We start from the raw sequence: 72089 nt of genomic DNA, 5'->3' as shown, positions 1-72089 counted from the left end.
ATTTCTGGGGTATTACTGAACTCCGAAGCTCTGTGGTTCATAAAAAGTACTAGCAGCGCTAAGATAGTGAAAGACAGAGATACCAAAATGCAGCATATTGAGAAAAGAACAAAACTGCTCTACAACTAGTCATACCTTAGAAAGGTGCCAGCTTCTCTATTTGGTACGTCGGTAAGAAAGAGCCATCACCTTTCCTTGAACTGAATTGATCGACAGAAAATTCAAACTGTGACTTTTGTGAATGGAATCAAAGTTATTTTATTAAATGTGCTTGCCATCCCAGATAATGGTGTTACCATGAACTAGCTTAGTCACTAAGACAGTGTATAACTGAGACGTTATACATCTTCATGGTAATCCTAAAATGAGGAAATGGAGTAAAGTGAATAAAATCCTTTGTGTTAGTTCATGCACCATGACAATGTCTTCTCCTGAAAATTTGTGACAGAACTTGATGAGTATGGAGTAATTTCTAAGCTTTGATTGATATGTCATTGTGTTTAACACCTTTAGACAGGAACTTCTTATCCAGCAACATGCACATTACTGGGTTATTTTGAAAATGTATTTAACATACTGAACAATATGAAGGCAAATAATATAAGCATGGAATAACTATTCAATCATTTTACATCATTATTAAATATTTAGTAATGAAGCCATGAGTCACCAGGAAAAGCAGATGCCAGCAGCTCCTATCCTTTTTCTTTGGTTACCCACTATCCTCATACTGTTTCTGTGTATATTCTCCTGTTCTGTACTTTACCCTTCCCTGAATTAATTTCTAGCCTCACTCATAACTGCCTTTCCTAGTGCACCTGCACTATTTTACTGTCTTCAGACTCTTACATATTAATGTTTTTTTTTATTTTTTTGCCCTGCTTTTAGCTGCTAGTAATACCTCTCTCTCCCCCTCCAAAGTCCCTCTCTATTGTAGCATATTTTAGCCATACAGCACTGGGTTTGCTTCAAGTAAATCTACCTGTGCAGCTTGAGGCCAGTGTCCTTTTGTAAGCTTACTTCTGCTCATATTTTATTTCTTTTTATTTTATTTCTGGTGACTATACCTTTAGAAACTTTATATCCTTGTCTCTCAAACTAGTTTTTCACTATCTTTTCCTGATTGCTTCTATGACTTCATCTTGACCAGGGTGCTAGCCTCGCTCCATTCTCCCTCGCTACGCTTGGGCTCACTTCACTCCCCTACCCTACCCCATTCCCACCCACCCCACTACAATTACCTTTATACCTAACTATCCCTCCTCTTCCTGTCCCACTAGCCACTACAATTCCACTTCCTGCCTATTGCCACAACCACCTTACTAATCTGTCAATCTTGTCAACACCACTTCCTCTATACCACTGTCTCTACCTATTCTATCTGACCATATTTTATTCCAGCATGGATTATTTTCTAATATCTTCTACACTACTCCTTATTCTCTCTATCTCCACCTCTTACCACTCCAATCTCTCTGACCCACTCCTATGTTCACCAACTTCTCACTCATACAACATATATCCAACGACTTCACCTTTTACTATCACCCCTAATCTCTTTACTACCTCTACCTCAAGTCTATATAAACTATCCATAATACAGGTTCTTAAACCTTCCCACAAAGCTAAGTCAAAACTATACAAACTCCATCTAGCATCTACTACACACTCTCTCCTCACTAAAACCTACTTTGTTCTGGAGATATCCATCCCAACCCTGGCCCCTCTTCTCTCCCCAAAACTACCTCTACACTGCCCCCATCTTACTCCTCTAACAGTCAACAACCTCAGTCACAACAATCATCTCCATCCAAATACGTAACTATTTACTCATTGAATATTCAGAGTCTAGCAAATAAAGTCACTGAGCTGCACTCATGGATAGCTCTCAATATCCCTCACATCCTCTCCCTATCTGAAACCTGGCTCAAGCCACAAATCTCAAATAGTGAAATACTCCCACCAGGTTATAATATCTTCTGATCTGATAGATATGTAAAAAAAAGTGGTGGCGTGGCCATCCTCTACTCAAACAACCTTAACCTCTCACCATACCCTTCCCCAATTCCTGACTTCCTCCCAGCTGAAATCATCATCCTTAACTGCCACTTGAATCCCCACAAAAAACTTGCAATTGCCTCTATCTACCTTCCTCCTGGTAACAACCTGCCCATTCTTGAAAACATCCTATCCTGGTTCTCCTACAACATACCATATGAGACACTTATCCTTGGTGATGTCAGCATTGATTGGTCCAAACTCACAAGTGACTCCCCCCAACTCAGTATCCACCTACACGACTTCCACCAACTTATAACATCTCCCACTCACTTCCATAAAATTTCCACTTCCAGCTTCATCATAGACTGGATCCTTACCAATTTCCCCCACCAATACCACAATCCCACCACCTTGCCTGACTCCCTCAGTGATCATCTCCCTATCACCATCTTAAGACACTACTCCCATATTCCTAAACCCCACCTTATCAAAGACTGTTGAAAACTATCGATTTTCAGTTCATCCCAATTTAACTGTATTCTCCACAACATAGATTGGTCCATCCTAAAACATCTCCCCCTAAACAATGCTGTAAGCACTTTCAATTGCATCTTCATGAATACTCTAAACTCCTTAGCTCCATCTAGGAAGATCAGAGTAAAATCAAATCATGCTCCCTGTCTCTCCAAAGAGACTAGGTCCCTTATGAAACAAAGAGATTGTGCTTGAAAAACCTGGACTAAAACTAAACAACCACCTTTTCTTCAAAAATACAGGCAACTGAGAAACCTTGCAAAAAAACATACAACTAATGACAAAAAGTTATACTATAGCTCTGCTCAGCTTAACAACAAATCCAATCCTCGAAAATTTTGGTCAACTCTCAACAACATCCTCTATCCTGGAAAGCCCTCTAATCCCTCCCCATACCCTAACTCTTCCTCTCAAGAAACAGCTACCCTCTTAAATAAACACTTTATCTCTTCCATCCAAAATCCAGTAACCTCGAAGCCAAACTCTATTTCGACACCCACCTCTCCAAGTCCAACTAACACAACTTTGTTTTCTTTTGAGTCAATTCCCATTACTTACATCAACTCTCTCCTACTCAATCTAAAACCTTGTTCTTCTTCCACTGACAATCTATCTCCTACATTCCTCAAACTTGCTGCTGACTCAATTGCCTATCCTATATCTATACTAATTAATCGATCTATTCTGGAATCAACTGTCCCCACCCTTTGGAAATCTTTCATCACTATCTCTCTTCATAAAGGTGGAAACTCCACTGACCCCCTCAAACTACTGACCCATTGCCATTCTGTCCCCCCTCTCCAAGATATTAGAAAAATGTATTCACTCACAGCTTCTCAGTCACCTCCTCACATACCACTCACTTACCCCTACCCAACATGGATTTCGTCCTCACCACAGCATCACCACTGCCCTCCTCTCCTTCACTCATATCATTGCAGAGGCCCTAGACAACAATAAACTAATTTCCTGTCTCTTTATAGATCTCTCCAAAGCCTTCGATACTGTCTCTCATCCTCTACTACTATCCAAACTCAGAAATCTCTACCTATCCCCCCTCCGCACTTGCATGGTTTAATAGTTACCTATCTGGCAGGGAACAATCTGTCAAATGGCTCTCATCCTCCTCACCTTTCCTTCCCATCTCCACTGGTGTGCCCCAAGGCTCCATCTTGGGACCCCTTTTGTTTAACATCTTCACCAATGATCTTTACACCTCATACAAAGAATCCTCCCTTATTCAGTAAGCCGATGACTTCACACTTATATCCATCTCAAATAATATTCCTGAACTACACTCCCTGACCCAACAGGCCCTACTATCCACTGAACAATGGCTCTCTCACAATCTATCGATCCTAAATCCCCAAAAGACCAAACCCCTACTTTTCCTTTCCTGTTCTTTCTCATCACAAAACCTCCTTTTTTTATTACATCTTCTAACAATACAACTATCCAACCTGACACCCACACAAAACTCCTAGGGGTCATTATCAATGACAAACTAAAGTTCAACCTACACATACTCCAATGTATAAAAAAAACAAACAAGAAACTAGGTCTGCTATATCAAAACAAAAAATCCTAACCCCTGAATCTAGACTTACCCTGGGCCAGGCACTTCTTCTCCCTTCCCTCTTATACACCGCCCCAGTTCTTACCAATATCCAGGCCTCCACTCTAAACAAACTCCAACAGACCTACCATAAAATAGCCAGATTCATTGCTAACTCCCCATACAACTCACACCACTGTATTTATTTAAACTCTCTTCAATGACTTGAACTTCCCCAATTTCTGCTATATTATCAGATTTCATATGCTACACTCTATTCTTTATAAACCCTCCTACTGTCCTCTCTATCTTCCTTAGTCTCCATCTACATCCCATCCCAGTCCCTCCATAGTTCTAACCAACAATTATTTGATATCTACCACCCAAAAAGGTCAGCAGGCAAACTACTCTACAAACACTCCCTTGCCCATGGTTGGAACAAACTTCCCCTTGACTTACGTTCAATCTCCCACACCTCACACTTTAAAAATTAAGTTTTATTAAGTTAAATTTTATGATAGTTTATACAGTAAACGTTCAGTATTTAAACAAGGATTAGTTGGTTATCTAAGCCTATTAGGTAAGGGTTAGGAACTTAAATATCTATTAACGCTATAATATACAGGGTATAATTTTTGTTTGTATATATACTGATATATGATTTTATATTTATTATTATCATTTTGTTTATTTGATAATTTATACTTTGTTGCTATTCTAGTGTAATTGATTTATAGAATAAAGTTTTAATTGTTTATTGTAATTTATCATATAAAGTGTATAGCAGCTAGAGAAATGTTTATGAAGGTCTATTGCTGTTTTTAGGATTAGTAAGACATAAAGGTGTTTATACATTTGTTTGCTTGTTCAGGCACATGTATCTATATATAGAAAAAATATTTTACAAATTTTAACTTAACCATATTAATCTGGAGTTAAGGAGTATGTACGTTTAAAGCTAGGAGCTCGAATTGCATGTTAATAGAATAATTGGATAACCATTTAGATAATTGATTCCTTTGTAGTAGTATTTAAATGGATGATTTTATTTTAATTTTGATCTGAAGAAGCGCACGCCTATAGTACGTGAAAGCGCTTATCCTGTTCACCTTTTAATAAAATCGGAAAGTTGGATATATGCCACGTTTTTGACTGAATCTTTATTCCATCGTGGAGGGTCCTACAGTGTCTTCTACATTGCACTTTAAAAATTAACTAAAAGCTTATTTTCTCAATTCCAGAACCTGCCCTTGCCATGACTCTACCTAGTCTTCCTTCCCTTTATGTACCCTCAAAAGGACCATACTTAGTACCTCATTACATCTCTCTCTCTCCAATATGTCCACTATGCATTTGCATCATTTTATACAAACAAAAAATGTTATTGTTGACCTATTGAACTATATCAATGTAAAATTGTTACTTAGCTTCTTTTTAATGCAACTTTAACTTTATGCATGTAACCCAACATATGTGAATATTTTTGCTATAACTGCTATGACATCAATATTGCTTAAAATTGTAGTTGTTTAAAGTGTACTACTGGAGCTTTTCTCCTCGGGTCTCCACTGAAAATGGGCCACATGCTCAGTTGGACTAACCTGGTTAACAAATGCCAATAAATAAATAAATAAAATATAAGCTCTGCAGAAGTGCCTCCTATGTAAGATTCAGCTTCCAATGGTTAAAATTAAGTAATTGAAAAAAGCTGCAATATGTAAGCTGAATGGATGTTTACATCTGACCCTTTCCTATGTTTTGTTTCAGAGATGAACCATATCCTTTTTCTTGTTTTTTGCAAATGATGATTACACCCTGAATATAAATGACCTACTTACACATTATTAGATGAATGAATTATCATATTTACATCTCTAACCTTTACAAACCCAAACTGATTCAATGGATAACTTTTCTTTACTGTTTTAAATATGGAATTTTAAAGACAAGGAATTCAGAATAGAAATCCATGCCATTCAAGTGTAATGTATATATATATATATATATATATATATATATATATATATATATATATATGGTTCCCATTCAGAAGCCTGAAACATCATAAGCCTGAAAATCAAAATCCTGAAACCAAAAGCCTGAAAATTCAGAATCCTGAAAACTCAAAATCCTGAAAGCCCAAAATCCTGAAACTCAAAATCCTGAAAACACAAATAATGCTAATATGTCACTATAAAGACATTAATATCTACCAACTGACCCTGACCCTAACCCTAACCCTAAGGTCCGTCACTATCACACTCACCTGACCCGCCGCCCTAAACCTAACTCACTTAAACCGCCCTAACCCCAATATTTGTCACTATTGCATACATGCCCCTAACTCACTTAAACCGCCCCTAACCCTAAAATAAAACCAATACCTGACCCCAACGCATGACCTAACACTATAGGGCTAATAATAGCAAAGCCACAATGACATCAGTATGTCTATTTTGTGTTTTCAGGATTTTGAGTTTCAGGATTTTGGTCTTTCAGGATTTTGGGCTTTCAGGATTTTGAGTTTTCAGGATTCTGAATTTTCAGGCTTTTGGTTTCAGGATTTTGATTTTCAGGCTTATGATGTTTCAGGCTTCTGAATGGGAACCATAAATATATATATATATATATATATATATATATATATATATATATATATATATGTGTGTGTGTGTGTGTGTGTGTGTGTGTGTGTGTGTGTGTGTGTGTGTGTGTGTTCACTTTAGATGATTGAAGTTTTAAAACTTCGAATTTCATATGGCTGAGACCATATGATCGAAGTTTTAAAACTTCGAACGTTCTGAACGGTGATCTCCATACAGCACAGAACATGAAATTTTCCCTTTTCCTCACTGTAGTGCAATCTCGGAGTTGGCATATTTAAATAGCAGGGAATGGGGGAGGGGGTGCAGGGGGGACTTGCCCCCTGCAAAAACGTCCAGGAAAATGTTTTGTTTTGTCTTTGTTTTTCTTTCAGGTATTCAAAGTTTTGAAACTTCGATCATATGATGTCTGCCATATGAAATTCAAAGTTTTAAAAATTCAGTCATCTGAAGTAGACCTATATATATATATATATATATATATATATATATATATATATATATATATATATAGTCCCATTAAATAGATGCAATTGAAAAAAACATTCTTTCCACTCTTTTTAAGCACTTTTATAGTGCTCAACTCCCAAATAGAACAAGTTTGTATATTACCCTGGTATATATTTGTGTCTTGCAATCCAGTTGTCCAGACTAGCCTCAAAGGCAGCCAAATCAGTATTTTGTTTGACCTGTAGTTACATTATTTAATGTTTTTAATCTTTCAAATGGATTCTAATATTTAGCCAAAAATGTTATTTTTGTGGTGGGAACCAGAACTACAACCTGGTCCTTAACTTTTCATTCTATGGTCCTTGCATTTCTGTGATCCCCCCTCCCTTTGTGTTCTGGGCTGTTTTAATGTTATTCTATAGAATGGCATCATCGCTTTCAGCCTATCTTGTAAGTTGGTATGGTGTTCTGTGGCACCTAAACCTGGGGATTTCTCTTCTTTCTAAGCTTCTCTGGTGATATCAATTAGTCCATGAGGATGACTGCCACATCATACATCAAAAGGGTTGAACACAGATAAGGCTTATAGCACTTTTTTAAGGGCAAGCAGGAGGTACGGTATAAACTAGTCTTATTTTTTCCATTTTCCTCAATAACGTTTTTCAGCATGAATTTTAATATTTAATTAAAATGCTCTAGTAACCCATCTGATGGGAACAGTACACATTATTTTTTAATTTGCTTGATTTTAAAGCATTGGCACAGTTGATGCATTATTCTGCACAAAAACTGAGTCCTTTGGTTGATAAGTATTTTCGTTAGTATCCCTACTCTGGAGGTCTCCCCTGATTGGTGAGTATTTTCTCCAGTAATCCTTCTCTGGAGAAGTTCCCAGATTGGTAAGTGTTTTCTTCAGCATCCGTACTCTGGAGGTCTCCCCTGATTGGTGAGTATTTTCTCCAGTATCCCTTCTCTGGATGAGTCTGCTGACTGGTAAGTATTTTCTTCAGTATCCCTACTCTAGACAGGAATAAGACTAGCTCCCATGCAATAGATTTAGCATTAGATTTATGTATAGGAATTGCCTCATGATACTTAGCTGCATATCCCAAAATAACCAAAATGTATTGGAATCTATGTCTGAATTTTACCAAAGTCCAAACAATGTCCATAACATCAACAAAATTTAAATTGCACCTCTGTAATGCACAGTTGAATTAAAAGATTTTTATAGCTTTGGTGAGAAGCTGTCTTCTGGCATTCTGGCCACTTAGCAGAGAAGTTCTCAACTTATTTTATTATTCTTGACTGATAAAATCTTTCTAGAATCTGCTTTAATCTTAGTATTCTTTGGCATCCACCTCGTACATGACTATGTGTTAATCTCATCAAAAGTTTTCAGAAAGGCCTTGGCATAAATAGATGATGTACTATTTCTTCTCTGTCTTCATAGGTTCATAGGAAGTACTAGGCAGTCAGTCTGCAGACCATTAGAAGCTTAGCTATTAACTCATATTCAAAAGTTTCCTCCTACCACAAGGTGGGCAACACAAGACAAATCATTGGAGAATTTGAGACTGTCCACTCAGTTAATTAGGTTTACCTAGAAGATGAAAAGGATGCTACCCTGCTTGATTTGTAGCAGAAGTTTATTTCAGAGGTGGGGGAAATGTTGGTAAAGAAATTCATCACACTAGTATATGTGTTTAGTTCCTTTAACTGGATATTTAAAGAACTAGTTGTTATGCAAAGGCATGGAAGATCATAGAGGGTCATAGATTTAATGGGTCACAAAACTAGACACATATCCCAATGGAGAACTATGTAAGCGACTGAGTAGAGAAAGATGGTTGTTAATCTCTCTGATGTCACTAATCATTGTAGTTAGGAAGCTGTAAGGTCTCTCAAGTTGAGTGATAGGTTTAGGCAAATGTTTGCCAAAGGAGACATTATATTCAATAATGGGTCTGATTAGATACGAGTTAAGGGGAATTAAAGCATTTGTAGATCTAGAGAAGATGCCTTTGGAAATTAGATGAGTAAGGCAGAAGTTGTTTTCAAACTATTGAGTAGATATGATGGTCAAATGATTAGGAATGATCAACAGGTGTGCCTAGGTAATGTATGCCTTAATGACAGTGTCTGATTGGAGGGATGTGCCACCTATGTGGTATAACAACATGTTCTGTTTAACAGAGTGAACTATGCTACATTATCTCACATGCAATTTGATACCAATGCCCTTGTAACAATTGTTAACATGACATGGTTTAACCCATACCAGTTCTATATATATTATATAACTTCTAGTCACTGCTTTGGTGATTTTTTTTTTTTTTTAGAGAAATTGTAGTTAAAGAGGCAGGACCTTCATTTGACAAACCTGAATTAATGAGATCCAGGGTTAAAAGATTTGCAATGTCCAGTCATGACTTACTCTGCACAATATGTCATTCTGTGATTTGAAGTACAAGTAAGAAGTAGGAATATTTGGTTCAGTTTCTTCACCCTACAACTCTAACTATATTTGATCTTGCTCTACTGAAAGTCTAGTCTTCACATAATGCCTTTTCAAGTTTATCTGACTTATTTGGAGGTCATCTAGCTATGACATTTCATTAGAGTGATCCTGTCCAGAAGTAGAAGGCACTGCCACCTCCTTTATCAATGCAGGCAATGAGGTCTCCGTGTCTAACTCTTCTCCAAAAGAAGGCAGCTCATATCAGTATTCGTTAGTGTCAGGTGCTATTTCTACATTTCTTTTCTGATTTCCTTTATAAACTTAACATATATTCCCCTTTTTCTTCTGTTTAGGGATCCTGAGTTTTGACTTAACAGTAAGCTTATTAGGGCTCTTTTTAATATTATCTTGTCTCTTCATGTACAGTTAGGGTTGCCACCTTTTCAAATCCCCAAAGTGGGACATTATTTGTAGATAAGATAACTTTTGAAGGATAAAAGATACCCACAGCCAGTGCAAAGGACACAACTTCACTTCTTTGCCAAAATAAAAGCTTATTCTTGTAGCAGTTGAGTTGCTAATGCTAGTTCATAAAATATGTAGGTGTTTCAGATACAAAATAACTGTCTTATGCAACTATTAGAGAAAACGTATGAATTATTTTTGTCCTCAAATCATTTATCATTTTTTAGTTTTTTTTGCAGGCCACAACTGCCCAAAGAGGGGCTGTCCCTTGCATTTTTAAGGCTGTAAAAATAGGTTTCAGTATGATGTGAGAGTGTTATAAAAACTGAAAGTTTTAGTTACTGAGAACCTTATAATAAGTTAATAGTTTTTTGGGTTTCATTGATTGATTGAATGTGTTAATTGGTTAATTTATGATGTAACAGGATGTATATATACCTTTTGAGATCAGTTGGTTTTAAAATCTGATGAAGTGTGCCTGGTAGCACGAGAAAGCACTCATTTTTATGTTTAGAATAAACTTTGTGTATGTTCCACATTGATTTTGTGGTGGTCTTCTCCTGCTGTGTTTGGATATTTGAAGTTTTATTTCTAGAAGCAGACCTTTGGAGGGCAGCAGTACTTTTATTCTTTTTATATCTATGTCTTTACCTGGTAACTGCAGCCTTCACACAATGGATACACCTGCTATAGAGCTTGATTATAATCCTGAAGGGGTCAATCTTAATCAAAAGTGGAATGACATTTTTGAACGACGAAGTAATCCACTCCTGAATTTGGAACTGCACCGTTCTTATTTACTTTCATATACAGGTACTGCAGAAAATTTTAATGAGTTTAATAACAGCCTCAGAGAACTTGAAAATGATTTATATAAGTTACAAAGACTAATTTGGCAGAGGAGACACATGGAGGCAAGTCTGCATTTCCATATAATCCCCCGAGGCATGCGGGTGCTCTGCATGCCGACGTATGGGGATACTCATCCGGAACTGCTAAAGAAATGGCAGCAGTTAAATCTAGACTTAGGTAACAGCTACATGAAGCTCCTTATTGACTATTTCTCACCTATTGAAAATTAATTGACTGTAAGAGTAGAGGCTTTGAATGAAGATCTGCGCACACGATATAAAGGTGAAGTTTTTGAGAGAAAAATTGATAGCATGTATGCTCAGGTCGCAATGTATAGCGACAAGTTACAACAGGTGAAATATAGAAAATTACAACGTGACTATAGGGACTTTACATCTGGTCATGTATTTGTTTGGCCAAGAAACCATCAATTTAACAATGTGGAAAGTCATTTTACACAATCTGCATGTATTCCACAGGATACTTGTGGAAATGAACATTTGACTGAGACTGTTGCCTCTTTAAATGATACTCAGATCCATTGTAATGATAATGTGAATGAAGTAGGTGTGGCGATGATGTCATCAAGTGGAGGTTTTGAATGTAGTACCTCCCAAGCGATAGCTACACCACCGCCGAACCAGCAGGCCCTAACTGCTCTCAGAGATCCCAATATGATGGGGGCAATATCCAAGATTCCAGGCAGGAACCTGGAACATTTTTTACCTTTCCCCATGCAGCATCGAGGAATATTGAAGACCAGATCGAACAGCAGAGGGCGGAGAAAGCGGAAGTTCTCAGGAGAGAATGCAGAGGTAAGACGACGGACAAAGAACTAAAACAACTTATATTTAATCTTTCAAGCTATGAACTTAATCGAACTGACTACTCATTGCTGAATAAGGGAATTTATTTTATCCCTTCACAAGGTAGCAGTCTTAGTGAACTATTGACAGACTTAAGATTCTTTGGACGTAATATCTCGCTGAAATTGTTGTTTGGTGATGATAACTGCTCAGAGACACCATTTGTTAATAGATTTAAATGCAAGAGTACCTTTTCACCTACCCTACCTACCAATGTAGAATGCTTCATACGAATGTGTGAGAGAGATTTTTATGTGTATTTTTTGCAGTCAAAATGTAAATGCTTATATTTTAATTTAAACAGGAGAGAACGACAGTCCCTATTATGCATGTCCCGTAATTCTGAACTAACTATAAAACCCACAGACAAGGGAGGGGGTGTAGTGTTGCTAGATACCTGTGCATATAATGCAGCCATGCTAGAGATGTTAAAAGACACAAATACATATGATGAGATAAGCCAAGATACACTTGTAAGAATTATAAGGAAAGTTTATGATGATCTATATGACTTGTTAATGTGTAGACAGATAACCCAAGAACTTTATAAATATTTCATGGTTGATTTTCCGTTAATTCCTTACATAAAAGGCCTACCTAAGGTACATAAGAATGTTACACCCCCTCCAATGTGACCTATAGTAGCTGGAGAGGGATGGGTGACAGACAACATCTCTAACTATCTAGAAACAGTATTAGGACCACTGGCTAGGAGTATCCCTACCATATTGAAGGATACTTATCAATTGATAGAAGAGTTAGCTAGTCTATCAGCAGAATGAGCATTCTCCCCTTCCTGTATACTGGCTACCTTGGATGTTAGAAACTTATTTACCTCAATCCCTAATGATTATGGGATTGAAGCCATTAAGGATATATTGAATACAACAGAGGGTTTTAATAATAAACAACAGTTACTTATTTGTACCCTATTAGATACAGTGCTCTCAAACAATGTATTCATGTTTCAGGAAGCATTGTATGCACAGAAATGGGGTGTCGCTATGGGCACCCCATGTGCAAATTCTTATGCAAATTTGGTGATGCATTGTTGGGAGAAGACTTTTCTATACAACAGTGCATTTTTTCCACACGTGCTTCTCTATAGACGATTTGTGGATGATATACTTATTGTTTGGAATGATAGCATGGATGGATTGGAAAGTTTTGTAAACTATTTAGAGACAACTACTGACTTTTTAAGTTTTACCATGGAGTCATCCTATCAAAAGATTGATTTTCTAGACATAACTATCTCCAAAGACCAAATGGGTCAGGTTTCTACTTCTCTATATAGGAAGCCGTGTTGGAGGAATGCACTGCTACATTACAGCAGCATGCATCCCCGGTTTGTTTTCTCTAATATAGTAAGGATCCAGTATACAAGGATCATCAATATTTGTAAGAATAATACGGATATGTATGAACAACTTGATACTATGGAAAGGTTATTTCAGGAGAGAGGCTATACTAACACCTTGACAAGAGCAATGAAGAGGTTGGTCCTAAATTTACCAAATTATGATGGGACTAGATATCATAATGTCTCCAGTAGATTTAGGGAAGTTCCTAGTGATAATAGGGATCATAAAGGCAATCTTGGGGCCAAGGGAAACAACAGGGAAGACAGCGGAATGGCTATAATCAACAAAACAGCTTTAAACATTGGTGTGAAGACGTGGTACTAGATTGGAGGAAACTCAGAAGGAACTACAGACAAGACCAGAGAGAACCATTTTTTTTAAATTGAACCTGGCGAACTGGATTAATCACAGCAAGTGAATCGGCCAGGCATTGTGGACTACCGAACTGAAGGTTGGATGGTATAAATTGATGTAAGGTCTACTGTGATTTGTTCATCTCTGATGAAGACTTGGATTCTATGTCGAAAACGTATTCTTTTGTGTTGCAGCGTTAAGGAAATAAAGTGCTTGTGTTCATCAAAGAAGTTTGGTTTTTGACCTTCATTTGGGCACTCTTGCAAGTCCTGTTTTTTGGTTTTGGTCTTCTTTCGACTTGCATAACAAAAGAATAGTTAACATCATAAAACAGAATTGGGATGTTTTGACTGTGGATTCTTCTATTTCTAGATTGGTAGGAGAAAAACCAAGGGTTAGGTATAGGAATAGTAAAAATCTTAAAAGATTGCTCTGTATAGAGAAAACTTACACAGAACAACAAAAAATATATAGGGAATTATCACGATTAGGTACTTTCCATGTAACAAATGTAATATGTGTAAATACATTGTTGACTTACAACAGTTCGTTCACCCTTTTTTGAATTATGCATTTATACCCAAGTTTTATGCAACTTGCAATAGTATGGACCTTGTTTATCTGGCTACATGCACAAAATGTATGGCATTTTATGTAGGTATGACATCCAGGAAGTTAAAGGACAGGATGTATAATCATGCATACGATATTAGGAAAATGAACCAACTTAATGCATTAGCCAAGCATATAGCAACATATACAGACCATGATTTTAAGTTCAGAGTATTGCAAATGGTCAACAAGAATAAGTGGGGTGGTGATAAGATGAATTATTTGGAGTCGGTGGAGTTAAGTTGGATTTTTAGATTAAGAGCACATATAGAAGCAGGCCTAAATCAATTTGTTAGCATCAAATCTGCATTAGCTGCACGCAGATAGCTAGATTTGAACAGTGATATTTTAATTAAGTATTAAATCATGTTATTTTATATATAATATTGTATTATTGATATATGTATATGTGAAGATCTCATTTTATGTTATTTCATATTATAATTAATTTTCTCATTATAGATGTTTTATTTATTAATATGGCATATGCATACATAAGTAATTTTTTATTAGTAATTTATGTTATAAGAATTTATTACTTTCTCCATTTTTAAGGCTGTAAAAATAGGTCTCAGTATAATGTGAGAGTGTTATAAAAACAGAAAGTTTTAGTTACTGGCAACCTTATAATTGGTTAATATTTTTTTGGGTTTCATTGATTGATTGAATGTGTTAATTGGTTAATTTATGATGTAACATATATATATATATATATATATATATATATATATATATATATATATATATATATATATATATATATATATATATATATATATATATGGGTACATGTCAGTCGACCGACAAGTCGGAAGACCGACATTCACTCCACCGACACATGAAAACATCGAAAGCGGAAACACGGACATTTAACAGGTAAGACTTTTAAATTCGCTAATCATGCCTACCACACATGCATAACACTGCCACACTTACTAAACCATGGTAGGCATGATTAGCGAATTTAAAAGTCTTACCTGTTAAATGTCCGTGTTTGCGTTTTCATGTGTCGGTGGAGTGAATGTCGGTCGACTGACATGTACCCATATATATATATATATATATACCTTTTGAGATCAGTTGGTTTTAAAATCTGATGAAGCGTGCCTGATAACACGTGAAAGCGCTCATTTTTACGTTTAGAATAAACTTTGTGTATGTTCCACATTGATTTTGTGGTGGTCTTCTCCTGCTGTGTTTGGATATATGACTATTAGAGAAAACGTATGAATTATTTTTGTCCTAAAATCATTTACCATTTTTTAGTTTTTTTTTGCAGGCCACAACTGCCCAAAGAGGGGCTGTCCCTTGCAAAGAGGGACAGGTGGTAACCCTATGTACAGTACCCATAACTTTGTCTGTCCTTCCTTTAGATGCTCTCTGTCTTTCCTCAGTATGCTTGAGCACGAGCCTCTCATTTTCTTTTTCTTCTCTAGGCTATTCTCTCAAACCATGTCTCAGAACAAAATGTATTTGCAGCTTTATATTTTTCCTTTACTTACAGATACCTGTTGCCTACAGTCTTCCCTTACCTGAGTTTTCTGTCATATACTGGCAGCAATCAGTCTAGAAGTCTGGCCAGGACTTCATACCTCTCAACACCTTAGCACAAGAAATCTGAGCAAAGCCAAAACAAAGGTGGGACAAGGGCCCACAAATAGGGACAGATTTTAAATATTTTATTTATTATTTATTTATTTACTTGCTTGTTTACTTATTTATTTATTTATTTATTTATTTAACATTTGTTGACCGGGAGTGTCCAGCTGAGCTATTGCCCTTTTTCAGCGGAGGCCCATGGAGAAAAGCTCCAAAGATATACAATGCAATAAAAATAGCAATAGAGAATTTTGGCAGTTCAAATACGTAAGCTAAGTACATAAATATATTGTTGACACATAAAACAGAACTATAAACAAAAAGAATGTTAAAAAAGTAGAATAAGTTGCATGTTTTGGTTTAAAAAAAGAGTTGAGTAAATATAAGGTTTTGTATGCAGAGTAGCAGAAATGTAAAAGGTTACGCAAGAATTTCAGGGAGCAGAGTATAGAAAATGTTTTAGAGATCGCATAGGAAGCATTGGATGAAGTAGTTGATAAGTTTTAGTAAGTTAGTTTGACTGTACTGTAAACTGTAATATAAATATTGTTCTTATAAATTTAGAAAGTTGCTAGAATAACAGGTGTTGTGCTGGAATGCATTTTCTGAAGAATATTAAGCCTGAAATTCAAATGTTTGTCATTATTTAGTGACTTCAATGTCCAGTAGATTGCCAGGAAACCACCAATTTTATGCAAAACAGACCAAAAATATGAGGCAAAAATCTGGTCATTTTGCAAAATTTAGACATTAGAGAGATAGGGATCAGGTGATATTTAATTCCTGTTTTACTATGCTAGCAAAATATTTCTTGTTGTAAAGTTTCTTCTTTTTTCAGTACACTAGTGCTGCTTGTAATTCTCTATTCCCAGGGCTCTCTGTTTTAGCTTGACAGAACATTTAGGATTTCGCTAAGTTTGTACATTTCTAGTACTTCCTACCTTCATTCTATTGCTCTAATCACTTTCAGTGAGCCCAATCACATCTGTTTAGTTCTACTAGTGTGTTCCTACTCCCAGCTTTGGAATGCTTTCAGGTTGAAATACTTTACTATGCAGCTCCCTTCCCTCTGTTGGCTTTGCTCCTGAAGGCTGTTCTGCTATAGTTATGTACCAATATATCTCTTTAAATTGTACAAGTTCTGCTTCTCACTGTAACCTTGGAAACATTTTTATACATCCGGTGCTTTCTAACACTGTTCTTTGTTCTTTGCTAGCCTCTTTATACTCTTATGTCTGTGTCTGCTGGCTGTTCCCACCTTTTCCATGTTAGATACAGGTATAGCAGTAGGTGTATTTGCTTGCCAGATCCCATTCCCCACTCTGATAAGGTGGTCTGTTAAATGGAGTACCTTATTTCCTGTGTCTCTGAATATTTTATAAAGTGCAGAAATATTTCCATGTAGCCATATCATGTGTTACATTGGGAATTACAGAAACAAAAATGAAAGTATTTTCCCAAACATGATTTATATTTTTAATTGAGTAATAGGATGCTGTTTTTATCCCCATGAATATAAACTACTTCAATAACTTTTGTATGAATTGTGTTCAATTTACAGAGATACAATGCCTTTATTAGGGTTACTACATATTGCCTGCATCTAATGGTCCATGCTACTCCCTTCCATCATTTAAGAGATTGCATATAATTAATTTTGTTTTATCATAGTAGTAATAGTCTGACTCTAATATTGCTTTCAGTTCATCTCATTCCATAAGAATAATATCATTAGTATCATACATTTAACTGGCGGCAGTTTTTATAGGTATACGTGTTACCTTTACTAATATAAATTTTAGTGTTGCCTGTTTTCTCTTATTTAAAATAGAGTATGCATACAGCTGATGAATTATATTTTTTAACAAAATGTGACCCTTGCTTTACCAAAGGTTTGGGTATTCACTACTTAATTGCATAACAATTTTACCAGTAAAACAAATTCTTCAGTGTCCTTTGGATCACTTTGAAACACTGTTTTCATAAAGAAGCAGGAACACCTCTTTTAAATTTACCAGTTGCTAAAATTTCTCTGTCATTTGACTTTTAGTATACTGATCAGAAAGCTTGAGTGCTACCGGGTGTACCTCTGGGTTTTCCTCCCTGGCCAAAGTTTTAATGGTGGAACTGGCTTTGGAAATGCCATGCATTTGGCAACTGATACCATAATATCAGCTGTAGCAACAATATTTTCTAGTGATTCTTCTGCTTTTTGTACCCGAGACATTCTACTGAGTAGTTCTATCAATGGCAGAAGATCACATTTGGAATATGATGCCTCACTTTAGTTCCCTTCTTCAACAAAATTAAGTAGTAAATTGAAGATACAAGGAAATTGTACAGAAAAACTACACGGTTGCATCACCTGGCAGTTAGTGCAGAGGGCTAAATGTTTGACTTGTTAAAGAACTGCGTCCTTTTCAGAGTATTTGAATCTTTCCATTTTTCTTTGCCAACTGGGTGATCTTATGTAGGCCATTTAACCTGACAGCTCTTTGTGGCACTGAGCTATGGAGAACTTCAGCATGATTTAATATAGCAATTATCCACGCCTGGGTGTGGGTAATGCGGGATTTACCCACGGTTGGCGTGGTTTGGTCGCCCTCGGAACCAAACAAAGGCAACCGTGGGTAAATCCAGCATTACCCACACCCAGAAGTGGGTTATTGCTATTATACTATGACATTATTTAAGAAAAGAAATAATTACTTTTCTTAAATAATGGCATTGTATAATGCCTCTTTGCTGCCCTTCCACAGCTGTCTGGTATCTGCGGCAGTTCTGATGTACTGCGCATGCCTACGCAGTACATCAGAGCTGTGGCCAGAAGCAACGGAGAAAGCAAGATCTCCGTTGCTTTTTACTGTTTCACTATGTTAAATGGGTTTAACATAGTGAGACAGGTTTAAAATAAGCAACGGAGATTGCTTATTTTAAAGCTGTCTCGCTATGTTAAACCCATTTAACATAGCAAAACAGTAAAAAGCAACGGAGATGTTGCTTTCTTCGTTGCTTTTTTTTAAAAACCTGTCTCACTATGTTAAATGGGTTTAACATAGCGAGACAGCTTTAAAATAAGCAACGGAGATCTCCATTGCTTATTTTAAAGCTGTCTCGCTATGTTAAACCCATTTAACATAGCGAGACAGGTTTAAAAAAAAAGCAACGGAGAAAGCAACATCTCCGTTGCTTTTTACACACTGTGTCGCTATGTTAAAGGAGTTTAACACAGTGAGACAGCTTTAAAAAAAGCAACGGAGATCTCCGTTGCTTTTTTTAAACCTGTGTCGCTATGTTAAACTCTTTTAACATAGCGAGACAGTGTTTTAAAAGAGACTTATACTAATGGAAAAAGTCCGGGCGACCGGACCTTTTTCCATTAGTATAAGTCGATTTACAATGTGCACGCTGGCCAATCAGCATGCATGTTTTGGAATATTAATGGGGGGTCATGGTATAATAGTGGTTTTCCGTTCTAAACATTGCCTTTTTAGAGAGTATCTGAGTTTACAAATTTGATAAGGTCCATGCACCCTGAAGTGAAAGAATAGATTACAGGTCAATCATAGAAGTTGTTATTAAACTTCTTATTTATTTTCTAACAGGATCATTCATTTAGAATCATCTTCCTTATTCAATATAACATTTTACTGCCACATAAGTGCTCAAGATGCATTTAGAACCATGTACAGGAATATACATTCTTTAGTTGCCTTCATGACTGGTAAAAGCTGTTCACATCTTGAAGTACTGCATGTATGTATCTACATATATACAGATGCTATTAAAATAAATGTCTAGCAGTTACCATTATTAGCAAATGTGGTACACTATGATGATAACTAATGCATAAAGTAATATTTTGTTGAAAGTTAATAGTGCTGGGGTGTTAATAAGCATAACAATGCCAAACTCAGAAAGTGACTTTTGAATAATATTAGTGTTCAAGGACAGCAGTACAGTAAATAATTAATCCATTCCCAACACATAAATATTGCCATGTGAAATTAATACAAATAATAGTATAATGACTTCCCGTTTGTAGTCATGTTGTTCTGTTTTCTAGGTTCAGATGCAAAAGAGAAGTGTTAGCTATCAATTTGGTGCATACACATGACTTATATGTGCTCATGCATACTATACTGGCTTGATGCATCAATGTGCACAGACATATACAAAGTAATGACATGTCACAGTACATGATTTCATATATGTGTCAATATTATGAATTCTTGTATTTTTGGGACAGATAAACAACAGTCTCCAGCCTCCTTCGTGTTACACATCTCAAGCACGTTATGCAAAGATGTTGAGAGATCATTCAGTAGCACTGTATATCATATAAGGTAGTGTAACAGCATAGGTTGGACTAAAAGGCCCTCAAGTTATATACAGCTACTTGATTAAGCCCATTCTGTGGCAGCATATAACTTCCTAGTACTAGCTGCATACTTCATACCTCAGCTGTCATTGTGAACCATATACAGGTACAAAAGTCAGGTGCATAAATAATATATGTACAGCACATAGCAAATGTTCCTGTAAATAACTACCGGAAGAGGTAGACTGTTTTAATCTATATCCACAGGGTGACTATTTATGGTGAAGGTTAACTAAAATGTATGTTTGTGCACTGTTATTCCTAAAGTATTTATTTATTTATTTGCATTTGTTTACCGAGAAATTCCAACTGGACACAGGTCCTTTTTCAGTGGAGGCCCGGGGAGAAAAGCTCCACAGCACAGTAAATGAGCAACAGAGTACATGAAGAACAATTGAATATACATACAATAGCAAATTATACATACTGCAGCAAACTTTAGCTATACATACAATATGAAACATAGTAATGAACAGATATACCAATATCTAGCTAATGGCTAGGGATAAAGGTAGGATGTATATACAGATAGTACTAAGCTCAAACAGATACTGTTCTAAACTCTTATACCTAAATCTTATATACAAAAATTGCACTAAACTCAAGCAGATATAAAGCAGATGATCCACATGAAGGTGGAACAAGCTAGAAAGGCTAATGGGATGGAAGGGGAAGACAGAGGAGTAAGAGAGGAGACTGAGTGAGTAGTATACATGGTAGTGAGAGGAAGCTAGGTGTAAGTCAGTTGGATATGTATTTGGAGTTGAGATGAAGTGAGGTAGTTAAGCATGTTCTAACAGGTCTGAGAGACTGAGTGAGGAGGGAAGGGAAGGGTAAAGGGTGAGCCAGAGCCTGTAGAGGAAGGAATGCAATGATCAGATGGTGTGAGGCAGGGGAGGGTGGAGGAAGGGGAGGTGAATGTAAAATGGGAGGTAAATGTAATATTAAGCTCACACATTGTAAATTAGACACCTGCTGTTAAGAAGTACTTGCATATGTCTGAGAAACAAAATTGTAACATGTAAAATGTAAATTTCTGTATGCAAAAAGTCACTCTTTATGAGGCCTTTCACTGTTTTCCTTTCTGCTTGGGTTCTGACTTTTAATCAGCCTGCAGCCAAAAGGAACAGCTCGTTCTTTTTCATTTATTTGTATTTGATAAATGGGTGGGTGGACAGGCCATTCACCCATTTGAAGTCATGAGCTAGATTCCGCTGGAGCAGCATTACATATGGCAATTACAATGAGACATGTATACAGTAGAACTAATGCAGTAATTTAAACACATATTTGCCACACAATACACCACAGTCTGGTTGAATTGTTCGTACAAATGTTGCATTTAATAACACTTTTAATCCATTATTGCAGATGACAGCACATGCTTCGTGGCCAGTACTACCAGAAGCAGATCTTATTTATAGAAGCAGCAGCAGTGAGAAAGATGTAGTATTAATGCAACCGCATACAATTGTGGTACCTTCCATACAATCCATTTTTTGTGTTTTAACTCTTTCTTACATCAATTGTTTGTTAAGAACTGACTAAGTCATCATTTGATAACATTGTAGTAAGGAAATAACAAACTAAATGTTCATTAAAGTCTCCTTTAGATAAGTGGGAGAGGGAGGGTTTTTTTAATATTTTATGTTCACATTGCGAATCTATAACATCTAATACCTGGTCTAAAACTTGGAGGGGAACTCATAGTGCTGTTTTGTACATATTGGAACACTGAATGTGTAAATGTAACTGCTATACCAATATACAGATGCAGGAAATGCAAAATAGTACTTCTAGGTTTGAAACTTTGAAAGCCTAAAAAGAAATGCCCACCTAATGTCGGTAGAGCTGAAAGTAAGTAAAGTAAGCTAAGAAGAATATGATAATGTGCAAAACTTTCATACATGTCTTTAAGTGCTGTACGTGTTTGTAAGCTCCTAAATTACTTTGTATATTTTTGGCAGTTATCAATGAGTGCCAAGTTGTACTTGTATTATGGGAATTTCTAGTGAGACTCTGCATACACTATGGCACAACAGTTGCTGGCTGCAAACACCAGCTCTGCATCATCTCACATCCCTCGCCACTGCAGCTTTTACCATGTCCTGAAGATCAGGATGCTGACTTTCCAGGCTGGTCCACCATGGGATTCCCACAGGGGAAGCAGGCCTAGGTCAGGCAGGGGGTGTCAACATTTCTCACAACTGAGTCGACTGCAGTTCAGATGTCCCAGACTCAAGTGGATCTGCAGAAGGAGACAAGAAAAAGACCCATATGTATTGTAATGCAAATGTTTTTATTTCACAATATAAAAGGACAGCAGTAATGTTTTCTGTATTATTTTTAAATGCAAATAATGCAATATATGATAAGCAATATTTATCAAAGCAATATGACGTTATATGTCAGAGTACATTTTCCCGATATCCTGGCACTGCTACATTTGGTATATTGTTAACTACTGCAGTGCCCTACTCCTCAGTGTAAAACTAATACGCATGTTTTGAATACTTATTATTGTTTTAATGTTATTAATTTTATTAATTATTTTTATCACAATGTCTTCTTTGGGTAAGCAGTATTTATGAGGTCGGGACCAGCTGTGCTTGCCTCCTTTGAAAGGAGCAGCAGTTATTTTCTATTTCATCACATGCTGGCAAAGAAGAAGAAAAAAGTCTATGTTTCCTGAATCTTGGTAACTGCAGTTGTTATATTTTATGCCCATTTCCCCCACATATCTGTTAGCGCAGTGATCATTTTACTGGAAATTTGATTAATGTTAATCCCAACCCATTCTGCCTCCCATTTCCTGACTGAGGAATTCCAACATCTAATCATATAACTGCAGTGAAATTGTCAAACCATAGAAATAAGATAGTTTTAGAATTTCTCTTTTCTGACTGCCAGCTAAGTAGTAAAGGAATGAAACTATATTTCTGATGTTATGCATAACTTTAAAACAAGTATGGACTGCACTGCAGATAAAATGAAATTATAACAGCCACTTCTCAACTTCTTGAAAATATATATTCAGGAGTACCACATACCTTGATGGATGGGGAGGGAGCAAATTATCTACTTACAAGTCAAGAATTTTGCTGCTATGGCAACTTTGCAGTTTGTCCATTTCAGCAAGGGCAGATTCATGCAGGTATAGCTCTGGCTAAAAAAATGTGTAGCTTTATCAAAAAGGAATTAGTAGTATACTAATTGCATGTTGCCTTATTAATATTTACTTGTGGTATTTGCATGTTCTTTCATTGATAATGATACAATTTCTTCACCAGTAGTGATGCCTGCATGGATCTGGCCTTAATGAAGTGGACTAACTGCAAAGTTGGCATAGCAACAATATTCTTGATCAGTAAGTAAATCAGTAGTTCTCTCACCCTCCCTTCCTGAGGTACACGGTGCTGTTGAAAGTATCCTTTGCAGAAGCTATGATGAGTTTTGGAAATTCCCAATACATTATCAATAACATGCAATGAAGGCAGTGGTATGGCCATCATTAATGCTGTGTAAACATGTAATGCTCCATTTACTTTTTTATTTCATTTATAACCAAGTTATATAATTTGCTGACTGGAAATTTGATCAGATGTGCCCAGTTCTAAAGATGGTAAATAGCAGCATGTAACAACTACGAAAATGTTTCACATTAATTTGGACTAGCTTACAACAATTATAGAATACAATATTGGTAAGTACATTTGCAGAAAAAAAATGAAATGACTTACACTGTTTAACTACACCTAGGAAATGGTAACACATATGAAGCAGTGCATTAATTATGAAGCAGTTGCACTTTCTATATAACTCTGGCCAGCTCTGTCATATTTTTGTGAACAACCAGACAAGTTGGTCAGGATGTCTTTGAATCAGGTCATCACACTGGTGCCTGGAGTGATCTCCATAACTGGGATCCCAGTCATGGATGAAAGTTCATCATCTAACTCCTTCCATATATTAGTCTTTTTAAATGACCCCCAACAATCTGCTCCTGCTTGGTCCAGTATGATGCCCATTAAAGGTAGGAAAAGATTTTTGTTTTTCTCTCACATACACTCCAGCTTACGGTCCTACCTTGAGCTCTGACAGAAGTTGTAATTTTTGAAGTCAGGTTCATAACAGAATGAGAAGCTAACTATGAAACTGAGATTCTTGTGCGTGAAAAATACCCACTATCATGTGGCATCAGCAATTCAAGCAGCTAACAGTTTACTTAGAAGCAGGTGCATACATAGTCCAACAGTACATGCCCCTACTTATGAAATGAAACAGGGGCATCTTGAGGCAATGTAGCAATTGCCTCGTACACAGACAACCTTCTCCTCCTACCACCCAACACCACAACCTGTGAGAGATGCACTTATCAAGCCAAACTGGAGGTAAAGCTCTCTCCAACCAAGACTGAACTTGACAGTCAAGAGGAGAAGGTAAACACTTGCACTACACCACACTCATCACATAGTCCCACTAAATATACACCACTAAAATCCGCACATAGAAACAGAAAAACATTCACAGAGGCTCTCAATAATAATCTGCTCAAGCAACAGGGACCTCCAAAACACAAACAAAAGCAACCTTCACCCCCAGCACAACCCAAATGACACATAGCCCACAGACTCAGTGTGCTAATAAACCATAGCCCATAAGGCAAACAAATGTACCCAACACACTAGTCATAGGTGACTCTATAGTCAGGCACACTGATGTCCCACTCACCAGGCTAAACAAGAAGAAGGTTACTGTCAGCTGCCTGTCGAGTGCTGGGATCCACCACATAACCCACGCACTCAGGTCACTCCACAACAAGTACAAATATGACTCTGTCATTGTCCATGTTGGTATGAATGACCTGAGATGTACCTCCCTGGACTACATGAAAAGAGACATGGAAGAGCTCTTCGATCTTGTAGCTCAGGCAGATATGACCCTAACACTGAGTAGCATCTTGCCATCACCCAGGATGATACCGCAGTACAAGGACAAAATGGTTGACTACAACAATTGGCTAAGCTTCTGGTGTCATTCTAAGGGGATCCAGTATCTGTCTGCCTGGGACAACATGGTCGACAGACCACGATGCTTTGCCAGAGATGGCCTGCACCTGTCGCCCCTGGGATTTAGCATACTGGCTAAGGCTCTTGCCACCCCTATAGTGCCTTTTTTAGGCAAGGTTCAGATGACAAATTTACCACCGTAACAGGAACAGGCAAGCAAAAACTGAGGGTAATGCTACTCAATGCTAGAAGTCTAAAAATCAAAATGCACTCCCTCTAGGCACTCCTTAAAATGGAGAACATTGATATCTGTGCAGTGACTGAGACCTGGTTCAAGGCTCTAGAGACCACCCCTGCATTACCAGTCTATTACTCATACCACACTTTTCGGCCATCTAACCTGGACCAGAACACCAGAGGTGGAGGTGTGCCCATATTCATTAAGGATATCCACACCTCCATGCTACTTACGCAGCATAATACATCCAAGATTATCCATGTGCAACTAACTCTGAGCAAAACTGCAATCCAAATTGTATCTTGCTACAGATCCCCCACCATGCCCCTGGATTCCCACTCCTCTTTTCTTGATATACTGGAAAATATTAGGGTTCAACCAAACCCCCTAATAATGGTCAATTTCAACTATCCCACCATTAACTGGTAAAACTACTCATGTACCAACTACTTCGCTCAATGGTTTCTGAAATTCATAAATTCCAATGCCCTGGATCAACTTATCCACACCCCCACCAGGGGCAACAGTATCCTAGGCCTAGTCATTGCCAACATGAGTGACCGGTGTTCCAAACCTGAAATCAACTCCTCGTTGGTCAGATCCGACCATAAGCTAATCACCCTAGATAGCCACATCCCGCCCCCACCCACCATTAAGGAAACCACATAAAAAATTTCTCCAAAGCCAACTTCATGCTTCTTAAGACAGAAGTGGTGAACTTCATGACACCCATGCAGATGGACAATACAGTTACAACTGCTGAATTCTACACAAATGCACTCCATAAGCACTTATACGAGTGCATGGATCGTGCTATCCCAAACAGAACCAAGATGCTATCCTCCAAAAGAAAAGCAAGCCAATCTGGTGGTCCATTGCCATAAAGAAACTTTACAACAGAAGGAAGAAACTGTTGCAAAAGAGAGTACAATCCCATGAGTGGAGGAGCTCCCTGGTCAGCCTCAGTAAGAAGCTGAGATCCCTTATTAGATCCTCCAAAGCTAGCTACGAAAACAAAATCATCACTGATTCTAAGGGAAACCACAAAGCATTCTATAGCTATGTCAGGAATCTCAATGGCAACACCCAAATCTTCTCTGAGTTACAGCACAACAGCACAAAAATTACAGAATCAACTGATATTGCCATCATCCTGGCAGATAGGTTCAGTGCTACCTTTACCCCCGTCTCACCCCCTAAAGGGCCCATATCTATACAAGAAGAATGCAGAGTCCCTGTAATTACATCTATGCAGGTAAAAGCTGTACTCACTAAAACCAAAAACACAGCATCCATGGGACCGGACAACAACCCAGGCTGCATTTTACACAAACTTCAAAATGAACTAAACACCATGTTCAGTCATAGTTTCACATCAGGCTTTGTTCCCACTGAATGGTGCACAGCAAAAGTTGTCCCACTCCACAAACAGGGCGCCACCACTGATCCTGGGAACTATCACCCTATTAGCCTGATGAGCCTGGTCTGCAAGGCCATGGAATGTATCATCATGGAACTCATAAACAAAGACATTGGTAACCTCCAAACTCTAGACCCAACCCAGTTCTGGTTTGTGAAAGGCAGATCATGCCTTCTGAACCTGATCGACTTCTTTGAGGCAGTCACCAAAGCCATACATGAGGGTAAGGTGGTTCACACAGCCTATCTTGACCTCACCAATGCTTTCAACACCATTCCCCATTCTGGAATTATAGCTAAATTCACCAAACTAGGTATAAATCCCTATGTCACAAGATGGGTTGCCAACTGGCTCCCTGACAGAACCCACACTGTAAAAGTTGCAGACTCCAAATCTGACTTCAAACCAGTGACAAGTGGAGTACCACAGGGTTCAGTCCTGGGACTTCTCCTGTTTGGTATCTTCTTCTCTGAAGTACAGGCTAACACAGAAGGCCTCTGGCTAATGAAGTTCACAGATGACTGCAAACTAGGAGCCATAGTCGAGTCCTCAAATGTTGTGGACATCCTACAGAAGGGCCTCACTGAGACAGATGCCTGGTGTCAGAGGCATGGCCTCAAGCTCAATGCCAAAAAGTGTATTGTCATCCCCTTTGGTAAAAACTCTGTATCCATGAACTACCACATAAACAGCAGTCTACTTAACACCGAATGTGTGATAAGAGACCTTGGGACTCAAGTGGACAGTAGTCTCTCCTTTGATAATCACATCGACACAGTAGTCAGGAAATCCTTCTATGTGGGCACACCTCATCCAAAAAGGGCTCTCATCCAGGAAAAAAGAGGTCATAGTTCCCCTCTACTCAGCACTCATTAGACCAGTTATATAGTACAATGCCCCTTTTGGAATGTACCTCACAAGACATCTGCAGCAGCTGGAAAGGCCACAGAAGTACTTCACAAAGAGGATTACTGGCCTCAAACAGATGCCCTACACTGACCACCTCAAAAAACTCCAGCTTTGCTCTGTAGCATATCACTTACTCCAAGGAGATCTCTGCCTAACATATAAAGCTATGTCAAACCCAGGGCTGTTAGACATGCTGCACCTTAAAAAATCCCAATCCCTTCGCGCTACACTCTCTAGGGACCTAAACCTTGTCACCACAATAAACAGGACATGCGGGAGGGATAGATTCCTGTCCCAGAGACTTCCCATACTCTGGAACAAGCTACCCATCTATGTCAAGTAAAATTCTTCATTAGCACTCTTCAAGAAAAATCTTCATGAGTGGATGGGAAATAGGAAATACACCCCGGGGATCACTTCTGTGGCTCTGCTCAACAGGAGCACAGGAAATGAACTTTCTTGGGTGGCGTAACTCAGGGAACCTCGTTGGCTAGGCTTACTTAGGCCCTTGGGATGATAGCCTAGTACTTACCTACGAACCTATGAACCTATGCTATGAACTGTTGCTTCACTAATTTTCTTGTTGGTTGCTATCACAGTAGTATGAAGTTAATTGCATTATTACACTTGCACAAATGTGTAGTAATGTGATTCATAGAGCTATGCGCCAACAAGAACTTTGAAACTTGAAGGGGGTACCTGGTTATTGCATTTATGTGGATGTTGACAGAAAATCCACAATTAAAAAGAAAAGTTGACAATGTTTACAGTTAATATCAAAAGAGAAGGAAGAGCAGGCTCTTAATTTTGCTGTTTATTATGAAATCTTCAGGGATAGCTTCAAAATTACTGGTGAGGTGAACATATTGTTACAGTTTATTTAATTATGAAGTGTCCTGGTATTATTGGGTAAATAACTTCCTTTTTAATATACTGCAGTTTCAGAATAATGCACTTATTTAACAAAAAATCAGGCACCTCACAATGAAAATGTTTAGGACTAACATGCATGTATACTTATTGCATGTTGCCAAGTACACCCTCATTAATGTACTGTGAACAACATTCCTACTCCCCTCTCACATCTCTTAATAGGCCTGTAGTGCAATATGCATATTCTTACATGTCTCCTAGCCCTAGTCAAAAAAATCATAAAAATAAGAATTAGAAATTAAAAATTAAAATGTCATTGAAATAGGGAAGCATAGGGTCTGTCAACTACATTACTATTTTCCTTGGTTGAATGTTTAAAAGACATTCACCAGTATGCTTCAACTCATGAAGGGGACAGTTACACTAGTAGCTGTAACTCTTAATACTTCTAGGGAAATTACGTTACAGCCTCAGGAAAAGTGGCACAGAAATTATACTTTAACTCTTGTGGAGAGCCATATATTCATGGATGCACTTAACACATGTTCACATCATCTTTATTGGAAAAGGGGGCCCATAACAAATAGAGCAAGTTAAGATGTGGGATCAAGTTTTTGCCTTACATAAATGTTATATGGAAAAGAGCCCTACCTTCGCACAGTACAGTGCTAATGATATGGTGTGCCATGCAAATAGTAAAGTTAGATATAATGCAATTGGACATAGTATCATGGATGGTGGAACTTCCACTCTCAAAAATCCAATACCTTATGAGGAGTACCTGCTCTCCATTTAATTTTTCCAAGTCTTTTGGGTTTCTAATACCATAACAGGAACAGTCCCCATTCCTAAGTCAAAGTATAGGTAAGCATGAGGAATCTTACCTTACAAGAAGTGGAGGTATAGGGAACGTGTGCACCATATGAGTCATATGTGGAAATCATGGTAATGCCAGGAAGCTAGGGCAATATTTTGATGATACAGCCACATGCGTCACATTCTGCTTAGAAGCTGATAGAATGGTTACCCTTCTAATTACAATATCTCTCACCCCTCATAGTACTGATGAGGCCATCATAGCCACATGGGTGCAATCTATCACACCAAGCAAATCAGGAAGGAATGCCTTTACACATCAGGCATACGCTCTATTAGCTCAGTTCTGTGGTGACACTTGGAAATAGTTATGCTCATCCATATGGACCAGAATGTAAAATAATTGACCCAGTATCCCTGAGGTGCAAATCTGTAAGATATACACTGTGTCCTCAGTCCATCTGAAAGATCTCTGTGACAAGTGCAGTGAATGCTTTACATATCTTGTTATCTACAGGAATAAGAATGCCATGTATTCCCCAAATCCAATCTGGTATCCATACATGTTTATTAGTGGCCTTATGAACTCCCCATCCCTCCTAAATCTGTCAAGAAATTCTTTCACTACAAAGATGACATGAGTTATTCTGTGGCTCTATTTCCTCCTCTGAGGCCACCAAAAGCCACTCAGAGAACCAATTTGCAGTGAAGCAGAGAAAAATAATTCAAAGCAGTATGCGGTAAAGTTTGTTACAAATGCAAGCATCTTCACTAATTACTAAGTGACTGGAACAGGTGCAGATTTTCCTCAGATAAGGCAAGTACACATCAGGCACTTGCTTAACAAAAATGACTCCGAATCACTAATGGCGGGAAAAAAAATTCTCATTTACTTAGTTAAGTCACATCTTTTGCATTCATTCCTCATTTCAAAACAGCATCTAATTATCTGTTTATTTGGCAATGAATTTCTTTACAAGTTTCATACTGCTGAGGATGAATCACATCTCATCTGTACTTCTGTGCAACCAGTGAACCTGTCTACTGTACACTTGCGTAAAAACTATGAATGCCACCCATGAAATCAGTATATATATTTTCTGTACTACTATCCTATATATTTTACTGAGTACCCTGAAACAGCAGTTGAAATTACTTTAAAACAATTTTGGTAAGACATCTTAAAGCTAACATAAGAATAGGAGATCATTTAGTTTTCATTGCATTCTTGCATACATAGCATGTCAAAACACCCTCTCTACCATACTGTACTTAAAATTGTCCATTTCAAATCTTGAAATAAACTCCAGTTTTATCCCAGAAGAAGTTGCATTATTAAACAACTTATTTGCTTCTGTTTTTTAAGAATATAAAAAACAGGGTATTAAACTGGAAAGTCAAGTAGAAAAAGGACCAAAATGAAGAGGGACAAAAGCAAGAGTCCATATGTGTTGCATCAAACTTCTAAACCTGTAGCCTCTAATGGACGTATTCAATAATCCACTGGTTTATGGAAATAGATGTAAGAACTGCAAGAATGCAATGGTGGCAACTAACCCAAAAAGAATCAGCAGAACAAACCCTGGAATCCACAGAACATTCAGCCTGACTTCACTGTCAGGCATGCAATGGGACTGAGTGCCAGAAGAAAGTCTGGCTGTATTTCTGGGGTGTAGCCAACACAAAGACATGAGCTGAGGCATGTCTGTGGTCAAATTGTGCTGCAAACCTAATTTAGTTTTATGGTTATTACATTGCAGTTGCATGCATGGTATGTCTTGATTTCTGTAAGATGGGTATTTTGGTTCCTCTGATTTTCTCATTCATAAGTTCATAAGTCTGAGTTTCAAGCTTTCAGGCCTTAAACCTTGCAAGGAATGTTGATTACTCAAAGCTTAAGCCATATACCTATGAACTCATTCAGTCATCTAATTTCTGTCTAAAAATTGTTATGGCATCAGACCTTCTACTATTAAGTGGTAATGTGTCCAATAATCTAAGAATTCTTAGTGTTATGTAAAAATGTGCTTTGTGGCATTAAATGGTTTTATCTAGTGCATGCTTTTGTTGTAAGTTGCTTTTGTTGTTGTAAGTTTTAGTTTTTATATTATCATTTATTTCTAAATTCAATAATGCTTGCAACATATCAACCTGAAATGCATCATATGCAAGCCTTAGTTTTCTTCTAAAATGTCTATAACAAATCATAAAAAAGCTTCTGACACCTTTTTTCAATAATTAAATGCTCTCCTGGTAGAAATCCTTTCAGTAAATTTCCTCTGTACTTTTTCAACTCTTATTACACCACTTTTATTATGCAAGTAAATATTATTGTTCTATTCCAGGATAGGTCATGTGTATGTTTTATACAATTCAACCAGATGTGTTTCCTCACACAAGGAGATGGTCTTCAGTAACAGACCTAGTTGTCTCTTTTTTATCACTATTGAATTTACATGATTAGAGTAAAACCACTTTGATGTTGTTAGTATTATTATTATTATTACTAAATCTTTGTATTCATCCACTTCTGATAATACATCATCTAATTTTACTGTCTGTTTTGTAAGCTTCTTTCCAAAATATATGATTTTATATGCATTTAAGCTAAATCTGATATCTATTTTTTTCAGCCCAAGTTGATATTTCATGCAGATACTTATTAATGTTTTTGTAGTCATTCTCATATAAAATAATAAATCTTAACTTGCAGTCATCTGCACACTTGTTCATCCAACATGTACTAATTACTGAATTTTTACAAAGGCAATCGGGGACATTCAATAAAGCCTGCATGGTCCATTTCCACCAAGGACTGGTTTATATTTAGTAAGCAGCTCTACACAATGTTTAACGTAGCATAAACAAGGTAAACATTGTAGCATGCTAATAAAGCAGCTGAACTGCATGCTTATCAACCAATCCAACATGGTGGAGCTGTTCAACAAGTTATAAAGCAGCCATGTAGACTCTGTGTTGACTTTCACTGTGAATTCCAAAACAGCTATTAGAATACAACCACAGAAAGGAGTCTACACGGAAAGAATGTTAGGGGTTGCTGCTTCTTTAATTCATTATGTTCAGCAAGCTGAAGCCTATGCTGCTGTTGCTGATAAAATGCAAGCATGCCCACTCAAGTTCAGTAATCCTCTGCAGATATAGTCCAAAGTTAGAGTCACTTTTCTGTTTTCTCCACATAAACAAGTCTCCTCACCTTCAGTTTCCCTAGCTACATGGTTGTATGGTGTAGATTCAAGGCTGTCGGCACAGTGATGATGCAAATGTGATATGAACACATTAAAATTGCTGAATCCCAAAATCTTGAATCCGTGTAGAAGATGTAAACATAGTGTAGGCACTCCCTCAGTGGTTGTTGCTAATGAATTGCAACTGTGAATGATTACTGGTTGAGAGAAAAAGCACTGCAGCCTACCTTATTTCTACAGGGTGTGTCAGATTAGATCTACAAAGTGTTAGAGGTATGGTTGGAAATGCAAGTAAGCAGCACACAAATCACAGGTTGTGCTGCTTAACATCCATCATGGCCTTTATTTCTTGGCAAATGCATATGATATTATTTCCATTTAATATACTCGCACATTTTAAGGCCAATGATAAAGAATGGCTAACACAGTGCATCTACCTGATTAATGGTCATATAACTGAAGAATGACCAACAAAGAGAGACAGGTAACACAGATTTGTATATTTGCAAGCAATAATCATAACAGGTTGTGTGACCACTAAGTGCACTACATCCAAATATAAATAATGTACAAATAATTGTACGGTTTCATATTACTGCTGATTATGTTGCAGTTGGTTGTGTGAAGAATGATTTCAGTTCCTTGCTGCCAAAGCTAAGTGTGTGGCAAAGAGGGTAAGGCAACCATTCCATGTTCTGAAGATTCATTGGAGTGAGAGTTCAAATCCCCAGATCTCTGCAGAAATATCTAATGTGAACGATCATTGTTCCTTTTTTGTCTGTTTCCCCTTTTCTGTCTTTGTTTTTTAATTTTTTTCTTTTTTCCCCACTGTTTGAGTGATGTGGCACTTAGTGGAAACATGAGAAACCAGAGTAATGAATGGCTTGTTTGGCTGTGTGTATCTAATTTGTGTGAAGTGTGACAATGCACAAACTGGACACTGGACACCCCAGGTAGCAGACAGAACCCAGACAGCCAAAAATAGAAACCAGATGCATTCAATGAATAGTACTGGGCATCGCGCGAACCCGCTAAGCAGTATTGCACGGGGATTAACAGCAAAACCTTAACAATGATTATTAAAATAGGGAATGTTATGTAACTAGTATATTGTCATCAGGTGTAAGTATAAGGCTGCCGTACAGATGGTCCTGGGTTCTAGTACAGGGCATGTAACCTTTTTTTTCACTGTTGTGGCATTGCAGTTTACAACAATGAACTGAAAGGTAGACAACTGTTATTTCAACCTTCTTGTGGCAACAGGTGTAACTGTAGGGCTGCTATACATAAGGTCCTGGTTTCAAATGCAGGATATTCCATATACATTTACTGTTGTTCCACTTCTCATTATAGTCAGTCTCACGTATAGCATTTGAGATAGTGGAGCTGATATTAATTTTTATGTTTGATGGCTGAGACAGTAGTATTTTGTTATTTATTTATTTAATCTATATATTATGACATAATTATCAGATATATGATTGTGGGTATAATCTGTACTATATTCCTGAAAGTATAATTGTGCTTTCTGGACTGGCATGGCCTTCACATTTGCCTAACACACATAAACAACTGCCTGTAATAACCTTGGAATTTTATTTGCAATTATGTAATGCCACTTACCATCATGCAAATGTGTTGCTCAGCAGTGTGCACCAATGAGTTGTGCAATGGTAAGAGAAACACAATAATTTCAAACACTCTGCACACTCCTGGTAAACACAATGACTGGAACTGGCAGGAAAGCATCATTCATTACTGCTCTAGTTTCATGGCAGACAAGGCAGGTGCTTATGGGGAAGGTGTCAGGTTTAGGGCACAGAAATGGGGTGTGCAGAAGTCTAAGATTTTTATTGGACTCCTAGTTAAGAACTACTGTGTCAGGCTTCTGCATGAGGACTTTTGTGGCTCCCAGTATAAGTCAGAAGCATGGGGGAGTTTAGCCCTGGCTCTAAGCAGTGGCATCAGTATCCCCCGCACTGGTGAACAATGCAGGCATCACTACAATGACCTCTGTAGTAGAAATAGGGATACCTCGACCATTGGGTCAAGGAATTGTGGACTGCAGACATGCCACACAAATGTTGGCAAAACTGGTATTCATAATGGTATTCTGTTCTGTTTTGTTTTTCTCCACAGCTGTATGTGATCATGATGTAAATGTCCACACCTATGGGGCTAGATTGGCAAGGATGAGGGAAGCTTGTGGTATGTATGCAGTCGAATAGTAGTGTTATTCTAGTATTAAAAGTTAAATATAGCTGTTTTGGTATTTTATACAGCTGTATCAAACTGAGCATGCATATCTCAACTGAAAAAGCAAGTACACATGCATTAGTCTGTAACGCAAACCAAGAGTACAATATTACATTTTAGTCAGAGGTTGTGGTTTCAAATACCACACTTCCCAAATATACAATGCTGTTACTTCTGCAATTTATATTTAAATTAAATTAAATTAAATTAAAACGTCTATACCAGTGATACAAATGCCCTGCTGTAAAGTGCAATTTGTATAATTGGAACATGCGTCTGTGCAATATATGCACATGTCAAGGAGTACTTGCTGCAGTCTGTAGTACAGTGTGCATCTGTGAGGAGCTGGTAGTCTTAAAATTAAAAGTTATCTGTCAGAAGTTTAGTCTTGAAAGTAAAAGATAAGATAATAGAGTCACTTAATTGTATCAGTGCATTGTATGTCTCATATGAAGGTACTAATCTTATCTGTTTTTTTCTCTCACTCCAACTGCTAATTTCTCATTTTTATTTTTTATTACATGTTGTCAAAACATGTTCATGTCATCCATGTGTATCACATTACTAAATGCTCCACAGCACAGTGGGGTAGGCCTGCCCCACAGGATCTGCCTGCCCCCCCCCCACCGTCTCCAGCACCATTGCCCAGCATGTCTGCGAGCCAACCTGACAGCACCGCCTCTGTTGCCTCTGCACTACCTGCCCCCTCAGGTAGTCCTGCACCAGTGACTGGTCCATTGGTACCCTCCAGGAGCAGTGGCAGAGGTGGTTTTATCACTGTGCTGAATTGTTAGGGGTGGTGCATAGGGTTGTGCACCACACTGTTGGTGCATGCCTACACTGGCTGGAGAGGCTGTTCTCCCTCAGTTTACATAATACCAGGAGGAGGAGATGCAGACGTCAGGCACTCCAGCCAGCAGTGTAGTGAGGTGACAGTGATGACAGTCCAGTGGGTGAGAACTCGAGTCCCCCTGTCACCCACTTTGGCAACTATGGGTTTGGGATGTCCCTCCAACGTTTTGTGTCCATCACCATTCCTGTCTCTTGCTTGTTTGTCTTGTCTGTCTACGACTGCTTCCTCACCTACCCAACTTACCTAACCTAGACATTCCTATATCCTTTCCCAACATTCATCTCTCTCGCGTTTTCTCTCTCTCTCTCTCAAATAAAAAAAAAAATGGACACCTGTCCCACAAAAAAAAAAAAAAAAAAAAAAAAAAAATGGCCCATACATAGCTACATAGCTCTACATTTCACACACATGTCATCTTGACACACTTGATTAGCCAATTGGCTATACAACATGACTGTGTTGTGGTCACCCCACTCTCTGTAGGTGACAGTCCAAATTCAGTTAATAGTTTGCAGATATGTTCACTTTACACTGTTAAACAAATGGATATATATATATGGGTCTTTCCTACCTCTCTCATGCACATTCCTGCCCTGCTTTCTTTTTGTACTCCCCATTTCATCACTATCCTATTGTCCCCATTTCTATTCTTTAATGCATTGTTGCGAGATGGTGCACATCACTCACCAATGTGCAACAACGGTAATGCGAAAGCATTTAAAAGTATTACATGTATTCAAACCCAGCACCATCTTGCCCAAAAAAGGAATGTATCCCTGCATTAACTGCATTAACATGTGCTGCCATAGAGACAGTTAAGTAGCAGATGTATTCCAGAGACTCAGTATTAGCTGTCAGACTTTGTTCTTCTCCCTGCTTGCTCCTCATTTCACCACTGTCCTATCTACTCCATTTTAACAACTTTAATCTGATCAAAAAATATAATCATATACCACACACATAAGTAGCAGACAAAGCAATGCATCCCTTCACTCTTTGGGCTCCATGTTTGCGAGGAGGTGCGCATTGCCCACCAATGTGCAGTGATGGTGAGCAGAGGTGAAATGCTGTGGTTACCTCAGTGCAGTGCCACTTAACCCCACTGCACTATTCCAGCACACAGCAACACATCTTGAATAAATAATTCCTGTCAGTGCATTATCACTCTGTAATGAAAAGTATTTTAAAGTATTAGATACACCTGTATTCAAACCCAGTATCAGATGGACCAAAAAAGTAATGTATCAATGCATTAACATGTGCTGCCACAGAGTCAGTAAAGCAGCAGGTGTAGTTCGTAGACTCAGTACTAACTGTCAGGCTTTAGCAATGTAGCTCACATTTGCACAATGCTTACCTAATTGCAAAGATCTGTATCTTGCATGTGTATTCACTTTGCTAACCATTGCAAAAACTTGCTGCTCGCCATGCTATGGAAATGAACATATTATGCTGTATTACTGCTGTTTACTGTCTAGTTCCTGTGTATGACATGAAATTACGTGTGTAAACATTACAAACTGAGGGTCCTATCTAACAATATGTCACATATTTACAATACAGCTGTCTGTTGCCACCCCACCAAGCACTGCAACCTTGATGTCTCAGCACTTTTTCCACATATATATCAACCACAGTATAACATGCAATATCAAAAGCTGTGTGCTATTCAATGCACATCAGTCTGGTAACATACAGAACTACAACGACTTACCCATATACCTAAAAACACTTATCTGCAAGACTAGGAAGGAATCAGCATGGACCATATTCACAGGGATATAGGTGACCTTCAACACAATTTAGCCTACCCATATTGTTTTTGTCAAGGGTAGATCTTCCTTATTGAACCTTGTGGATTTCTTGGATACTGACCCCACAGACCTGGATGAGGGATAATAGGACATGCCACCTATACTGACTTATCCAATGCCTATGACACTACCCCCCATTCATGCACCATAGTGAAGATGTCCTATGTGTGAATTAAGCCATACAGTAGTACAGGGATGGGCAACTGGCTCACTGACATAACACTCACTCTCAAAGTTGGGGACTGCACCTGCACTAGTGGCCAATTACCATTAGAATACCACAAGGATTTGTGCTGGGCCCTCAACTGTTTGCAAACTACTTCCCTGAAGTGCAGGCAATGGTAGATTGCCTGTGGTTTACCAAGTCTGTAGATGACTGATAACTGGATGCACTAATATACAGTCCCCCCAGTGATGTTAACATATTATGGAAGGAGTTGCCACACACAAATAATTGGTGCCAAACTCATGGACTGAACCTTAATGCACACAATGGCTCATTGTCCCCTTTGGTAATGAAGTACCCCTGCTAATTATGATATGCATAGCACCCTTCTAACCCCTAACACAGTATTGTGAGACTTGAGAACACATGTTGATAGCAATCTGCACGTTCATCACTATGTGTCCATAGTGGTGACACATGCATTCTCCATTGCGCACATCATAAATTTTGACCTCACATCCAAAACCAAGGTGATCATACCTCTGCTGTACTCTACCCTCATCAGACCACTAACTGAGTACAATGTTCCCTTCTGTCCATACCTCACCAGACACCTGCAGCAATTGGAGAAAACACAGGGTTGTGCCTGGGAGACTCCAAGGCCTCCAAACATGACATACATGGAAATACTGAAAGACCTGTCAGGGCACTCAGCATCATGTATACTGCTGAGAGGTAACCTAAGCCTTCCATACACGGCAGTCTCAGTCCCTGACCTACTAGGAATGCTGCACATCTGCAAATCAAATGGGACAAGAATAACTTGCCCTAGGGTTCTCAACCTCCCCTTTGACATAAACAGAACATTTTGGGGAGACAGATATAGCCTCAGTGACTCACACTCCTATATAATAGGCTCCCACTACATGTGAATCAGCGGTCCTGAATGACCTTTTACAAGCGCAACCTTGACTAGTGTTTGGGTGATTGTAAAGTCACCTCTGGGGGTGGAACCTATGTCCCTCATGACCAGGGCCAGTTGGTGCTGCTTACAAAATTGCTCTAGTAACAATGACCAACCAACTATGCTCAATAAGGGTACTTGTGTTTTTGCACAGTTAGGCTTCTAAACACTGAAGGTGAATTAGACTAGTAGCCTCCTATCTACGAATGAAGCTATGAGCCTATGCACGTCTCCCAACATTTTGTCTCCAACATGGCCTGCTGATGTCATCTACTATAAGTTAACCTGCAGTCTTGTAAATGTTACACTTGTGCCATTGAACTTATGTAATGTACTGTCTTCTGTAGTCTGTGTACTTAGATAGGTAGGGGTTCTGTTCTCACTGCGGTCAACTGGGCATGTGTGTGTGTGCCTGTGTCTAGTCAGAAGAACAGAAGTATGTATTCTGCAGTTACCACCCCAATCCCATGGATTGACAATATTTTGATATTTGCACATGCCTACAGATCTATTTCATGCAGGCCTCCTAACTTCTCTCCCACATGCACTGCTGATATCATCCACTATAAGTTGACCTGCAGCCATGTAGAAGTTAGTCTTGTGCCATGGTGCTTGCATAAAGCAGTGTGTTCTGAAGTCTATGTACTTAGATAAGTAGTGGTTCTATTCTCACTGCAGTCATTTGTGCGTTTGTGTGTGTGTGTGTGTGTGTGTGTGTGTGTGTGTGTGTGTGTGTGTGTGTGTGTGTGTGTGTGTGTGTGTGTGTGTGTGTGTGTGTGTGTTTATCCACTTGATTGAGAGTAGAGACAGCATTTTACAACAGCATGTGGGATATTACTTTCACCATCTTCCTCTCAAATGACTGCTGATTTGCAGATGTGCAGAATTCACATCAGGGCAGGGTCAGAGATGTCCTGTACTCCATGCACAAGTCACCTCATCCTTTCCAATACAGATTGCAGGAATAGAGCTTTCAGTATATCCACATGCATCATGGCATGGTTTTTAGGATCTGTATTTTCTTGGTGTGAAATCCCCATGGGATCTGTCCAGCTACAGGTGTCTAGTGAGGTACATGCAAAAGGAAGAATTATACTGTATTAGTGTTCAGATGATGTTTGAGTACAGTGCTGTTATATCAGATCTGGATATAATGACCTGACTTCTGAGGAGCACAACTTAGCCTTTTCATACCACTGTGGACATGTGGTTGAAGTTCAGATTGCTATATATATGGTTCCCAAGTCTTGCATCACTGGTATCAGCAGGGGAGGAGTGTTGCCAATGGTGTATTTACCAGGAAATTCCACCTTGCATAAGGCACAAATCCTGATACATTCTGTATTTATTAGTAGAACATGTGGCTTTGGTACCAATCATTCGTGTGTGTTAGCTCCTCTTGTACTATAGTCACATCATTGGTGGACTCAATGATTGCACCCAAAATGCATGAATCAGCAAACTTGGTAAGCTACAGGTCATATTTTGTAGCCTGGACTCTTGAGAAATAGATTCCAAACAGTATATGGCCTAGCCTAAATCCTTGGGGGTACACCAATGGTGACAGTTACAATGGTAGAGGCTGATTCAACAACTTTCACAGTATATGGTCTGTTGATGACAATATTGGTTAACCATCTAGTGACGTAAGTATTAATCCCCAGCTGATACAGTTTGTCAATGACACCTGAGTAGAGGGATTGTGTCCAAACCCTATGATAGATCAAGATAAGCAGTATGCACTGTATTACCCTCATGCAGGCCTATAACATAGAAACAATGGGCTGTGACAACATCATAGATCTCTTATAGCATGACTCAGAACATATGCCTACCTGACTCAGTGTGATGCACACTTCGACACACCCTTCAGATGGACTATGTTCCAGTAGAAGGATATACATTGACATGCATCCATCTGAGTGGGCTGGGCACAGCACCTGATGCATGCATGTATAGACACATCCTGAGTCTTTTGATCTGTGAGGTAGACCAACATATCATCATGGACCTTCTCTAAATGGATACTAGTAATATCCTGGCTGTGTGCAACAGACATGTGTTAGTTTTTGATGCTACAACTATGTATGTTACATCTGTCAGATGTCCTCAAAAAAACATCATCCTGTGGAACTTGAAAAGGCCTAGGCAGTTGACAGTAGTCCACACTGAGGTATTCACTCCACAATGACAGATGTGGCCATCAGCACCTATATCACCAAGTAGGTAGAACAGTTTATCACATAGTGGCATCTAAATATGTAGAAATGTGTAAAGTGGCTTATATCTCATGTCCAGTGGTCGTGTGTACATCAGACCTGTCTGCTAGGCTCTTTCCTGCCCATGATTGAAATCACAGATGACAAGGATGACATACAAATATTGTGTCCCAACAGCTGTCTGGAGGACTACAGATTGTAGACTATCATTGACTCCAGTTGTGATATTAGTATAATGCAGACAATATCAACACACATCAAAGATTTCTGCCACAGCCATGACAACATATGAGATAAAAAAACATGAGGGGATTTGTTTTGTTATGTAAACAAATGCATAAACCAAGGATCATGTAGATGTCACATCCTATCAGCAGACCAGTTGTTATCTGGCCTGTGTCCTGGGATATATGGTATGTGGAATGTCCACTAGCATGTGTCCATGGTGGTGAGTACTCCCTTGTATGTAGCACAACTACTGTGTATGTGCAGGGCATCCACATGACAGGCCATAATACCTTCATAGTTCACAGCCTTCAGCACACCAATACCTGAGTACAATGCAACCTTCCTTATGTACCTCCATACATATCTTCCAATGATGTGTAACTGAAGTGTACCACCTTGAGCTGCACACATCTATTTTGCATACCTAGGTATTAGTTTTGTTGCATAAACATTATTGTCTGACAGTACGGAACCCCCATCGAGGTGCAATACTACATGCATGTGTGATATCTGTTTTGGTGAAGCACTCATGACGTAGCTGTTTAATGACATTGATGGAATAGTTTACATTCATGACAGTGTGGATTGTGCTATATATATCTCTCTGCCATGAACGCCAGTCAGCTAGTCTGTAGTGATCTGAGTAGATAAAGCATCTAAAAAGGAAACCATTTTAGACTGGATCCTTACTAACCGTCCATCTCTATCGTACCTCTCCAGTTCCCTCCCAGACACCCTCAGGGATCACCTTCCCACCTATGTAATTAGACAACAAGCAAACATAATAAAATACACCATCCTCCAACAAATCTGATATACAAAGAACTTCAAAACTCCAGATATCTTATCTGCACTAAATCAATGCAATTGGAGACCACTCTCATTTCTCTCCATGGATAGTGCTGTAGACTACTTCAAGAGCACTTTCCTTAACATTATAAATCAGCCTGTCCTTATCATAACTGTTAGTACTAAATCCAACTATGCCCCGTGGCTTACCAAAAATACCTGACTACATCTAAAACAATGACATAAAGCATGGGACTTATGGTGTCACAATAAAACACAAACTAATATACAAGCATACCTGGAAATAAGGAACAAAGGCAAAATACAAATTAGGGCAGACAAAAGAAACCACTATACAGACAGCCAAACCAAACACAAAGCTAACCCACAAAAGTTCTGGGCTGCCATCAATGAAATCCCACAACCAGGAAAGACCAGTACTCCTCCCCCAAAGATTGCTACCACCACTAATAATATTGCCACAAAATTCAATGAATACTTCAAATTAATTCTAGCCCTCACTAATAATAATTCACCTACTACATATTCAAACCTATCATCCTCACCTGTAGACCAAAACAGCTTCTCCCTCCAACCTGTTCCTAGTAAAACAATATACAAATATCTGAGTAAGTGGAAACCCACAACCTTGGCTGCTGAAAAATTGCCTGTAGAATACCTCAAGATTGCAGTCAAAGCCATCTCATAGCCCATCTCCCTGCAAATCAGTCACTCTTACAAGGCAGTAAGACAAAAACAAATGGAACAACTGAAAAGGCAACCAACAACACAAGCCACCGTCCAGTAAATATAAAGTGATTTTATATTTGCTGGATGGTGGCTTGTGTCGTTGGTTGCCTTTTCAGTTGTTCCAATCAATCACTCTTTGTCAGAACACCATGTTCCTTCTCTCTGGAAAATTGCACGTATAATACCACTTCACAAAGAAGGTAACTCAGAAGAATTATCTAATTACTGTACAATTGCCACCCTATCTCCCTTGTCTATTATGTATAATACCACTTCACAAAGAAGGTAACTCAGAAGAATTATCTAATTACTGTACAATTGCCACCCTATCTCCCTTGTCTAAGATACTAGAAAAATGTATACATTACCAAATAATGAACTATCTCCTTACTGCTGAACAACACCCAACATGGATTCCATCCTAATATTAGTACTACCACAGCCGATTAGTTTTACCAATACTGCAAATCAATAGCGTGACAATGGCAACCTTGTCTCTACTATCTTCCTAGATCTCTCCAAGGCCTTTGATACAGTCTCCCATCCCAAAGTCCAAACAGCCCTCTCTGATCTTAATCTAAGCCACTCCACTCTAACCTAGTTTCAGGATTATCTATCTAACTGCCAACAGGCGGTAAAATTCCAAAATTACTTGTCTACCGTCCTACCTGTCACCTTGGGGGTCCCTCAAGGATCCATCCTATTCCTCTCCTCTTTAACATATTTACCAACCATCTTCACAAATCTACCCAGCACACCACACTAGTCCAGTATGCTGATGACTCCACTCTAATCTGTTCTGCCCCATCACTCCCTCATCTTCAGAAATTGACACAAGAATCCTTTGCTGCTATTGGAACCTGGTTAGCCATCTCTCAACTAATAGTTAATTATAAAAAAAAAAAAAAACAGGCAATGATATTCCATCCCATAAAAGCCCCAGACCACATACTGCCATTCACAATATATTCAGGTAACAACACCCCTATCACACCTGTCCAAAACATCAAACTTCTAGGAGTTATCATAGATCACAACATGAAATTTGATATGCATATTTCGCAGACATTTAAAAAAATCATAAAAAACTTGGAACTCTATATAGATGCAGAAAATACCTCGTCAACAACAGTAAAGCTACCATCGCAAGATCCCACATAGTCTCCACTCTACTCTATGCCTCCCCCATACTCACCAACCTAATGAAGCAGATTAAAGAAGCTAAACACTTGCCACAGTAAAATAGTTAAGTTTGCAAGACTCACCCTGCAGTACACATCATTGCCTAGCAATCAAGCAATTCTCCTGACTAGAGTTATCTAACCTGCTTACCTATAACCAGCTTACAATAGCCCATCAAATCCCATATAATCCCAATAAAATTCCTTCACTACATGCCCTACTGAATATCTGTTCCAACAACCACCTATTAAGATCCACCAACAAAGCAGGAGTTGACATAACCAAAAGGAGAAATAGCTCTGGTGACTCCCTCTACTCTACTACTGTTGAAAAAATATGTAACTTCAACCCCTAAATATTAAGACCACTGAAAACAAAAGTAACTTAAAAAACTCCTCCGTGCTCATTTAAATAGGTCCTAGATATGCAGTTGTTCAGACCCCGGATAGTTTCCTATGTTGATCTTCCTGTGCAAGCTTGCAATCAGCTCCTTTCTATGTTCTGTACTCAAATATATTGTCATTTATTGTATTAAATATTGTACAAATTTAACCTTATAAAAGAATGCAATGCATTATTAATGTGTCTTTTTTTTTTCGAACGCACTTTAACAAAAGCGCTTTTTCGGTGAAAGCGCTTTCATTAAAGTTTGTTCCGTAATTGTGGATTCAGACTATTGAACTTTCGTTCAATAGTCCTAGATATATAGATATATATATATATATATATATATATATATATATATATATATATGGATCTACCTGACTACATCGAAACATCAAAAGAGCGAAAACAACTTCACCGACACCACATAATCGACAGTTCACAAACACGACACCTCATACACTCGACACATCATAACAACAAACAAAACAAATCCCCTATCCAAAACCCACACACACAACACAAGCACACCAAAATCCTTACAAACCGACACTAACCCATACATACACAACTATCTACAACCATAACCCATCACTATCGCACACTCACCTAACCCACGCCCTAACCCTAACTCACTTAACCCACCCCTAACCCAAAAACTATCACTACTGCACCCTTACCTAACCCGCACCCTAACCCTAACTCACTTATCCCACCCCTATCCCTACACACCGCCAACATCGCACACTTACCTTACTCGCACCCTTACCTAACCCACGCCCTAACCCTAACTCACTTATCCCACCCCTATCCCTACACACCGTCAACATCGCACACTTACCTTACTCGCACCCTAACGTCCGTCACTACCGCATCCTTACACATCCTTTCCCCATCTCAGTGTTCTCAGCGTCGGTGTCTTCCTCCGTCGGTCTTCTGCCTTGTCGATCTTCTGGCGTTGGTGAAGTCGTTTTCGTTCTTCTGAAGTTTCGACGTAGTCAGGTAGATCCATATATATATATATATATATATATATATATATATATATATATATTTTTTTTTTTTTTTTACTGTCCTGTGCCTACAACATGGACATTAATAGATGCAAAACCCTGGTGGTCCACATGACATTCCAAGCAATCCCATTAACCCAGTATGCTGAGGCATATACATACACTGTCCTGTCCTGTCCTCAAAACATAATACATTAATATATGAAAAACCCTGGTGGTTGTTGTGGCATTCTGTGCAATCCCACTAATCCAGTATGCTGGAGTGTACACATACACTGTTCTGTCCTGTCCTGTCCCTGCAACATAATAAATTAATATATTAAAAACCCTGGTGGTCCATGTGGCATTCTGTGCAATCCTGCTAACCCAGTTTGCTATGCTGTAAATAAGTTCATTATTTGTGTTGCTTTACATGGTTTCCTATCGACCACAAAACTCTACTTGTTTACATTTGAAGGTGAGCTGTGGCGTGAATATTCATTAAGTTTTGCGGCTCATCGCTCAAACATGTAAACTTTGAGTGAAGTCTACATGGAGTTCATGGAATCCCAGGATATGTTACATAGTAAAGTTCCCAATACTGAACCCTGGTGTACATCAGAGTTTACTAAAAGTTGTATAGAGTTCAACGTTCAAATTGTTACTCTCTTTCCTGTCTGACAGCCATTCAGTAATCCAATTGATCAGTTAGGGATTATAATTATCCTTGACTAATTTTTCATGCATTGTTTTATGAGGCAGGGTCTTGCATGCTTTAACTAGATCCAAGCAAATGTCTGCTGCACAAATTCACTTAAGTAAAACTGTTGTTATCCAGTCATAAAACTCTACTAAATTAATTAGAGTTGATGTACCTTTGGAAAAACCGTGGTGTCTGCTTTCATGTCAAATCTTTTCTCTTTTGTTGCCTTCCATCTGTTTTAGAATATGCCTCTCAAAATATTTACATAATATTGAGGTCAAACTGACTGGTCAATAATTTCTCCATCTATGTTGTTCCTTTTTTATGAATTGTAGTGACTCCTAATCTTTTTCCACATTGTTAGAAAATGACAATTTCTATGCAAGGGATTAAATATTCTAGTTAGTGGTAGTTTAATATCATTCAGTTTGCTTTTTTTAATAATATTGCTGTGATTTTATCTGGTCTGACAGATGTTTTTATCTGTAACCTTGTTAGTGCTCTAGATATATTTTCTAGTGTTATTACAGGACAAGCATACATGGCAATATTTTTACCTTAGTTCAATATTTGCAAAATACTTACTAAATACATTAGCTGTGTCAATGGAATTAAATTTCCACTGACAGGACTGGATTTAGTTTTTTTATTTTTTACATTTTTTTGCATTGAATTAATGCACTTATGATTTTATACTGAAGTAACATAGCTATTTTATTCAGTTTACACTTATTATATTTAGTTGGGTATTTTTGTATATTTGCAAAAACTTTTTTTTTCTAACTGTGCAATCTTATTAGGTCTCTATTCCACCAATAAGGATAGTTTTTATTCTTATATTAGATTTACCAGATATTGTCGACTTAATTTCTTCACATACAATTTCTCCCAAAATAAAGTAATCACCATCTGCTGATGTCAAATCATTCCAATCAATTTCATTAACTGCACATTTAATGCTATTATACTTTATTTTACTATAATATCTACTTGTGTTGCTGTTCAGAAGTTCCTTGTTTTTCTTTATATTAAAATATATTGAATTATGATCTGAACATCCCTGAGGTGTTCCAATTTTTATATTAGATATAAGTTTCACATTATTCTTAATCACCAAATTCAACAAGATGTCTTGCACTCTGACCTGTTATCCCATAGAATGTTATAATTTCAATAAACTTGGCAGAAGTATTATGGTCTGTGCTTAGTGCTTTGAGAATTATATCTGGCTAGTTAAAATCTCCTAGAAAAATTATTTTACGATTAGTAAATTTTTCTTCTAATTTTAAATATTTTTTGTGTTTAACTCTATCCATGTTTGGCTGACAATAGCATGCTGTTATTCTTTACTGCCTGACTGATCTAATAGCTGGAAGTATTTACATGTCCTTAAATACCATTACAGATGGTATAGTATTTTAATTAACATTATAATACGCCTGCTTCTTAGACTTTCCCATAGGCAGTTATATGTCTTATACCATACCTCAGCAAAATAGGATGAGTCCCAAGCTTTAGTTATTATTAAGCCATAACAGACATGTTCAATAGTAAATTCAACTCATTGTATTTATTATTTATTTATTATCCATACTTTGTGCATTACAAAAATATTAATTCAAGGTGTTATTACCTCTTCTGTTTCCATCACACCTCTTTGCTGATTTTCTAAAAAGGATTAATTTTGTTCAGACGTTTCACAAATAAGTATTCCATCCCATACTGACTTAAAAGAAAAAGATCCCTGAAGAATATTCCTAGTCAGGTTTGCATTCTTCCCAGTTTGTGATTTACCTTAAATAGTAAACTGTGTGCAAATGTTAAAGCCACTTATTAAACAAAAATACTTTTCTAGACATACAGTAATATCAGATTGGTGAAGGCAATATTTCATTAAGAATTACATGATATAATTAGTTCCAAGTTTTTTCAAGTTAAGCCAAAACCGAGGCCTTCAAATGATTAATTGGTGTATTCTTGTCATTTGCTCCTCCATGAGTTACTACTGTGCTATATTTTACTTTACTACATATTAACTTTTTAACAGTATCAGGTAAATCAGTTGCTTTATTTCCTGAGAGATGACATTACATTGCCTATTTGTTTATAGAACATAGTTTCCTAGCAGAGTTCTTTAACTCACTCAAGACTAAAATACCTTTTTTGCATACTTCCAGTTCACACCCATAGAGCCTTTTGATATCCAGAACATTTTTGGATCTTACTTCTTTAACTAGAAAGAGCAAGGAGTATTAACAAGATGACACTCAGATTGTTAGTCTAGGATGCCCATCAGTACAGAAATTAATCTTTGTTAGTCGCTTATTCATATGTTCAAATTTTTGTTCATATTTCCATAACTGAGAGACCATCATGTTATTGAGGTGCATGTTGTGAAACACCAGTGTGGGAGACAGGACAATTCACTGTCAGTGCTGGTTTATATCACATTATACTGGAAATATTGCTAGATGGTTGATAGTAATTATGAAAATAAGCAATATTTCCATATGTACTTAATATTGTGAAAACTGAATGATTTGCAAACTGTTGCATGAAGTGAAACCTTAGATGATGTTGAAGAAAACTGTATCTGATATTTGCATGGTAAATTGCACATCTTGGGAGATATCCAGTATTAATTGTTTTGCTAATTATACAATTATGTATATGTTTTCATATTACTGTAAATTCTTGCTGTCATCTGAAAGCTTATGTCTAGTTAACAAAAATGTTCTAACAATATATGTCTAGGTTGTACAGTTTTCAAAATATAAAAATGCGTTTGTTAAAGTTTACAAAAATATAAATTGTGGTTTGTGTACATTATAATGTAATGCAGTATTTATGGAAAAGGCTATGATGGTGATTAGTTAACAGCACTGTTGTTAGCTCTGCTTCATTTTAACATCTCTGACAGGCTGTTTACTAAAAAAATCAAATAGAACATTTCAAAATGGATGGATTTATAGTTGAACATCTACTGAAAGATTTACTACAAAAAATAACAAGTTTGAAATTTTTTAATTGCTTTTTCCTGTCAAGAAAACCAGAAAGAACTGTTTCAGAATAAGCCACTCTTAGTCCAGTGTACAAGACAATATTATGAAAAAGTACATACAGGGTATACTAGGTAACATCAGTGGGTTATCTGTAAAGACAGATAAATTTGAAAGCAAAATGGACAATTTCAAAAAGAGTAATGTAAAAAACAAGATGAAGTGCTGAGTGACTCTCTTAAACAACAATCATCAAAAACCTCGAGTATAGAAGTGGCAATGATTGATTTTGATGGAAGATTACTTGAAAATGTGAATAACACAGAATTTCTTCTGAAACAAAACAACTTATTCTGGAATAAAATACAAGACCTAGAGGATAGATCTAGAAGGAAAAACATTAGGATTTTCAGGATTCCTGAAAAAGAAGAGGGGGGCAGTATGATTCAATTCCTTAATACCTGGCTGCCTAAAACTTTGAGCCTGCCTGAAGCTTTTTCCTTTGCCATTGAAAGGGCATATAGATCACTTTCCAATTCATCTTAAAAAAACACTTTCACCAAGGTCAGTGATTGTAAGATTTTTCTCAAGTCAAGATAAGGATTTAGTCTTAACAGCTGCATGGACTAATTATCCAGTTAAAATTAAAGGAAATACTATACAATTTAACAATGGGTATTCTACATTAGGGATGTCCAAGAGAAAAACATGTGTACCTCTTATTAAAATCTTAAAGAAAAACAACATTAAAGCATAAATCTTGTTTCCAGCAAAAATAAGGATCCACCATCCAGAAGGAAAGATACCTTGGAAGATGCAATGGACTTTATACAGAAAAATAAAATCCCAGAAACAAATAGAAGAAATGGACTGACATCTATCAACTTCTTTGAAGAGAAATGCAACAAGAAATGGTTGGCTAATAAAAGACAAAAACTTTAAATAACTGAAGGACAAATGAAAATCAATGTATTTCATGGTTATGAAGGGATTCATCACTGTAACAAAGCAGAAATTCCCTGAGGTTCCAAGAGCAGAATACGTTTTTTCTTACATTTATTTCATTGAATTGCATTTCTTAACACTTATCGTTGTGCTATACAGTTTATCTATTACATTTTGCACTGTTATAAAACTTTTGTACTGTTTCACTGCATTTTTGTACTGTTTTATACTTTTTTATTGCTAGATAATATTTCATTACAGTAATTGCATTTGTATTGAATTACTTAACTGTAAATTGATTTTTCATACTGACAGTTGTATTGCACATCACAACCCACCACACCAAGCACCACACATAGTAAACATTCCTGTGTCTCACAGCCTCTAAGTCCTAGCCACAACCCCAACATACTAGTCATAGGAGACTGTCTTGTGAGACACACAGATCTGCCCCTTACCAGGCTAGACAAGGGGAAAGTCATGGTAAGTTGCTTGTCAGGTGCTAGAATCCACCATATCACTCACTCACTGAAGTCTCTCAACAACAGGTACTGTTATGACTCTGTCATAGTCTGTGTTGGTGTGAATGACTTGCGACATACCTCCCTGGACTGTATGAAGAGAGACATGCTTGCTGAATATGTGTCCCAGGCCGGTATGTCCTTAGCCTTAAGCAGCATCCTACCATCACCCAGCATGATGCCTCAGTACAAACAGAAAATGATTGACTTTAACAACTGGCTGAGTTTCTGTTGTCATTCCAAGGGGATCCAGTACCTGGAGGACATGATTGAAAGACCATGATGATTTGCCAGAGATGGCTTTCATCTGTCTCCCCTGGGCTTCAGGCTTCTGGCAATGGCTCTTGCCTTCCCCATAGTGCCATTTTTAGGCAAAGTCATACGGACAAAATTACCAAAGTCATGCTGCTAAATGCTAGGAGTCTTAATATGAAACTACACTCATTGCAAGCATTCATTACCCTGAAAAATGCTGACATTTGTGCAGTCATTGAAACCTGGTTCAAAGCTACAGAGAGCACCCCAGTCTTATCAGGATACTTGTCCTACCATACTTTCAGACCCCAAACTACAAAGCTAAAGGAGGTGGAGTTTCAATATTTATCAAAGACATGCACCTCCAGGCTGGTTAAACACTATGATGCACAGGAGACACTCCAAGTGCAGTTAACTATTGACAAAATGCCTATTCAAATCATAGCTAGCTATAGACCCCCAACCATGACTCAGGATGCCCACTCTACCTGTCTGGACTTGCTTGAATCCATCAAGATTCAGCCCTCTACCCTGATCCTGGGTGACTTTAACTACCCAACCATAGAGTGAAAGACCTATTCTAGCTCAAACATGAATGCCCAGAGATTCCTTGACTTCATCAATGGCAATGCATTGGATCAGCTGGTTGACACCCCTACAAGAAATGAAAATATCTTGGACCTGGAACTAACTAACATGAGTAGCCACTGTAGCACCCTTACAATATCATCCTCCTTAGTAAGATCCAACCATAAAGCAATCACCTTCGAAGACACCATCTTCTCTGACCCCCTTGTTAGTGTCAAACAAAAAAACTTTTCCAAAGCTGACTCCAACCTCCTGAGAGCATGTACAAGCAGCTTCACAGTCACCATCCCTTCAGTTGAATAAAACACTAATGTCCAAGCCTACACTAAAAAACTATATGAGCACCTGTAGAGCTGCATGGACTTAGCAATACCTGACAGGACCAAATCATATTCCTCAAGGAAGAGTAAACCTGTATGGTGGACAGCAGCAATAAACAGACTCTATAACAAAAGGAAAAAATTGTTGTCCAGGACCAAGAAAAGGCAGGTGTCAAGTTGGAAGCAATCTATCCTTTGTCTGAACAAGCAAATAAGGTCACTGGTGAAATCTTCTAAGGCTAACTTTGAGACCAAATCGGCGACATCCACTAAGGACACTCACAAGGCCTTCTTTGCATACGTCTGGAATCTCAAAGGTATCTCCCAAATCTGCTCTGAATTGGTGGTCAAGGACGCCACATACACAAAACCCATAGATATAGCCAACCTACTGGCAGACAAGTTCATTGAAAACTTCACCCCCTGTCCCCCATCAGTAAATCAGGTGGTCTATATCAGATCATTAAAATGGCTCATTATCGAATGCCATAACATCGAACTGCAAAACCCAAACCCTAACAATATCGAAACCTCAAAACAGCGAATTTTTTCCCAGGGAAAAAATTTGCTGTTCCGAGAAACGCACACACACCACAAGCACACTAAAAAGCAGCGATCCACACACATACATTTAAAAGTTACATCTAACCCTACACTACACTGCACATACACTACTATCTATCCACTTACATTAACTCAGACCCTAACCCTAAGGTCCATAACTATCGCACACTCACCTCACCCGCGCCCTAACTCTAACTCACTTAACCCGCCCCTAACCCCAAATTCTCACTATCGCACACTCACCCAACCCGCACCCAACCTGAACGTCCGCACAATTACACACTTACCTTAACCCAACCTGTAACTTTCCACAGCATCGCTGAAAACAGCAAAGCCACAACAATGGCCAATGGTTTTGTGCAGCTTTGCTGTTTTCAGCATTCGCAATACTGGGTTCGATATTAGATCATTTGAAATTCTGCCATTTCGATGATCTAATATAGACCCTAAATCAGGATAACCCCAGCACCTGCCCCCCTCCCTCATCACCAGAGAGCATGTTTTTAATGCCCTCTCCAAGGCAAAAAATACAGCCTCCATAGGACCCAGCAACATCCCCGGCTGTGTCCTACATGAACTCAGGCAACAGCTCTCAGCACCACTAGACACCCTATTCAATCAAAGCCTGTGCACTGGCTTCATTCCAGCAGAATGTAGGACAGTCTCTGTCATCCCTCTAAGCCTAACTAGCCTGATCTGCAAGGCCATGGAATGCATTATCATGGACCTAATAAGCAAGGACATTGGCAACCTCCAAACGCTTGATCCCACACAGTTTGGTTTTGTCAAAGGAAGATCATGCCTGTTAAATTTGGTCACCTTCTTCAAAACAGTCAACAAACCCATGGATGAGGGCCAAGACAGTGCATCCCACCTATCTTGACCTAGCCAAAGCCTACAACATATTCCCCACTCAGGCATAATAAACAAACTCTCCCAGCTAGGCATCAACCCATATGTTACTAGATGGATAGCTAACTGGCTCACTGATAGAACTCACTCAATCAAAAGCCACATCTAGTAGTAGACCCGTAACAAGTGGCATACCCCAAGGATCAGTCTTGGGGCCTCTACTGTTTGGGATATACTTTTCTGAGATACAAGCCAAAACCAATGGTCTGTGGCTGACCAAGTTTGCAGATGACTGCAAGCTAGGCACCATCATAAATTCCCCTAGTGATGTGAACATCCTCCAAGAGGACCTTAACCAAACTAATGACTGGTGCCAGAAGCATGTCCTCAAATTGAATGCCAAGAAATACATCATTAAACCCTTTGGGAAAAATGGTGTCCCCACTAATTATACATTAATAACAATGTACTAAGCACGCAATCAGTCGTGAGGGACTTGGGCACCCAGGTTGATAGTGACCTGACATTTGACCACCATGTTGCCTCCATTGTACAGAATGCTTTCTACATGGCCCACCTCATAAGTAAGGGTATTTCATCCAGGAACAAGGAGGTCATAACATCCCTGTACTCCCCCCTTATCAGACCCATTATCAGGTACAACGCCCCCTTTGGCATGTACCTTGCCAAGCACATGCAGCAGCTGGAGAAACTACAGAGGTTCCTGACAAGGAAAATCCAGGGTCACAAACACCTATCCTATACAGATAGGCTAAAAGCCCGGTCCCTGTACTCAGTCTCATACAGACTGCTCAGAGGTGACCTGTGTCTATCCAACAAGGCCATCTCAGACTCAGCCTTGATGGAGTTGCAGCATATCCGTAAGTCAAACTTCACTTGCATAACCCGCACACAAGGTCTCAACCTTGTCTGTGATATTAATAGAACTTGTTGGCGGGATAGATTTTTGTCCCAACAATTCCCCAATCAGTGGAATAGACTTCCTCTCCATATCAAGCAGATTACCTCACTAGCCCTCTTTAAGAGGAACCTGGATGACTTGATGTGAAACAGAAAATATACCCCTGGGATCCCACCTGTCTCCCTGCTGGACAGGGAAGACAGGTGCTGACTTTTTGGGAACATGGGGGAAATTCTTGGCTAGACTAATAAGGGCCTCCGGGCCAATAGCCTAGTATTGTCCTATGAACCTATGAACCTATGAATTCTTATTAATTTAAATAAGTGTTGAATACTTATGAACTGGTGTGGCATATTAGTCTTTACAAGTAAATCATTTATTTCTTCCTTTCCTTACTTCAAATGACTACTAGTTCCCATTTTAAAATGTTAGAGTTTGAGTCTTTTAACTATATATAAAATTAAAGCCACTTACTTTCACTTAGAGTTTAAAATGTTAAACTATTCATCTTATTAAAAGTTAATCATTATTATGATGAAACTTATGTTAGGTTTGGCATAGTTGAGTAATGTACTATTAAGTATAATATAAGATGCAACAAATGACACTAAAGAGGCATGTTAAGTTACATTCTGGATTCTTAAAATGGTCCAGTAGTGTGCTACTGATAGTATACTTAACATGCAATAGCACTCAGGAAAGACATGCTATATTATAAACAAAGTATAGAAAATATAGATTTTTACAAATATAAAAGTTACTATTGGAATGATATTAAATAATTAAAGTAACACTCACACTTTTACAAGTTAATCATGGATCACATATAACTGCTATTATTTTAATGCAAGTTTATATGCTATGTCTTCTTTAAAAAATTACAGTCTGCTTTTTATTAAATATCTCACAGAAATAATGCTTGCTGAAAAATTAAATGTTTCTTTGAGTGCACTGGCTTTTGGTGGTTTGGATACTGTGATATTTTTTTTTTCATTTTTTGGTAGTTTGGAGGGGTTTGAGGGATTGGTGTGGGGTGGAGGTGGCTCAGATTCACTTCTGAAGAACTGTCCAGGTTACTTCTTCCTGTCTAAAGGTAAATAATCATAATATTTTGTATCATATACTAAGATGTCAAGGAATACAAGTTACATAATAAGCAAAATACAGTGAATTGTATCCAAAACCATTATCAGTGAATACATATTTCTGAATGCTTGATACTGATAATATACTTGACATGCAATAACACCCAGGAAAGTTATACTATGCTATAAACAAAGTATAAAAATATAGCTTTTTACATATATAAAAATATTATTAAAATGTTATCAAATAATTAGAGTAACGCTCACACTTTTACATGTTAAACCTGGATCATACATAATTGTCATTCTTTTAATGCAAGTTTATATGGTATGTCTCCTTTAAAAAATGAGTCTGCTTTATATTAAACATCTCATACAAATGGTGCTTAATGAATCATTAAATGTTCTTTAAATACAATAGCTTTTTGGTGGTTAACATACCTTGAAATTATTTTTGTTTTTTTTAGTAGTTTGGAAGGGTTTAATTGGTTGATGTGTAATGTAGAGGTGGCTTGGATTCACTCGTGAATGTTTTTGTGTGAATTGTAGCTGATAAACTCTTTATTTTCAAGCCCTTGTCATGAGAACCAGTTTGAAGCAGTTTAATTTGCAATCATGACCGCTTGTGTGATGCTGTGATAGTTCTATAATTCTAAGAACTGTCCAGGTTACTCTTCCTGTCTAAAAGTAAATAACCATAATATTTTGAATCATACACTAAGATGTCAATGAATACAAGTATATGATAAGCAAAAGACAGTGAATTGTAATCTAAACCACTTATTAAATAGTTCTGAATGTTTGCAGTATACCAAAAGGATAGTTTATATACTAGCCTATAAAATGACACTTTTGATAAAAAAAAAACAGGATTGTGTTTCTCTGTTATTGTCTCTTTTTAATGATAATGAAACTAAATATCTCAGAAAAAATTATTATGGAAAGTTTGAATCTTAAAAGGGAAGATTTTTTTAAATGTCTGTTCAGATACTATTAGACATAACATTTAAGGAAAAATAGGACTGATTCTAACAGTACTAGATTAAAGAATATCAAATAAATAAGGGTATGTATAAATGTTCTATTATAAGACATTATATGCTAGGATTATAGCTAAAATATGAAACCTAGGAGTACAGTAATAGTGCAAGACAGAGTATACAAACAGAAATAGAAAAAGATCAGAATAAGTAAATATTTATATAGTTAAAGAATATAAATATACCTACAAGGATGTCAGGTTGTCATAGTGGACAAGATGCTCATTTTATAGGCACAAGATGCAGGGTTTGATTCACATATTGAGTAATTGGCTAGGCTTGGAATGGCCCACATGAACAGTTAGCCTGATACTAATTTGTGAACTTATGATCTTATGTACAACTTTATACATAGTAAATAAAATAGTAAAAAATATAAACTTGTATGACCTATAAATTAATAAATATGAAAATAACACCTGACTTCCTCCTTATAGTTGTCCAGGGTGATAATGTGAGGTACGAGAAAAAAATGATAGAAAAGATATTCAGTTTGGTCAACTTATAATGAAGATTCTGAACACCTGCTTAACCTTTCTTATTCAGATTGACTCACTGATGGGCTTTTTAAAGATTATGCATACTAAAAAATGAGACACATTAATATGACTCAGAAGCATGAGCTAAGCTTTGTTAGTCTAATGGAGAGTTTGAGAGATAGTTTGTCTTTTTCAACGAACTAGGAATACATTATTCCATGGTAGAATGTTTTGGAGTTCTATCATTAGGTATTTTTTTTATTTATTTCAAATGTTTTGAACATAACTGAAGATTTCACATTGTTATATATAAAGTATATAATAAGTTCTGTACATGCAATTTCATCATAGCTGTGTTTTTCTTCTCCCTCCCTTACATAAATGTCTGATTTTAAATGCATATCTATTAATATTAATGGACTGAATAATCCAGTAAAGAGCAATTAGATAAAATTCAAGTAGTAGTTCTACAGGAAACACATATATTTAATAAAGATGTACATATACTTTCATTAAAGAATTATTTGATTTTAGCAGGTTCTGGCTTTTGAGCTAGAAGAAGAGGTAACCTGATTTTAATGAAGAACTCACCAGTAATGCCTAAAGTAAAAGATATCTATGTTAATAAAAATCTTATGTTAAGCATTGTTATAACTGAGTGAAACAGAAAGCATTATACATTGGTGAACTCTTATTGGATTCTAGGGGTTGGAGTTAAAGATGCAAAAATACTTAGATACTATAGCCTATTACATGAAAGGTGAAGTCATAATGACTGCTGATTTAAATTTTATTTTGTCAGACAAAGATTCCACTGCAGATAGAAAGCAGAGAATCACATCTTCAGCCAACCATGTAAATCTAATGAATGTAAAGGATATATATGAGCTAAGGAAAACAAATTCACTTTAATTCTCCCATTATTCATATAGATATGGAACACAAACAGTTGTTAATCTGTTATCACATATCAGTAACGTTTCAGTAGTTTCATGTCCAGCCAGACCATAATGCTATAATCTTTAATATTATTTTAAAAACTGGCAATCTAATACATCACAGGAGATTCCCAGTGGATGTTATAAAAATAAACGTATTCTAGGATTGGTATGTTAAAGAGATCAAAAATTCCTAGAAATAAACATGATTGGTGAAGTAACTGACATTGCCCTGTGGGATTCACTAAAGGCTTACTTAAATGGAAGAGTTACAAGCTGGTATATTAGTAAAACAAGAGAATGGGGCAAAGATCTGAATACACTACAGGCCAAAATAGACACATTAAAGTTAAATCTAAACCCAAATGACATTATCAGTCAGTCTGAACTTAAAGACTGAAATACAGAATATGTTGAAATTCAAAATCATAACATTTCAATAAACCTGGAAAAACATAAACTTCAGGCATATTCAGTAAACCCTTTAAGCCTGCATCAACTTGCTTTTGGATCAAAGAGAATGAATCAACTAAATCATATCAAAGAAATTATAACACATATAAATAATAAAAAAGAAAGTAAAACAGATATCAAAGTTATTCTTAAGAGCTTTAAAATATTTTATGAAAATATAAATAATGATACAAATAACCTAGATAGTGATATAGTTGAAACTTTTCTAAGGGGAAATATAAATAATAAATTAACAAGTGAACAAATAAAAAAAAGTTTAGGTATAAGTTGATTAATTCTGCTAACTAAAATGGACATGGACATCTTATTGTCCACATTTTAAAGTGAAATGGGTCTGTATGAGGAACACTTTGTAGGATCATTTTAACAGAAAAAAAGATAAAAGAAGATAAAAAATAATAAAGCACCAGGCTTAGATGGTCTTTCTTATGCCAGAACTATATAAAATACTACTGGATGATGCAGTTAAAATATTAGATAAGGTCTATAGAGAAACAAAACAACTGCTGAAGTCTCTCCATTATGGGAATATTCCCTTATATCCCATATTTTAAAACAATATAAGGATCCTACAAAGTGTTCCTCATACAGACCCATTTCACTTTAAAATGTGGACCATAAGATGTTTATGTCCAGTTTAGTTAGCAGAATTAATCAACTTATACCTAAACTAATTAGTAATGATCAAACTGGGTTTATTTTAAATAGACCTGTACAGGATAATATAATAAAATACATACATTAATTGACTATGCAGATAAAAATAAAAAATAACTTTCTATCATTAGTCTTGATTTAGATAAGGATTTGGAGTTAGTTAACTGGCTGTATCTGTTTAAAACACTTAAAGTACTCAATTTCTCACCTGAGCCAATTGCATTAATCTTTAAGTTATACAATAAGTCTTTTGCTTATGACAAAATATGTTCTTTTCCTTCTACTTCCTTTAAATTACAAAAATGCACAAAACAAGGCTGCCATTATCACTTTTACATTTTGGAATAGCTATAAAACCCTTTGCTAATATCATTAGATCCAATAAGAACATTAATGGTAGCAAAATAAAAGAAGATTTTGAACTAAAGTTTAAACACTTTGCTGATGATATTTTGATATCAATAGGAAATATAGAAAATTCATTAGAACATATAATTAGTTCTATGAGTCAGTTTGAATAAATCTCAAACTTAAAACAAGTACATTATTAATTAATACAAATAAAAAAAATCATACAAAAATATTCTAACTTCAGTTGGAATAACAATCAAATGAAATACCTTGGTATGACCATTATGTCAACAGGTTGTTGATAAAATTTTAAGTTTAGTCACAAATTGGAACAATTTCTACTTTACCATGGAAGAATGATTAATGCTTATTAAGATGGAAATTGTCCCAAAAATATTGTTCATCTTACAATCTTTAGTACTAAATCCACCAAAAAAATAATGAAAGAGATAAATAATATTCTACTTAAAACTTTTGGCATCCTAATAAATCAAGAGATTCCTTTAACTGGCATAGAAAAGGTAGGGATAATTGTGGAATAGGATTCCCTGATATTCAATTATACACTAATTCAACAACTGTAAAAGTTAAAGCATTGTGGATAAAGTCATCTTATGATTCAAATTGGAGACAAATACATCAAGAAATATAATTAGCAAATAATAACTATATCATAGCCAGTCATAAACAAATAGTACCTAATAGTCTTGTCTAGTTCCTTAAAATATGTTTGCATAAATGGAATTGCACCCTCTTCCCAAATTCCCTATTTAAATAACCTCATTTCCTCTTTCCAAAAGTTCATGTATTCTAACCATGGTATTAAAGACTTAATATTTTCTATGTTTCCAGTTACATATACATATGACTACTTAGAAACACATAACTTCAACAAAACACTAATTTTGAAACAACAAAGTAATTTCATGTATTGACATCAATTCTTAAATGCCACTAACATATATAGTGTTAAAATTTAAGGTCCAAATACAATCACAATTCTGAGAATTGGTTAATTTTATAAATATTTAGAGACCTTGTGAACAGAGAGGTAAATACAATATTTAACCTAGATAAGAAATTGTTCCATAAATTATTAGAATTCTTAATAAATATAAATAATAATGCAATGAAAAATAAATCATATTTGTCACAAATTTATAAAATTCTTAAGTTAGATTTCACAAATGTATACAATTCCTATTGGAACTACTCCTCAAAAATTAATAATAATTAAGTCTTCTCTGAAGAACACCAGAAATTAATATTAAAAGCTGCAGATAAAACTGCATCTTCATTATACTAGAACTTTTTCACTTGGACATTTTTACATAGAGCTTTTCTCACTCCTAACAAAATTACAAGTACATATAAATGAAATAGAATGATATGCTGGAGATGTGATTCTGAAATAATAGCTGACTGGATGCATATAGTATATGAATATTAGGTCATCTCCCCTTTTGGAAAGAAATTGATAACTTTATTCAAGCTCTATGGTCAGATAGATGTAATTGTTCTAAATCTTTAGTTTTATTTAATGCTCTGATTCCTGAGATAATTGCAAAAACCCAAGTGTCTCTTCTTTGGTCTATTCTTAACATAGCCAGAAAAGTAATTACTAAAAATTGGAAAAGTAATGTTACCCTGTCTAGTGTTAAATTTACTAGTATGGCAAAAATTGTTTTCAGTAGTGAATAGCATACTATAAAGATGAGAACTTCTAATATTACACATTGATATAAATCTTGGCTTAAACTTAAAGACATGCTTGAAAAATAATAATTGTTGTTGCTGTATAACTTTTATGTATTGATCAGCTGTGATCCTATTTAAATAGTTATTTGTTGTATAATTGATTTATTTACTTTTTAAAACCAAATTAAAAAATAAAAAAAGTCTGTGAATGCACCAGTTATTATCACTGTAAATAATACTTCTTACTGGTAACATTGTTATTTTTGTAGTTTTAATAGCTTTTTATTGTTAACAAAAAAAATTTACACTTTTAAGTTTATTTTTCAGAAAATGGTTCCTGGTTCCTGAATTCTCCCAACCATATTCTCTACATGGGAATTCTTCTTATCTATCAAATTATTTAAGATGATTTTAAAGTAACCCTCTACTCTTTGATCCATGCTATGTCCTTGTCCCAATGTTCTTCTTTTTAATTTCATCTCCCTCATATACATTTGTTCTTCCTTCTTGTTATCTGTTCTATTATGCCTGGACCTTTCATTTGTGTTGATAAAATTTTATTTTGCTTCCTATTCTTAGTACTTTTAGAATCAGTGACAATCTCTGTTTTGCTTACAGGCATGTCTAAAGGTCAGTTGTTTCTCTTTGAATCAGTATAGGTTGAAAGATAACATTTTAATAATGAATATTATTTATTAAATTAGTGCTATCAGATATACTATCATTATCACTATCACTAACACTATCACTGATACTATCACTGTTATCTGATATTTTTATCTGATATCATTATTTTAATTAATTTCTGGGGAAGGGTGTTTGTTTGTTTGTTTGTTTTTCAAGTGCATGTTTTCTTTTTCCTTTTCCTTAAAATTGTTGATGCTTTGCATCCCCCTCTTTATTATTTATAAATATATTGTTAGTATTATTTAACTTTTTAGATAGATAGGATGAATTTGGATTCACAGAATTTCCCCAGATGTATCAGTTGGAGCTGCAATATGTTCTGCACCTAGTCCTTTAGCTAACTGATGAATGTCTTCAAATCAACTCCTAATAAAATTTGAAAGAGTGCTTACAGCCCTGCCATTACTACATGGGCATATTGTGGTGGAGTCACAAATCTTTCCTTCCATTATAGTCATTAATTATTCTATTTTTGTCACAATTTATGCTCTTTTCTTTTAAACTTTCTTTACTTTTCAGATAAAGTCTACACCCTGTACAATCTCTCAAGAAATAATATTTTAGCAAATATTGAAGAGCACACTTGTTTAATACATCAATTTTTTATATTAATTAAGAAAAACAATATAAAATTTTGAAAAACAAAGATATGAAATTGAGTAAATAATTATCTAAAAATGGCAAAAAAAGTTATGAAATACTCTAATTGTTGAAAATGCCCTCCCAGGCTGACAAATACTGAATATTCCTGGACTGACATCACAAACAAAGCCAGGTATTAAAGTCAATACTTTTTGTTAATACTGTAGGATCATCCATGGTGAACGTAATGCTGCTCATTGCAAGGCATATAACTGTCTGAGACACATATTCAGAGAGGTCCAAAATGACTCTCTTCATATAGGCCACAGACATACATCTCAGGTCATTTGCACCCATACTGGTAGCTGTGGTGCAAAGGTTGAATGCATGTGTTAACTTGGTGGATCCTGGCTCCACATAAGCAACTGTCTGTAATCTTCTCCTTGTCCAGTCTTGTGAGTGAGGCACCTGTGTGTTGTACAATGGATTCCCCAATGTTAAGAGACCTGGGTAAATTCTTTGTGCAACTCATGAGCTTTGTTTTTTGGGGTCCATTGAGGGTAGTCTTGTGTGTGGCATTTGGTGCTGCTTTTGGTGTGTGCTTTACAGATTGCTAAGGATGGGCATTTCTGGTTACAGGCTTAGGAAATCTTTGAGGTTTGGGGAGATTGTTTTTTTTTGTGCCTCAGCATAAGATTATGTATGTGTGCAGGGGGACACTATGTATGGTGGATGTGGTGTGTATGTTTTTCTTGACAACTTTGTAAGAAATATTTTTATGTCCAATGAAGTTGCATATGTACATCTTTTGCATGCTGTGTTGGTTTCTTTAAGGATTAAAAGGTTGTCTGTGTACATGAGAGAATTGTTACATTGTCTCAGGATCCCCATATCTACCAAGTTGGCTGTGAAGACATTTGGAAATTGTATATCCATGTTGTTCTGTCCTGTATTAGGGTGGGATTTTAGGCTTTATGGGCTAGGTTTTACAAAGGTTTCCTAGAGTGGCCTCTAGGGTTAGGGGCAAGCATTGAATAGTACTAGTGTACCAAAGAAATGTGACACTCTTTGTCATGTCTTAATTAATTGATTGAATGTTGCTTGAGGAAACCTTTCTACAATTGGTTTCCTCATTTAAGATATCAGAATATCACTGTGGGGAGAAAAGACAGTGATGTAGATTTCACTAAAATTTCTGTTTGGCTTTACTATAACAGAGTTCAAACAAAATATGTTATGTAAAAGAAGCAGTATTGTGGGGTGCTACACTCACCCACAGAAGGAAACATGAGGGCCTGCCCCCTTCAGAAATGCAGAGCTTATTTTTATTTGTTTTTATAGTTTGCCATTTATGTACTGCTTTGGAAAGGTTATGTGTGACTGAGCTATTACTTTAGAGTTCATAACTCTTGAGTACCTGTATCTCAAGGTGTTTCCAGGAAAACAAAAGCGGCATTGAAGGATATGGAGAAGATTGACAAGAAGGGAGTTGAGGGTTACTAGGACTCTATACAATGGTAAAAAGATGGTAAGAATAAATGGATGACATAAACTGTGTCTGTACAAGCATGAAAAGGTACTGTGCTAAAGATGGAGATGTGGAGGAAGGAGTGGACTATTCAGACAGGGTGGTCCTTGCAAATAGAGAGTAAACAGTAAGACCTTTACTTCTGAAAAGATTTATTTAATGTAGATGATTACCAATGAATAAAACAGACTACCAGAAGAGTGGCAGAAATGTGACTTAGCTAGAGGTTTAAAGGAAGAAATGAGGAGACATTCAAAAATCATTGGAGTGGTTCAGAAACAGAAGCATTTTCCAACTCTTCAGAATAGATTATACTCAGATAATATACCCCATACATTTAGGGTCTATATCATATGTTCGAAGTTTTATAACTTCGGACATTAAAATATCGTATTTAAATGTTCGAAGTTATAAAACTTCGAACATATGTAAAAAAAAAAAAAACAAACCCAAAACTAACAGCTGTAGGCAGGAGGGCAAGCCCCCCTGCACCCTCCACACACCCCACTCTATAAATATACCAAATCCAAGACAGCACTACAGTGCAGTAAGGGAAATATTCCCTTTACTGCACTGTAGTGTGGTCTCAGAGTTGGTATATTTAAAGAGCGGGGGTGCAGGGGGGCTTTCCCCCTTGCCTACACTAGTCAGGCAAGTTCCATTTGTTTTTTTATTTTTTTTTATTATATGTTCGATGTTTGAAACTTCGAACATTTAAATTTGATTATTTAACGTTCAGAGTTTTCAGACTTCGAACATATAATATAGACCCTACATTTAGTGATAATGGCTCCTTCTCTAGGATTACTTTAGTTATTAAATACTACATGTACCATTAATCCAGTTTAACTTAATCAAGAAAATCTGTAAGTTAGGAAGAATATATTTATATTGACTTTATTGAGCTAAACATTCAGAAACTGTGTCCCAGTCGACAAATGCCTCTACTGTGATCTTGCTCTTAATATTATGACTTTTTACTAGTTCTGACCTTTCTCCATTGTCTTCCATCATTTGGTTCTGACAGCATGGAATCTGACATTCACAGTATGCATTTCCTTAATCAAAGTCGATTTCTCAGAGTGACCAACACAGGCTCACACCCTGGGTCACATGTCCATGTTTATAGTGGGGGCTATTATGAAATGCTGAATTTAATTTCACTGTACTCAGTCTTGTTGTTTGTCTTTTAGCTTTTCCCAGTTAGGGTTTGCCACAGCAGAGCTCCGGTGCGCTAATAATTGGCAGTTCTTTTTTTATGGTGTCGAGTAGCCAGCCCGATGCCCATCCTTCAACGAAGGCACTCCCATTCAACGCATGTCTTTCGAATGCCCACTCAACTGTGGGGAGGACATACAGACTCCACACAGAAGGCACTCCCAACCCAAGCCGAGAATCCAACGGAGAACCTCTTGCTGTGAGGCAACAACGCTACCGCTGCACCACCGCAGAAGTCTTTCACTGCACTCAGTCTACTATGTGCAATTCCACTAAAACATGGTATGATGTTGCAATGTTTTTGTGCAGGGGGGCGCACTGCAGCAGTCTTTCCTGACTGCAGGGTTAAGTGACAAAAAAGCAGTGTTTGACAGCATTTTTGTATGAGGAGTCTCTCCTTCCTGCTGCCTCTAATGTCGGGGCTCTAGGCTTCGCTGCTTGCCATTGATCTCTAAATATATCAACTCCAGCATCATACCAACTTGGATAACAAGGATGACAAATTAGAGATAGGGGCAGACGCTCTATATCACAAGGGTGCAAAGACAACTTCACTTTTTTTTATTTTATTATTACAGTGATGTATGTGATAGCAGTAAGGTGTGATCCTATGTAAGGCTTCAGTAAGCCTGACTTCAGTGTTTTAAGCTGACCCTTGAATTGCCTTGGATAATGATGCATGGTACAAGCATAAATGACTGAAACTGTGATTCAAATGATATATCATGGCCATTTTACTGTGTCATCTCTGATGGAAACATATGATTTTCCACTAATTTCTTTGTTTCTCTTATTTGTTTGTTAATGAGACAATATCAACAGTGCACAGCATGGAGTCAGGTACAAGTACCTTTAATCCATCTGTTGTAAGGATATCTTATTTACATGTAAAGCATATTGCTGTGATATGCATATTTCTTCCATATCACTCCTTTGCTAACATATCTGTAATGGTTCCTAGCTGATATCAGGTCTGTGTTGAACAACCTAGCTCTGGCTTGTGGAGCCAACATAATTTGGATCCTGCATATCTGAAAACATTTTAGCTACTGTGTGCTCTTGCTAAACTATTCAGGTCATCAAAAGGGATGCTTTTGACTTTCGAGCATTTGGATGGAGAATCTGATAGATCATCCTCTAGCTAACTCACAATGGTCTTGAGGACTAAGTTGACATTCCACATCTGAGAGTGCGACTCTAAGGTCCAGTTTCATTAACAGCTGAATAACGTGTAGCTATTATGTTGGCATTGCAGTTAGAGCGATATGTGGTATTCATTAAACATCTCTACATGACGTGTAGAGCTGCCAAACCCAGATAAATGACAGAATATGCTAATGACAGTATAAAGAGTCAAAGTACATGCTAATTAAACAGTCCAACATGGCAGAGCTATTCAAGAAGCTATAAAGCAATCATGTACACTCAGTGTAGGCTTTTGTCTTGCACACCAAAACTCTATGGAGCACAGGCATGATTACACTTAGGAGAAAAGCTTGTTAGGGGCCGCTGCTGCTATTATTATGCTGTATGTACAACAGACTTTAAATCAGGGTGCTGCTGCTGCCAGTCCTTGGGCAAGAAGAAGGGTGTTTAGACCCAATTTGACTTATCATAGATTGCATGACACAAACATTGCTGAGAAATAGAGGGTGGACAGGGAAACACTGCAGGAAATATGCAAACTCTGCCACCCCCACCTCAGTAAGGGAAATCATGATGAACCTATCCCACTGGAAAGAAAGGGATGTTTAGCATTACATATGCTAGCTACTGGTGCTTTCCAGAGATTTACAGGGGATATATTAAGGGTGTCACAAGCATCAGCCTCAAAAATATTACATCAGTTTTTAAATGCAATGTTACTACATGCAAGGAATCACATCTGTTTCTCATGCACCCCACAGGAGAGAGCAAGAACTAAGCATGAATTATATGCACTAGACACTTTCCTGAATGTTGGGGACCATAGATTACACACATTTAGAAATAAAAGTCCAACCTGGGGAACAGGGAAAAAGGTGCATCAACAGAAATAATTTCCACTCTATAAACTGTCAGTTTGTCTGTAATGCCCAAGTGGTCATATACAATGTCTCTGCAGGTAACCCAGGCAGTTTCCCTGACTCTCACATGGCACACTTGTGAGCTGTACAACAGGTTTGCTATCATTTGATATTCCTTGAAGGCATCTAGTGGGAGACACAGTTAATGCACAGGAACCCTAGCTCATGACACGCATGAGAAACCCAGACAACCCCACTAAGCTATGACACAATGAGGCCCATTCTTAAATTAGGAATATTATAGAACATGTGCCTGAATTGCTTAAGTCAATATTCTGGTGTCTAGACCCATCAGGAAATGCACTGCAGTAAGACCCAGGCAGCTCTGTTGAAATACTTAGTCCGTGCCATGCCACATAATATAATTTTCAGGAAATAGTTTCAACAAGGACAGCAAAGGGCAGGATCACAGTTTCAAGGACCACAGACAGGGCCAGCAGTAGCAGGTACAGAAGAGGAATCTGAGGAGAACCACCAGCAGCAGAATGTGCTGGCAGACAGAAGTGTACACAGTATGCCCTGTCTTTGGATAAGAGACAAGGGATAACACACACAATCACTACACACATCAAAGCCTAATATTCATGTACATACATAGAGGAAATGTGATGCCTGTCAGACTCCACAACCTTTACTTAACCATGTAATAGGCTCATAGGATCGTATGTGTTTACTAGGCTAACAAACACAAGGGCATTGTTAAGCCTAGCCATGCATCCCAAATATCTGACAAGTTCTGATACCTTTGATAAGTGTAAGCATGGGCCTGGTAGATGAACCATTTATAGGCTACCTGTATCCATTAGACACATAGGTGCCAAACCAGGGATTAATTTCCTGTTCTCCATCCATCTGTCCAAGTTACACTTCAACTGGGTTAAAGAAGAACTCTGCTTCACATTGATGAGGAGTCTGTTCCAGAAAATGAATAGTCTCTTGGATACATATCTGTCCATCCAGCAGGTCCTGTTTATATCAAGGGCAAGGTTTATGTCTTTAGAATGGGTAATTCTGGTGCTGTCTGTTTTGTAGATATGCAGAAGGTCCATCAAAGTGAGGTCTGACAATGCCTTTTATGCCATGCATAGATCTCCCTTCAACAGCCTGTAGGAGACAGAATACAGGAATAGGGCCTTTAGGTGGTCTGTATAGGACATGTTACATATTCTCTATATATTCTTTTAGTGAGGAACCTCTATGGACATTCCAATTGTTAGATATGCCTGGTTAGGTACATATCAAAGGGGGCATTGTACTAATGATAGGTATGCTGCATACAGTGGAACGCTGCCTTCCTTCGACCTAGACATCATACCTTTGTTTATAAGTTGCACAACAGAAAATGATATCTTTACTACTGTAGACATGTGACAGTCAAAGGCTAGATTACTCTGTGTGTGTGTCCCAAGTCCCTGAATACTAGGTCAGCTCCTAGGGGTATGTTTTCAGTATGATAGTTAGCATGGGTGGATGACTCTTGAAGGATACTATTATACATTTTTTGGCATTTAGTTTTAGTCAATGGCTCTGACACCACTTATTTGTCTGTGTCAGCTCTTCCTGGAGAACATTCATGACAGTGGGGGATTCTATGACTGCTCCTAATTTGTAGTCATTTGCAAATTTAGTCAGCCAGAAGCCACTGACATTGGTCTTGACTTCAAAGAAGCAAATGCCAAAAAGGAGTGGTCCCAAGACTAATCACTGAGGGACTCTGCTTGAGACTAGCCTCTTTATAGAGGTGGATTCCCCAGTTCTAACTTCCTGGTTCCTTCCTGTGAGCCAGCTGGCTATCCACTGGGTGACATACAGGTTTGTACCTAACCTCCTGAGTTTGTCAACAATGCCCAGCTGGGGTATTATGTAAAATGTCTTGGCGAGGTAAGGTAGGCAGTGTGAACCATTTTGCCCTCGTCCATCACTTTGGGGACCTTCTCAAAGAAATCCATCAGAATGAGCAGGCATGACCTGCCCTTGATGAAATCAAACTGAACTGGGTCCACCGTCTGGAGGTTTCCTATGTCATTATTGATCATTTCAATGATAATTCTTTCCATGACTTTGCAAACAGCACTGTGAGATTTACTGAGTTCTGACAGCATCAGACAGGGACAACCTTCAAGGACACAATTTGGACCTGCGGTAATAATAAGTAAAAGTGTGGAAACCGTAAAGAAAAAAAAAGTAAGATAATTAATTACTCTAATAAGGACATGTAGATATCTGACCCTAAGTAGAGAATTTGTCTGAGGTGTCCAGTTTTATCAGTAATATCTCCTGTGTCAGAGTTTTTTGTATCAGAACCATTACTGTTCATCAAGCATTGCAATTGACCACTGCCTATAAAACATGGAACAGGTCGATTATGCCCTCATTTGGACAACTATACCAAGAAGCAAGACTGCAGTACCTAATGCTTAGGATGCTTCAATTACAATACTAACTGAAATACAATGAGGTTCAACAATTATAGAAACAATCATTAGCAAATGAGTAGGAACAAGAAATCAAAAACTTTTCTTCTCCAATGCATATTGATAAATATAACTTGTGAAAAAATAAGCCTTAGCTATCCACTATGAGCATCAGGCATATATGTGCAAACTAAGACATGTGCAATGGGCAGGACACAGTCATCATCATTTGCATAGGGTGGGGCAGTGGTAGGAGGACAAGGCTGATAGAGACATATATATCTGTCAGAGTACACAGTGTTCAGGGCTAGTAACAACAAATGTTTAGTATTCAACAGTACTGTTTGTATAGCATGCATGAGTGTGAAGTGGTATGGACAAGTGAATTTATTTTTCAGTGTGCATAAACACAATCAAGAACTGCACTAGCACTAGGTCTTGGCATCTCAGACAGGTGTGAGCTGTGCATGTAGAGCAGTCAATTCAGTGCCATCTCCCCTGACCATGAGAACCACCTCTCTCAGGAGTTGCACTGCTATCTTCTCTGTCCTTGTGGGGCGCTACTGGAATCTGAGCAATGTCTGCTGTATAAACTCTCCTCACAACTATGTCCAGGACCATGACCCTGTGGCCCACCGCATCTAGATGTGGGCACTGCAATCACTGATTCAGCAGTGGATGTGGTATCATTACGGTAGCTGGATCTTGCATGGCCAATTCTGCTAACAACAGAAGATGTAGCAGCTCTCTGACCATATGGATGCCCACCCTCCCCCAACAGACATTCCATCACAGACACTGCCCAATCCAGTATGTTAGTCGTCCTGTCAAAGGAGTCACTCACATGGCTCAAGGAATCATGCACATCAGAATGTATGATGTTTAATAGTCACACTATCTCTTCTGTGGCACCTAATGACACACTAGGCTCAGGAGGAGGGTAAACAGCTAACCTCCTCGGAGCACCACTACCAACTGTTTTGTGTGGCAGTGTGTCCTCATGATGGCTACCAGCTCTGCAACCAGAGTAAAATAAATACCCTTATAAACTGTATCACCCTCAACCTGTCCTATATCAGAGGTCTACATGTTATGGATATGCACAAGTATACTGTCTGTGTCTGAAATATGGGCAGGGGATGTGAAAGCAACAGCCTCAGTGTCAGACTGACTCTTTGTACCCCCAGACTGTGCCTGTGCATTGCCACCATCATCATCAGAACATACCGATGCTCTGACATCAGCTGCTGGAAGTTCTTCAGTGCTACTTTTAGGGTCAGCTATGATAACAAGCAATAAACACAACAGACAGAGAAACAGAATAAAACTGATCATGTATTTTCTTTATACAAAAGGTATGTTAAACTCTAACAGATGCTAAAGGAGAGAAATTTTAATCTTATATAAACATGAATCTACCTTATATACTGTAATAACAATAACTAAATGTGTACTTACCATGTGCAGGTGGGGTAGCAGCCTGCAATCCACATGTCCCTGTATGTGAGGAAGGCAAAAGAAAGAAAGTGGAAAAGTATCACGATGCAAATGAAGCAAGAAAAAGAAAATAATCCCCTTCACATACACAGATTAAAAGTGTTTTCTTACAAAAATGTCGTGAACAGCTGGAATTCACCCCAAACACCCTCCTCTATTTCTCTATGACTGTGTCGGCTGACTCAAACTTATTAATGGCCCTGTATATGTCAGACATCTAAGATATACACATATAAAGATATAATTATGACACTTGCCTTTTGCATACCTGGAAACTCCGCTTGTGACACTCTGGGTCGGTCATCCACATCAGCACCAGTGTCAAGGATTTTGTGGGAACCCCCTGCCGAATTATCTGGATCTCTGACAGTAGATAGGAATTCCTCTGTTTCAGTTAATGGTGGTTCAGTAGCACCACCACCTTCCATAGCTACCTGTTCCCAGGTACTTGCAGCTACCCTACAGTGGTGAGAGGTAATCATATCATTTGCCCTTTCTCATATCTGGTAATAAGTTCTCCCATGCCTTCTGACAGCTTTGATGTCATTGACCACCTGCTGCTATATACTGTCTCAGGCTGAGTAATCACCTCTAACTCTTCCTAACAGAAAAGTTCCATGGTGACTTAAGGCCCAGATAATGACCTTATTTTCTGCATCAGTGTATGGTGGCTTGGAAGATACACATTTCTTCTTGGGTGCTATGTCCCTGTATGAGATGAATCAGAAAACAGACATGAAATTAAGTATATAACATACAGACAGGATGGTTTTGAACTCAGTTTTGTGTGAATGCATGCATCCAGCATCTACACAACAATTTAAAAGTTAATACTCCCTATGACTACACACAAGTTACGGTAGCCCTCCCCCCAAAAAAAATCTAAATCAAATACCAACAAAAATCTATAACAGTTATTTGATGCAGGCAACACAGATTTAACTGTAAAGTACAAAATAAAAGGCCTAAAAAGAGCAAACCAACACAATTTATTAAAGAAACCAGTAAATGCTTTTGCCCACAAAAGACTTTCTCAAACTGACATGCATTTCTTCATCCCAGCTTTTTAAATCACAAAACAATCACATGACGTAAGGAAACATCACATGACATAACCAAAACACATGACTGGGAACACTAATGCTTTAACATTTTCTTTTTTAAATAGGCAACAAAGTCCTCCCTGTTATTAAGTCCTGGTGGATGGCATGCATCTAATTTTACCTGCCAAGAATATTCTCTCCATCCTAGTTCATCTTCAGCATTGAATAACTTATCATATCCCTGTATTTCATCTAATGCAAGAAATTTGTAACTCACCTTGATACTGATTTTGGTGTATGAATGTGTTGATGTTTGTTGCTTATCTTGTGCATTCATAAGAGATGATAAAGCACTGTATGGGTTCAAGATATTTATTGTACATAAACATGTCAGGAACTGTAATTAGAATATCTATTTAAGCTAACTGATTCACTCATTACTTCAAACACACTCGCATGTGCATGTCCATTCTTGACTGCATTCACTCTGGCTGACTG

Source organism: Protopterus annectens, chromosome 3.part0, assembly GCF_019279795.1.
Source record: "Protopterus annectens isolate FY-2018-M chromosome 3.part0, PAN1.0, whole genome shotgun sequence".
Taxonomy (NCBI): domain Eukaryota; kingdom Metazoa; phylum Chordata; order Ceratodontiformes; family Protopteridae; genus Protopterus; species Protopterus annectens.
Note: the sequence above shows the minus strand (reverse complement) of the source record.